Source organism: Coregonus clupeaformis, unplaced genomic scaffold (assembly GCF_020615455.1).
Source record: "Coregonus clupeaformis isolate EN_2021a unplaced genomic scaffold, ASM2061545v1 scaf1572, whole genome shotgun sequence".
In the NCBI taxonomy this organism is placed as follows: domain Eukaryota; kingdom Metazoa; phylum Chordata; class Actinopteri; order Salmoniformes; family Salmonidae; genus Coregonus; species Coregonus clupeaformis.
The window spans coordinates 61,079-127,069 of NW_025535026.1; the positions used below are offsets into that span (position 1 = coordinate 61,079).

The window sequence follows — 65,991 nt, forward strand, 5'->3', positions numbered from 1 at the left end:
GTAAGTCTTCACAAGGTTTTCACACACTGTTTGTCACGCCCTGGCTCTGGGGACACTTGTATGTTGAGCCAGGGTGTGAGTTTCCTTTGGGTATTCTAGTTTTTTGTATATCTATGTTGGCCAGGGTGGCTCCCAATCAGAGACGGCTGTAGACGACGATCGTGACACAAGAAACCACCAAGACTGGACCAAGCAGCGTGTCCAGGAGCCATCGCCAGGGAGATCTCTAGCAGATCTCCTTCGCCTCCTCGACTGGGTCAAGCCGGGTGAGGAAGAGAAGGGCCGGACTTGGAAGCAGAAGGGCGAAAGTCTGGCGAGGGACATGGAGACCTGGTCCACGGGTAGGAGAGACGCCCAGAATTTTTTTAGGGGGGGGCTCACGCCGTGGACGACGGGGCAGCAGGGGGCCGCGATGGAGCGGTTAGTAGAGGAGGCCGCCAGGTTACGGGGGCCACTGGTCACAAAAGGGGAGGAAAGTGTAGAGGCACGGCGAGAGGTACTGGGGTGTGTTACCAGTCCGGTCCGGCCCGTTCCTGATCCCCGCGTAGGGCCAGTGGTATGTGTCCCCAGTACGGTCCGGCCTGTTCCTGTCCCTCGCACCGAGCCTGTGGTGTGCGTCGCCAGCCCGGTTCGGCCTGTTCCTGCTCCCCGCACCAAGCCAATGGTGCGTTTCGTCAGCCCAGCTCGGTCTGCTCCTGCTCCCCGCACCAAGTCAGTGGTGCGCTTCGTCAGCCCGGCTCGGCCCGTTCCTGCTCCCCGCACCAAGTCAGTGGTGCGCTTCGTCAGCCCGGCTCGGCCCGTTCCTGCTCCCCGCACCAAGTCAGTGGTGCGCCCGTCAGCCCGGTCCGGCCCGCTCCTGCTCCCCGCACCAAGTCAGTGGTGCGCTCCGTCAGACCGGCAAGGCCCGTTCCTGCTCCCCGCACCAAGTCAGTGGTGCGCTCGTCAGCCCGGTCCGGCCCGCTCCTGCTCCCGCACCAAGTCAGGGGTGCGTTTCGTCAGCCCGGCTCGGCCCGTTCCTGCTCCCCATACCAAGCCAGTGGTGTGCGTCGTCCAGTCCGGCACAGCCCGTGCCTGTTCCACTGGTGCCTGGTTCAGCACCGGTCAGCTGCTTCACGCCCGGACCAGGGGTACTTTGGGGGTTGGAGAGGGAGTGGGGATCAGGCCCCGAGCCGGATCCGCCGCCAAGGTGGAGTGCCCACCCGGTCCCTCCCCTGTGGTGTTTGGTTGGCGCGGCCGGAGTCCGCGCCTTTGGGGAGTACTGTCACGCCCTGGCTCTGGGGTCACTTGTATGTTGAGCCAGGGTGTTGAGTTTCCTTTGGGTATTCTAGTTTTTTGTATATCTATGTTGGCCAGGGTGGCTCCCAATCAGAGACGGCTGTAGCTCGTTGTCTCTGATTGGGAGTCATACTTAGGTAGCCGTTAGGCATTCATTGGGTGTGGTTTCTTGTTCCGTGTTGGTTCGTGTATGTAACCAGGGACGTCACGTTTTCGTTTTGTTGTTTTGTTCGTGTGTTCATTCAAATTAAATAAAATGTTCGCATTCCACGCTGCGCCTTGGTCCTCCTCTGTTCCCGACGAGCGTGACACTGTTGCTGGTATTTTGGCCCATTCCTCCATGCAGATCTCCTCTAGAGCAGTGATGTTTTGGGGCTGTCGCTGGGCAACACAGACATTCAACTCCCTCCAAAGATTTTCTATGGGGTTGAGATCTGGAGACTGGCAAGGCCACTCCAGGACCTTGAAATGGTTCTTACGAAGCCACTCCTTCATTGCCCGGGCGGTGTGTTTGGGATCATTGTCATGCTGAAAGACCCAGCCACGTTTCATCTTCAATGCCCTTGCTGATGGAAGGAGGTTTTCACTCAAAATCTCACGATACATTGCCCCATTCATTCTTTCCTTTACACGGATCAGTCGTCCTGGTCCCTTTGCAGAAAAACAGCCCCAAAGCATGATGTTTCCACCCCCATGCTTCACAGTAGGTAAGCTGCTTACCTATTGCAGATTCAGTCTTCCCAGCCTGGTGCAGGTCTACAATTTTGTTTCTGGTGTCCTTTGACATCTCTTTGGTCTTGGCCATAGTGGAGTTTGGAGTGTGACTGTTTGAGGTTGTGGACAGGTGTCTTTTATACTGATAACAAGTTCAAACAGGTGCCATTAATACAGGTAACGAGTGGAGGACAGAGGAGCCTCTTAAAGAAGAAGTTACAGGTCTGTGAGAGCCAGAAATCTTGCTTGTTTGTAGGTGACCAAATACTTATTTTCCACCATAATTTGCAAATAAATTCATAAAAAATCCTACAATGTGATTTTCTGGAAAAAAATTCTCTATTTGTCTGTCATAGTTGACGTGTACCTATGATGAAAATTACAGGCCTCTCTCATCTTTTTAAGTGGGACAACTTGCACAATTCCCCTTTATTACTTTCCAACGCCGCCAGCCTTTCCCTACTTGGAGTAAACTAGTGAACAACAATGCTTAGGCCTCTACTTCCAGCTTTGTTGCTCCTAGAAGTTTCCACTTCACAATAACAGCACTTACAGTTGACCGGGGCAGCTCTAGCAGGGCAGAAATTTGACAAACTGACTTGTTGGAAAGGTGGCATCATATGACGGTGTCACGTTGAAAGTCACTGAGCTCTTCAGTAAGGCCATTCTACTGCCAATGTTTGTCTATGTAGATTGCATGGCTGTGTGCTCGATTTTATACACCTGTCAGAAACGGGTGTGGCTGAACTAGCCAAAACCATTAATTTGAAAGGGTGTCCACATACTTTTCTATATATAGTGTATAACAGTGTCTGTGAACAAGTGGAAATCATCAGACACACTGGGCTACAAAACCCACATTCACAGCTCCTCACATCTCCCACCTACCTCTGCTTTAGACCAGGCACAACAGTTTTACTCCTCCCCTGTCTTTTTCCTTGAATAAATCCAATTTGGTGACTGAAATGTTTTATAGAGCTCTGGTTTCTATGCAACCGGTGCTGCTGTATAGCTTCTTCACAGCATTTGATTTAACCTCAGACGATTCTCTCACCCTCCCTCTCCACTCCCTCCCACTCCTCTCTTTCTCCCACTCCTCTCTTCTTCATTCCCTCACTCTTATCACACCTTTTCTTTGCCTAGTCTCTCTTGTTCTGTCTATCCATCCTCCCTTCTCACTTCATTTCCCTCTGCCTCATGTGTTGTGGTTGTGTGAGCCACAATCCGTAGTAGTGGGACTAGTATGTAATCAAAGAGCTGTCTGTCTCTCTGTCTGTCTGTGTGTGTGTTGGGTAATGATTACCCAGGTGGGGTGTTATAGAGGGGGCTGATCTGGGCCTTCATACAGGAACATCAGAGGCCTTCTGCTGATCATTAAAACTCCCCAGTGGGGTGGTGGTTGAGTAAGTGTGTGGGCAGAGAGCAGAGAGCTCTCACAGGAAAAGCTGTCGTACAGAGGACGCCTTGTGCAGTCGGACAGATCGGCGTGATCACAAAGCACAGCCCTGCAGTGCAGATTATACTGTATCTCTCTCACTCTCTCGCTTATCTGCTTCTCTAATCCTGACTGCTTATTCATGTTATTTTTCATTTTCACAGTACTGGTATTTATATTCTCCCCAAAGACCAGTCTTTGACTTCATTTATACCCGGCAGCCCCTCTCGGAGTCCCACACAGCTGTCAATCACAGATCCTTTGAAAAGGAGCTCTCTCTCTCTCTCTCTCTCTCTCTCTCTCTGCTGTAACTTGCACTCCCTACCTCCACTCATGTTCTCTATAGTTTCCAGACACACATTAAGGCGTCACCATCCACCCTCACACACAGCTACCTACGGTACATTAATCACCCGGTGCAGTGGATGAATGAGGTGTGTATTGTGAAGGACAGATGGGATGCTGACTTTTGGAATCAACCCAGCACAATGCAGTCTGGTATTGGGTAAACCTACCAACCAACTGGAGGCTGAGTAAAGTGGACTTACAGTATCAGTGCTGAGTTGGCTGGCCCTCTCCAAAAACTGTGGAAATGCTACAGGTTAGAGTTGTTTGTATTCCAGTGAAGGAGAAGCTACAGGTTGGAGTTGTTAGTATTCCAGTGAAGGAGATGCTACAGGTTAGAGTTGTTAGTATTCCAGTGAAGGAGATGCTACAGGTTGGAGTTGTTAGTATTCCAGTGAAGGAGATGCTACAGGTTAGAGTTGTTAGTATTCCAGTGAAGGAGATGCTACAGGCTAGAGTTGTTAGTATTACAGTGAAGGAGATGCTACAGGTTAGAGTTGTTAGTATTCCAGTGAAGGAGATGCTACAGGTTAGAGTTGTTAGTATTCCAGTGAAGGAGATGCTACAGGTTAGAGTTGTTAGTATTCCAGTGAAGGAGATGCTACAGGTTAGAGTTGTTAGTATTCCAGTGAGGGAGATGCTACAGGCTAGAGTTGTTAGTATTCCAGTGAAGGAGATGCTACATGTTAGAGTTGTTAGTATTCCAGTGAAGGAGATGCTACAGGTTAGAGTTGTTAGTATTCCAGTGAAGGAGATGCTACAGGTTAGAGTTGTTAGTATTCCAGTGAAGGAGATGCTACAGGTTGGAGTTGTTAGTATTCCAGTGAAGGAGATGCTACAGGTTAGAGTTGTTAGTATTCCATTGAAGGAGATGCTACAGGTTGGAGTTGTTAGTATTCCAGTGAAGAAGATGCTACAGGTTAGAGTTGTTAGTATTCCAGTGAAGGAGATGCTACAGGCTAGAGTTGTTAGTATTCCAGTGAAGGAGATGCTACAGGTTAGAGTTGTTAGTATTCCAGTGAAGGAGATGCTACAGGTTAGAGTTGTTAGTATTCCAGTGAAGGAGATGCTACAGGTTAGAGTTGTTAGTATTCCAGTGAAGGAGATGCTACAGGTTAGAGTTGTTAGTATTCCAGTGAGGGAGATGCTACAGGCTAGAGTTGTTAGTATTCCAGTGAAGGAGATGCTACAGGTTAGAGTTGTTAGTATTCCAGTGAAGGAGATGCTACAGGTTAGAGTTGTTAGTATTCCAGTGAAGGAGATGCTACAGGTTAGAGTTGTTAGTATTCCAGTGAAGGAGATGCTACAGGTTGGAGTTGTTAGTATTCCAGTGAGGGAGATGCTACAGGCTAGAGTTGTTAGTATTCCAGTGAAGGAGATGCTACAGGTTAGAGTTGTTAGTATTCCAGTGAAGGAGATGCTACAGGTTGGAGTTGTTAGTATTCCAGTGAAGGAGATGCTACAGGTTGGAGTTGTTAGTATTCCAGTGAAGGAGATGCTACAGGTTAGAGTTGTTAGTATCCCAGTGAAGGAGATACTACAGGTTAGAGTTGTTAGTATTTGTCACACCCTGACGTATGGGACTCTAGTATGTGAGTCAGGGTGTGGAGTTCTATGTTGTATTTTCTATGTTCTCAGTCTAGGTGTTGTACTTCTATGTTTGGCCGAGTGTGATTCCCAATCAGAGGCAGCTGTCGCTCGTTGTCTCTGATTGGGGATCATACTTAGGCAGCCTGTTTGCATCATTAGTTGTGGTATCTTGTTCCGTGTGTAGGCTTGTTTTGTGTTTAGCCTGAGGACTTCACGGTTCGTTGGTTTGTTGTTTTGTTCATGTGTTTATAGTTGAAATAAACCATGTATGCATTTCATGCTGCGCCTTGGTCTGATCCGTCCTTAAACGAACGTGACAGTATTCCAGTGAAGGAGATGCTATAGGTTAGAGTTGTTAGTATTCCAGTGAAGGAGGTGCTACAGGTTATTAGAGTTGTTAGTATTCCAGTGAAGGAGATGCTACAGGTTGGAGTTGTTCGTTTTCCAGTGAAGGAGATGCTATAGGTTAGAGGTGGTTGCCTCGTCCACACACCCGTGAAGGATAGGTAGCAGTTGCCTTTGATCAGCCAGTATGTGTTAGCTCTGCTTCAGAAATAATAGAAGCATTTGGTATTAACACACACACACCATGAGGAGAGATCAGATGCTATTTAAGAGTCAATTAGCCTTTGGCTCGGTGGGTGATTGACCTTTCTAATGTTGGGATGGGGACCGCTCCCCCAGCTCATTGATTTACAGTCACATTGACTCTCCTTCCTCTGATTACCACACACTCTGTCTCTGACTGGATCCCTCTGTCAGAAACTATCCTCCCTCATTCAGACCACACACACACACACACACACACACACACACAAACAGTCTTGTGCAGCTAATCTTGTGGGGACACATAATTCAGTCCCATTCAAAATCCTATTTTCCATAACCCCTAACCCTAAACCTAACCCTAACCCGTACCCTTACCCTTACCCTAACCCTAACCTTAACCCTAACCCAAAACTAACCCTAGCTCCTAACCCAACCCTTAAAGTCAATCTAACCCTAACACTAATTGTAACCTTAACCCTAAACCCCCTAGAAATAGCATTTGACCTCATGGGAACTAACTAAATGTCCCCAGTTGGTCAAATTTTTGTTTGTTTGCTATTCTTGTGGGGACTTCTGGTCCCCAAAAGAATAGTTAAACATGTCCACACACACACACACACACACACACACACACACACACACACACACTGCCATGGACCACTGGGGATGAAAAACAAAAACATGTCTTTGTGCTCACGCACCGTCACCATGGTTTGACTTTGAACACATTACTGATAACTACAAGGCAATGTTCCCTCCAGCCAGGTCTGAAGAAAGCAATATATACACTCATCCAACCTTTGCACTTTGCACTTCATGTGCCATTTAAATAGAAGGGTCCGTCCTCCACCAAATTGTGTGTAGCCTTACGAAAAGTGTACTTGAGAGCAGCCACACTGTTTATATTGTTTCTAATAAACCATTACAGATACCCGCTCTGTGTGTTGATTTGCTCTCACACATGCAATTTGTTCTTCCTCTTCTGCTTTCCTTTGAGGTGGAGATTGTTCTTTGCTCTGGGGGGGAAATCAATGATGGTTCTCTTGCTCCTGGCTCAAAAATCCCTGTGTGGACCTGTGTTGTTCTAGTTGGGTCGATGTGGTAGTTTGAATATAGATCACACACTCTCTCTTTATTTAACCTTTATTCTCTCCTTTCTCTCTTTCTCTCTTTCTCTCTCCTCACTTGATCTCTTTCTCTCTTTCTCTATTTCGCTCTCTCCTCTCTCCCTGTATTGTATCGATGCCCACTACTGTCCAGGGAGTGTAGGCATTTGGCATTAGGCCAAAATGTCTTTCTAAGTCAGATCAGACCTGTTCCTGCAGTAGGTTACCGTGGCTAGGAGTCTCACCTGCCCAGACAGTAAACCAGTGGAGTCTCCTCAGAGGAGGAAGGGGAGGACCATCCTCCTCAGTGAATTTCATAAAAATCTAAATATTGAAACATTAAAAAAGTTATCATTTTTAAATAAAGCTATACTATACTGAACAAAAATATGAATGCAACGTGCAACAATGTCAAGGATTTTACTGAGTTACAGTTCATATAAGGAAATCAGTCAATTGAAATAAATTAATTTGGCCCTAATCTATGGATTTGACAACTGGAAATACATATATGCATCTGTTCGTCACAGATACCTTAAAAAAATTGATCAGAAAGCCAGTCAGTATCTGGTGTGACCACCATTTGCCTTATGCTGCGCGATTCATCTCCTTCGCCTAGAGTTGATCAGGCTGTTGATTGTGCCCTATGAAATGTTGTCCCGCTCCTCTTCAATGGCTGTGTGAAGTTACTGGATATTGGCGGGAACTGGAACACGCTGTCGTTCACGTCGATCCAGAGCATCCCAAACATGCTCAATGGGTGACATGTCTGGTGAGTATGCAGGCCATGGAAGAACTGGGACATTTTCAGCTTCCAGGAATTGTGTACAGATCCTTGCGACATGAGGCCATGCATTATCATGCTGAAACATGAGGTGATGGCGCAGGATGAATGGTACAACAGTGGGCCTCAGGATCTCGTCACGGTATCTCTGTGCATTCAAATTGCCATCGATAAAATGCAATTGTGTTCGTTGTCTGTAGCTTATGCCTGCCCATACCATAACCCCACCGACACCATGGAGAATTCTGTTCACAACGTTGACATCAGCAAACCGCTCACTCACACAACGCCATACACGTGGTCTGCGGTTGTGAGGCCGGTTGGACATACTGCCAAATTCTCTAAAACAACGTTGGAGGCAGCTAATGGTAGAGAAATGAACATTAAATTATCTGGCAACAGCTCTGGTGGACATTCCTGCGGTCAGTATGCCAACTGCCTTCAGGGAAATATTTTATTTCAACTCATGAAACATGGGGCCAACACTTTACATGTTGCGTTTATATTTTTGTTCAGTGTAAATATATTCACATGTCACCAAATAATTTATTAAAACACACTGTTTTGCAATGAAGGTCTACAGTAGCCTCAACAGCACTCTGTAGGGTAGCACCATGATATAGCCGGAGGACAGCTAGTTTCCGTCTTCCTCTAGGTACATTGAGTTCAATGCAAAACCTAGGAGGCTCGTGGTTCATATCCCCTTCCATAGACTTACACAGTAATTATGATGACTTCCGGAGGACATCCTCCAACCAATCAGAGCTATTGCAGCATGAACTGACATGTTGTCCACCCAATCAAAGGATCAGATAATGAATCTAGTAGTGAAAGCATAAGCTACAGCTAGCTATAGCACTGCAGTGCATAACATGTGGTGAGTAGTTGACTCAAAGAGAAAGAAAGACAATGAACAGTTTTGAACAAATTAATTTCTTCAAAAATGGAGAAGCAAGAGAGAGAGAGAGTTAGCTATATTTTGTTGTATTTAATTTCACTTTCACTTACTTAGCTAGCAAATGCAGCTAGCTAGTTTAGTCTACTCAAACAGACATGGATGCTATGTTAGCTAGCTGGCTATGGCTATCCAACACTGGAACTCTTCCAAGTCAAGGTAAGCTTTTGGTTTTATTAATTTATTACCACCGGGGCCCATAGGTGTAACTGCTAAACTGCTTGCTGCTGACTGTACACTGTACTGCATAATTGTAGCGGGTTTACTAACGCGTTAGTTCTAGTAGCTATGTTGACTATGACGTTAATATAGTGACAACGATGTAAGCTGTGTGTAGCGGTAAGCGGTTATGATATGAAGGTTTGGCTTGGAAATGTTTTTTTGCCTGGTCACGGACAGCTGATGTATTGTACACTGAAGTCCACAAGCGAAGGGAAAAGGTAAGGGGGGAGTGCGTAGATGCGAGAAGGAATTATACAACAATCAAAGGGATCATGCTGTTTGTATATGGCTGCTATGAAAGTAAACTGTGTTTGCGTGTGATCAGGGGTGTATTCAATCCGCCAATTCTGTTGAAAAACATTTCTTAAACGGAAACAAAAGTAACAAAACGGGGATAAACATACCTGAATTTGTCCAATAGAAACTCTTGTTTGCAACTGTATCATGTAGTGAGCTGGGTGAATGGAATATGAATAATAGTCATCCAATATGCTGTAATAGAAATAAGGCCATGCTCGGCTGACTTCGGTCGTCAGTTGAACAGTGTTTCCTCCGAAACATTGGTGCGGCTGGCTTCCGGGTTAAGCGGGCGGGTGTTAAGAAGCACGGTTTGGCAGGTCATGTTTCGGAGGACGCATTACTCGACCTTCGCCTCTCCCGAGTCGGTTGGGGAGTTGCAGCGATGAGACAAGATCATAATTGGATCGCAATTGGAGATCACGAAATTGGGGAAAAAAGGGCGTAAAATACAAAAATAATAATAATAATACTAATACTTAAATAAGGTCATGCTCATTAAAAAAAAAATCGTCCTACCTAATCTTAAACGGCACTGACCACCACTGCAGTCAACAGTTGGTTGGAGGATCAATTTTCAGATAAGGCCGAACAGCAGCACTAGTTATAATGAGTGCATCTCAAGACAGGCTGTAATGCAGGCTCCCCCAACCAACCACAGCTGGATAGACTATAACTTTTATTGTTGAAACATTTCAGTTTGACAGTTTTTTTCAAGATACAAGCCACAATCATATTGTATGGTCAGACTCCACCTGGAGTTGATTAGAGGAAGGATGGAGGTTCTTTATGAAAGCATGACTCACCTGGTTCTCCTCCTTTAACTAAACTCAATGAACTGACCGTGTGGAGCTCAATGCCTTTTTATGTGAGGTTTTACCACCCATGTAACAGGTCCAGTGAAAAGCCTGCTAATATGCTTTTAAAGTGCTATTTATATGGCTCTGTCTCTGTGGGTGGTGCTGGTCCTCTCTGTAGGCAATTGCAGCAGATGGTGTGAGAGAGTGGCTGATATAGTGGACTGTCTGAATACCAGGGCCCGGCCTGCGTGTTGATTAAGACCAAGCCAGAGGGTATGGCGTTGTCCTCATTCAGCCCAGTTAAGAGTCAATTTAGAAGAGATGTTGCACCGTGTACAGGGGAATAGACTGTAACAGCTAAGCAGATGTTAGCTCTTGTTTTCCTGCTCTTCTTTGTTATTTCAGCATCTTGTCTGTTGTTTTCTCTTCTCCCCTCTCTCTCTCTCTCCATCTTTATCTTGTTTTGTTCTGTCTTCGCTGGCTGTGGTCGATGTGGTTCCTCTGAATTTGATCATCCTCTTTCCTCTCTCAATGGGTTTTAATTTTTTGTGTCTTCAGATTTCCGCTTTATATGATGTTAATTAAACATAATTAACAGACTCCAGCAGCAGATATACCGTAGTAGCCTAGTCTTTTGATATGGTCAGGACATGAAACACAGCTGAGATTGAGGCACTACCCAGTGCTGCTCTGTTCCCTAGCATTAGGATGCTAGTTAGCCAAGGCCGTTTTCAGAGATAGGAAAGTTGTTGAAATATGAATGAGGGACTGTACTTAGATCTCTTTCGCCCCAAATCAGTTCCTCTTCCCTGTTAATATTTCATACTCTAATAAATCAAGGCCCAGTCAAATACACATGATACACACACATCTAGTGCAAACCCTAATGAAACCACACACACATACAGTGGGGGAAAAAAGTATTTAGTCAGCCACCAATTGTGCAAGTTCTCCCACTTAAAAAGATGAGAGAGGCCTGTAATTTTCATCATAGGTACATGTCAACTATGACAGACAAATTGAGGAAAGAAATCCAGAAAATCACATTGTAGGATTTTTTATGAATTTATTTGCAAATTATGGTGGAAAATAAGTATTTGGTCACCTACAAACAAGCAAGAATTCTGGCTCTCACAGACCTATAACTTCTTCTTTAAGAGGCTCCTCTGTCCTCCACTCGTTACCTGTATTAATGGCACCTGTTTGAACTTGTTATCAGTATAAAATACACCTGTTCACAACCTCAAACAGTCACACTCCAAACTCCACTATGGCCAAGACCAAAGAGATGTCAAAGGACACCAGAAACAAAATTGTAGACCTGCACCAGGCTGGGAAGACTGAATCTGCAATAGGTAAGCAGCTTGGTTTGAAGAAATCAACTGTGAGAGCAATTATTAGGAAATGGAAGACATACAAGACCACTGATAATCTCCCTCGATCTGGGGCTCCACGCAAGATCTCACCCCGTGGGGTCAAAATGATCACAAGAATGGTGAGCAAAAATCCCAGAACCACACGGGGGGACCTAGTGAATGACCTGCAGAGAGCTGGGACCAAAGTAACAAAGCCTACCATCAGTAACACACTACGCCGCCAGGGACTGAAATCCTGCAGTGCCAGACGTGTCCCCCTGCTTAAGCCAGTACATGTCCAGGCCCGTCTGAAGTTTGCTAGAGTGCATTTGGATGATCCAGAAGAGGATTGGGAGAATGTCATATGGTCAGATGAAACCAAAATAGAACTTTTTTGGTAAAAACTCAACTCGTCGTGTTTGGAGGACAAAGAATGCTGAGTTGCATCCAAAGAACACCATACCTACTGTGAAGCATGGGGGGTGGAAACATCATGCTTTGGGGCTGTTTTTCTGCAAAGGGACCAGGACGACTGATCCGTGTAAAGGAAAGAATGAATGGGGCCATGTATCGTGAGATTTTGAGTGAAAACCTCCTTCCATCAGCAAGGGCATTGAAGATGAAACGTGGCTGGGTCTTTCAGCATGACAATGATCCCAAACACACCGCCCGGGCAACGAAGGAGTGGCTTCGTAAGAAGCATTTCAAGGTCCTAGAGTGGCCTAGCCAGTCTCCAGATCTCAACCCCATAGAAAATATTTGGAGGGAGTTGAAAGTCCGTGTTGCCCAGCGACAGCCCCAAAACATCACTGTTCTAGAGGAGATCTGCATGGAGAAATGGGCCAAAATATCAGCAACAGTGTGTGAAAACCTTGTGAAGACTTACAGAAAACGTTTGACCTGTGTCATTGCCAACAAAGGGTATATAACAAAGTATTGAGAAACTTTTGTTATTGACCAAATACTTATTTTCCACCATAATTTGCAAATAAATTCATTAAAAATCCTACAATGTGATTTTCTGTATTTTTTTTTCTCATTTTGTCTGTCATAGTTGATGTGTACCTATGATGAACATTACAGACCTCTCTCATCTTTTTAAATGGGAGAACTTGCACAATTGGTGGCTGACTAAATACTTTTTTTCCACACTGTATACTCACACACAAGCAAACGCATTCGCCCCTGCACACACGCACACATACAGTACATGCACACGCACACACACTCACACTCACACACCCTCATACAGTCCTACACAGAAGGCCACGACATACCCCCATGTCTTTCTGCTAGGAGTATCATTAATCATCCTCTATTTTAATAATACATTATTATTCATAAAACTCTCAGCATTTGTCTCTCTCACATCCACTGGGGCCAGAAACACAATCCCAGCCCAGTTAGGCTATTTCTTTCTTTCCATATTCATCCCTCCTCACTCTGTGGAAATGTATCACATTAAGCGCCCAGGGCAGCCATATTTCTTGATTTGCCTGCTCTTCTCTGTGACATAATGAATGTTACTGTGAGGAATCTCACAGCCACACCTGCTGATGATGATAAAGGCATGGCAGGCGGCATGCAAATACCAACCGTTTCGCCACCGCTGCTGCGCCGCTGACGGATACACCACCTGCCAGCACGCAATCTATACCCCCAATGACTCACGGCTATTAGGCGCTCAGTCCCACCGCCCCGATATTTCTTTATGAAATAACGTTGGGAGGTTTTATTATTATGCTTCACTGCTTAATGACTTGCCTTTGGTTGGAACATAATGTTAATTTTTTGTTTGTTTAGTTTGTTCACTTAGCCTACAACAAAGTATAACTTTGTTTATTACTTCATAAAGATGTTTCCATGTAATTACAGCCGCTCCATTGGATAAATTACCTAAACCGTTTTCTGCTCTGTTTTGGTTGTAGGCTACAGTAGGTTGTTTGTTATTATGGTTCCATTAGAATTCAGAAAGTGATTGTGTGTGAGTGTGACTGGCAGCGATGATTGATTACGGCCTTTGAGATGAGTTAATTATTTTCAGTCATACCAATTTCTTATTATTTCCCCCGGAGAGAGGAATCATCACACTCATTTACTCCTCACTCCCTCTGACTTGTTGAAACATCGCCATGGTTAAGACTCAACAGAACCCTTGGCCGTGGCACTGTTAAGCATATGGTTGTTTCTCCTGTGAAATAGAGGTAGCCATAGATTTCTACCCTCACTTAGTCACATACATTTGGCTAAGTCACGGTGAAGCATTAGTCTGTACAGTACCTTATTGTAAAAAAAAAAAAAAATTGTGTGCTGCCCAGTGAACAGATTGAGTATTAGAGAAATTCCAGAAGGAGAGGATGATGGGGATGGAGGGCGTAGTGGAGGGAGGGATGGAATTGAAGAACAGATGGATGTGTTTGTATCTATTACTCTCCATCTGTGTCCAATCAGATCCCTTTACTGAGAACTTCATGATGACTGCTGATGATATAGAGTAATAACCAATGTCAGCTGGTGCAGAGAGGAGAGCGAGAAGACTGGTGCCCGTGCCACTGAAGTCAGTGTGTGTGTGTGTTGTGTGTGTGTGTGTGTGTGTGTGTGTGTGTGTGTGTGTGTGTGTGTGTGTGTGTGTGTGTGTGTGTGTGTGTGAGAGAGAGTACATGCTGGGATTGCAAATTTTCACAGTTTGTGAACCTGTGCAGATGTACGTCCTTGAGTTAGCCTTCGGAGAAACGGTGCAGTTTGTGTGTGGAGGTCGTAATGGTTGTTTGCCTCTTCTGCTTTGCATATTTCATTGGGTAAAGTGAACAAGGGGATCTGGCACCGCCTTTGAGAACATATTCCCTCATATTCTGTGTCTGATTCCTGTTTTCTTCAGTAGCTGCTGGCCAGGCCTCGCAAGTATGTGGTAGCCGTTTCTGTCTGGTTTGTAAAGGCCACACTGGCTGGTGATGGAAGGCCTGACATTCTGGCAGTTATCTCTCTGTAGGGTGAACCAGCCTGGTGAACAGCCTCCCTGTTGCTGACATTTGCTGGATCTAATAGGAGGATGTTTTTTTTAAAGAAACAAAGCATGTCCATGTCTTTCTGATAGCTGGGGAAGTGGCAGTGGGTAGAGGAGAGATGTCAGTGCAGCAGTACAGTACATGTGGTTGGAAATAGGATGAGGTAATGTAATCCACTAAAGGGAAATTAAGGAAAGGAGGATGCAACAACCACAGTGAATTATTTTCATGTTTGTTTATGTGTCAATTAATCCCATAAGGGATGGGTTGCCAATTGACGATTTGACACAAAAATAAAATTCCATTCATTCATTCATTCATTCATCAGGGTTGAGGTTAATTATATTTCAATTCCAGTCAATTCAAGAAGTACACTGAAATTCCAATTCTCTTTAATGCTTTTCAATGAGGAATATTTAGAATTGGAATTGGAATTTGGTTTACTTTCTGAATTGAAATGGAATTGACCCCAACCCTGACAACAATACACAGGTGCTTAACCCAGCATGCAGAAAGCCAGTGCTAAGGGTGAAAATGGACTACCATTGTGCTGTTTTGTAAGTGTAGCTGGGCCTGAATGGGACTGCAGTGAGGTGGTGTGGAGTCAGGAAACCAGCTGATCCAGATGTTGCTGCTTCACATTTTTAGTGTTCTATCATTTTCCCTGACATCTTTTTGCATATTGTTGTTCAGGTATCTGTAGTTCTGAGTTCAGCCAATGGCCTCAAAACTAATTCCACAGCAGCCTCTGGATCCCCCTTAGTGGAGGGAGGGAGGGTAGAGAGAGAGAGAGCGAGAGAGAGGGGGGGCTTCCAAATGGCACCCTATTCCCTATATCAGGGGTTCTCAAACTTTTTGGGGTAGGGACCCCTTTTGTAATAGCAATTTCATCAGGGACCGGCTCATAATCAGAACACAACTGGAGTGAGATAGAAATAGCATACAAGGAGCTCTACTATGACTTTGGGAGTGCAGTGCATGGCCAGATGAAACTAGTCTTGGGCCCTGGGAGAGAACATTTAGCAGTTTTCAAGCAAATGTCCGGCAATTTTACACATTTTGTCATGTGGCAGAGAGATATTTAATTGTTGCTGCTTTAAAGATACAATTCTGCAATTCTCCACATTTTGCCATGAGACAGAGAGAAAACTTTGCAGTTTTAAAGCTTAAATTACAGGGCATTTAAGTTTTAAAAAATGTTTTGGGGGTATACAAAAAGTATTGAGTTGAAAAGTACTGTGGATACCAATATCCCTGTGAGCCTCCCAGGCCCATGTTGCCAGTGGTTACAGTTTTTTACAATCACTTTGGCACTAATTTCAGAACCTTGACGTCATTTTTCAAAACTCTAGATACCTTTGGAGGTGTTTGAGGGGTCTCTGCCAATACACACACACATATACAATACACACACATACACACACAGGCAGAGCTGATAATCTGTTGATGTGTATTTGTGTGTGTGTGTGTGTGTGTGTGTGTGTTTGACATTGGAGGCTGCTGAGGGGAGAACGGCTCATAATAATGTCTGGAACGGAGCGAATGGAATGGCATCAAACCATGTGTTTGATGTATTTGATGCCATTCCACCGATTCTGCTCCAGCCATTACCACAAGCCCTTCCTCCTTAATTAAGGTGCCACCAACCTCCTGTGGTGTGTGAGTACTATACGGCTGAGGGAGATGTCTTTTAATCTATTTTTGCATTTGTTCCCAGTTATTCCCAACTCAGCCCTTTCTGTTCACCTATTTATTCACTTAATCCAATCTAATTTTCTGAATTCAGTGAAAGTAGACATTACCCATTGTATTCAGCCCCCAGCCTAGTATCCATTGGGAGACATTTGGGTTTTATCATCAGGCCTCCTCCATGATGGATTGCACTAATCTGGCAGAGAAAAGGCACTGTTTTGTCATATTGGAGATGTTGGATCAGCTATCCTCATTTTCTGCAGATGTGTCCCCAATTACGCTGTGGCTGTCTGTGTCGCTTGTCACTCTGTTGCTATACTGCAATATTGTCTCTCCGTGACAGGCTGACACATTGCTATATTCTCTTCTCTCACCGCTAGCTAGTAATGGACTTTTAGCACTATTGGGAATGACAGTAGGTGACATAGCCACCACACACACTCCACACTCCACACTGTTAGCAGTATAGAGGTTAGAGCACCAAACCACAGAGACTGCGGGGCTTGAATTCATATGTGTCCTCTCCTTTGAACTGCCAGATTAATATAAAATGTCTCTCTCCGTCTGCCCTGGATAAGGACGTTTCAGACTTGTTCAGATAAATAATGCAAAATAAGTTATTACATTATTATACTTTTACAGAGCTGTAAGACCAACACCATCCTCCACTAAAGGATCCACTTAATTGAAAGTATTCCTGTTCCAATCAAATGTTTGTACACCGTAGGCTCCCGCTGTTGCTATGTGGGTAGCAGCGAACCAAAGTGTGAACATCCACTGAGCTGAGGAAGGAAGGAACATGTTGATTGACTCGGAGGCTTGGAGTTGCCAGAATGAGGCTGTACAACATAGAGGGAGTTTGGCAGTTGTATCCATGGTTTTATAAAAACTTACATATGGATTTGGAGAAATTCTCTTCCTCAGGGTGTGTGCTCAGGGAGTTGGTATGTGCTGCTAGGTAAATCTCTTCTACTGTCTATATTTATTAAAGCAGAGATACATAGGCCCTGGCCTGATACACCCTGCCATAAAATGACAGAAACATACAGAGACTTTGCTGGATGGCTGAATCACATTAACTTAATGAAATGTGCTGTGTACAATACTGAACAATACCTGCAGGTATAAGTCAAGAGCATAGAAGTGAAGAACACAGCCATGCATTATCATAGGAGACAATCTATTGTAAATATGCAAAACAATTTAATATGCATGCAATCAGTAGATTTCTATGGCTATATGAACAGAAGAGCTGTAAATAGCATCTAGCCACATATACTGTATGTAGTCATAGCTGCAGGAAGTAGGGGTGCTGAGGGTGCACCCCCGGAAAAATCGGAATAAAAAATAATAATTAATAAACAAAAGTAATGCACTGGGCCTTTACTAGTGCTGTATTAGCGGACCGATATAGCCGTCTGTAGCGCGGGCAATACATTTTTTAATTCTCAGCCCCACCCCCAAACATATTTGTCTATGTATGTAGTGGTCATAAATGAGTTGTTATGATCTGGCAATACTAGGAAGAATACCACTTTGAATCTTTGCAATCACCCAGTGAATCTTGTGTCAGTGAAGACGATAGCGTCGTTAGCATGTCAATCCACATCTCCAGATAAACAGGCTCAGCTATGGAGGAGGACCTTACCACCGGTTTATGTTTATTTATACATCTCTATTTGATTAATTACACTAGGGATGTGAAACTTTGATGGGGGTGGGGGCCACCAACAATCTGAACTCATCATGAGGGGCCCACATTGCTAGCAAATTTTAGCAGCCCCCCTCTTGACAGTGGAGAGACATTTTCTTTTAGTTTTAGAGTTGATTTTGTGCAATTCTACACATTTTGCCATGGGGTGTAGAGAAAATGTTCCAGTTTTAAAGCAAGTTTGCTGCAATTCTACTAATTTTGCCATGGGGCGGAGAGGAAAATTAGATGTTTTACAGCTAATTTCCTGCAATTCTACACATTTTGCCATAGGGTGGAGAGAAATGTTTTGCCGTTTTTAATATGATATCTTGTGAGACTGACTAACAAAATCAATTGGGTCCCCCTGGCTCTAATTCGACCTTGATTACTACAAGTTTAGATAGCTGAACGCTAGACTAATTTACCAATCTACATTTTTTTAGCTGACATTAGCGAAATTGCATATAAACAGTATATATTTAATTTTTATGAAATTGATCCGAGGGCCGCCAGTTGCCCATCCCTGAATTACAGCTATAATAGCTAGGCATTAAATGTGTGATCTGTCTCACTCCGGGGAATACTCCCCCTCCCTCCCTCCCTCCCTCCCTCCCAGTGTTTAGATCACTCTTTAATTCTCATTTGCCTCCTAATTCTGATTATTTACTATGTGAGGGCTTTGGCTGCGGCACAAAGCCTCTGAGTGAAGTCATTGGAGTATAGTAGCTTAAATTGACTCTGTTTTCTCTGTTCCCAGTAGATGAGTCCCCCGTGTTTTTTGTCTCGTACTCATTACCAACATGCCTCTGCGCTGCAGATTACACTCTGGCAGATTAATGCTGGCAATAAACAAAGCAAAATTCAAGTGCAAAGGGCATACCAGCAGACAACCTTTTAACAATGTAACTCCCAAAGTTGTTAGCTATCTGCGTGATCAACAGTTATTTAATTTCTTAGGTGTTATTTCACGGCCCGGTGCACTCGCTGCCAAGTAGATATAAAATGTACTGTAGTTATTGCGTCCATTCTGTCAGGTCTGTATTTCTCTGTGTTATGTGGTCCTCTGTAGCTCAGCTGGTAGAGCACCTCGCTTGTAATGCCAAGGTAGTGAGTTCGATCCCCGGGACCACCCATACACAAAAAAATAAAAAATAAAATGTATGCACGCATGACTGTAAGTCGCTTTGGATAAAAGCGTCTGCTAAATGGCATATTATTATTATGATCTTTGGGCTACGCTCTTGTAACCAGGTCAACAATCAAATAATTCCTGGTGCTGAGTGGTCAATAGTTTGTTATTAATCCTAGCATGGATCTCTGACTTACAACAGACAGATCTTCACAGCTGAATACACCAAGTGAGCAGGCTTTATATCAAGCTGTGGCCGTTTCAATATGGCTGTCTCTATCCCTCCGTGATGGTCTCATTTAATTCAAACACACATTCATCGCTTTGTTTGTTAGGAATTTCACACCCAGCTCAAGCTACTTGTGAAAAGGCACGGGGGCTTCCTCCCGGCAATGGATTAAACGGGGCATTTGATGCAGGAAACCTTGCTCTTTAAACTCAGTAGGGAGGGCTCTGTCTGTCGGTCTGTCTGTCTGTCTGTCTGTCTGGAGCCGCTCAGTAGAGAACACTGATAGGGTTGGACCAAAGCATGTGGGGAATGTCAATACCACAGTGTAGCAGCAGAGAGTACAAACCAGGCCTGACTAGGTCCATATATACACTGTCCATGTCAACCGTCATACCTGACATTCATGGTCATTATACATTTGAATGTATATTTGTTTTACTAGACATCATAGTCCAGATCACGTCTATGTTTGCTCTGGCATCCAGAAAGGTTAGGGAGCTTAGATGGAAGGACTGTCTGACCAGGCATGTGGGGGACCTAACTGGGAAAGATGGGCCTTTATGGAGGGGAGGAGGTGGGCGAGCACATGACCACAATCACGGAAAGGCAACTGACACAGCAAATGGTAGTAGCCTTTAAGTTAATAGGCTGCTAGTTAATGGAATTAATTATTTGCTAGTTAATCAAGATAATGGTATGTTAGTTCATTTAGTTAATTGGCTGTGAGACATGTACCTCTTTATCTTCCCTTTGGAACATTAAATATTCAGTGGTAACAGAATGGGCTGACACACATTATTACTGTGTCTCAGGAAGCTCCTCCATGTAGCTTAATCTATGGCTATACTCAGCAGAATATATTCTTTTTCAGCACTTCTCCAAACTCTTTCAAGGTCAATGCTGCTCCCCCATGGAGAGATAGAGGGACTGATTGATAATGATCATTATCACCATGGTGATGTAGCCTACAAAATGCTCTAAACAGCTTTATCGGAGCTCAGACATCACCTCCGACAGCGTACACACAGCGGATGGAATGTGTGAGTGAGACGTGCCTGTTCCTACCTGTCCGTTCCTTCCTTCCTGTCTGTGATAAGGACCTGCCACATGTACTCCACCCCTCACCCATTACTCACCTCCCATCAGCCCTGCAAAGACCGGCGGCCATGACAGGTGAGGCGGGCCTCGGAGGAGCCGCCTAGGACCCAGAGTTATAGAAAATAATGAGTGTGATTGATGAGCCTGGGGCAGCTGGCAGCGAATGTGGTCGTTCCTCTCACATGCCCGCTCCCCTCCACTCAGAGTGACAGCAGGAACAGAAATGTACCTGAGATAGACGGACTGTGACAGAGGGAGGCCTAGACGCCACATTCTACATTCTGCACGTGTGGGAAAGCGAGAAACGGACGGGGTAAAAGAGAGGGGAAAAAAGAGAGAGAGGGAGGGAATGCAATTAAATCAGTATTCAGTGAGAACATGACCTAAAGGCAACTTCCTCTTTTATTTAGTCTCTCAGAATTGCAGGCTGCTCTTTGTGACCCCACTGAGTACAGCCTTCAGGGGAGGGAATAGAACTAACACTTTAGCAGGCAGTGTACCACTGTAGAAATGATCTAAACTAAGAGACACATCTCTATGTGCTGCACTGTACCGAAAACAATGCATACTGTAAAGTATGTAAGTGGGATAATGTTGTCAGGGCTGTGGGGTAGGCTGGGCTGGACTGGCCTGAGTTGGTCCGTTGTGGGTAGAGTTGGGCTGTTCTGGGCTGTGAGGAGCCATTGGTGCTGATGCTGAGGCCTGATCATGCTGCCAAGCTCCAGTTTAAGATGATGGATCACCCCTGGCTGCTTATTTACCTTTATGTTTCAGCAGAGTCAGGGGCGGACTGCTCTCCACCACATCCACATACTCTTCTATTTGGCTAGCATTACCCATGACCTAATATGCATTCTGTCACTTCACTATAAGGGCGGGAACGTGACTATCAAGATGAGATACATCGTTCTAATTCAGAAATTCCGTTTATATTGGAAGGAAAATATGTAAAGTTGACAGTTCTTCTTAACGGGCAGCTTTCACGTAAGATACTAAAAATAATATATAGGCTAATACAGTTGCAGAGAGGACATAGAGGAAATAATGCACGCTCTAGAATGCCCTTCAAGCCAATCAGAAACGAGTATTCAACAATGTCATGGTATAAAGTGAGTTTGTTTCATAGGGGATTCAAATAGGTAAGATCATTGAATTTGTGGCAGCAGTCCATCTACAGGCAGCATGTTAATGGATTACCTTATTCAGCAGAGGTGAGGGCAGTGCTCTGTGCATGGCCTCCCCCGTGTAAAGTCAATTAAGCCTGGGGATGGAGGGCTGCTCTCAGGTCATGGGTCACCGGGGATCTGGCACCAATCATAGCCTGGATTTAATTCCCATCCGGCCGGGATCATTTCCACTCAGGAGAGGGATCTTCTTTATAAGTCTCTCTATCTCTCTCTCTTTCTCTCTCTCTCTCTCTCTCTCTCTCTCTCTCTCTCTCTCTCTCTCTCTCTCTCTCTCTCTCTCTCTCTCTCGCGTCTCTCTCTCTCTCTCTCTCTCACTCTCTCTCACTCTCTCTCTCTCTCTCTCTCTCACTCTCTCTCCATGAACATAAATATCAGGCTGGCAGCAACAACAGCTATCTTTTGTGTCCTATCACCAACCTTCCACGCTAAACATGCTCTCTCGTAAAATAAATACATGTATTTAATTTATACTTATATTATCGACTGGAATGGTAAATTACATTTGGATTGGGTGATATATCCCATTCCACAAAATTCACAACACATCACATAAAAGGTGACATTTGTTTAATGTGCATGAATTATGTTTGGACATGGGGAAGTTTTGTAGTTTCACAGTGCTAACTTGGCTCTGACTCCCGAGTGGCGCAGTGGTCTAAGGCACTGCATCGTAGTTCTAGCTGTGCCACTAGAGATCCTGGTTCAAGTCCAGGCTCTGTTGCAGCCGGCCGCGACCGGGAGACCCATGGGCGGTGCACAATTGGTCCAGCGTCGTCCAAGGTAGGGGAGGGTTTGGCCGGCAGGGATGTGGGTTCATTTCCCACGGGGGGCCAGTATGAAAAAAAATAAAAAAATACAAACATGTATGCATTCACTAACTGTAAGTCGCTCTGGATAAGAGCATCTGCTAAATGACTAAAATAAAATAAAATAAAAAAGTAAAACAAAGAGGAGGGCAATGCCATGCGTGCGTATGGCGCCCAGGGGTGTGTTAGTGTGGCTGAAGCCTTCCACAGTGACAGGTAGCCTAGCCTTGCCTAGTGCTTATAGCCGCACTCTCTCTCTCTCTGAATTATTCATCTTCACAACAGAACCACTTAAAATGCTGCAGCGTCGAGACGGGGGAAAAGTGCACACCTTGCAACTCAAAGGCCTTTTTCACACACTTTACTCCTCTCTGTATCCCTCTCCCTCTCTCTCTCATTTATTCTCTCTCTCTCTCTCTCTCTCTCTCTCTCTCTCTCTCTCTCTCTCGCTCTCTCTCTCTCTCGTGCTGCTTTGGTTTACCATGAAAAGCCAGTTAAATTCACCCATTATGGAAATCGATTTGGTGAACAATAACAGCACATCACAATGGACTGCTTATGGAAATGGAATGTAAACTTTAAGCTTGGTGCCCCTCGCTGAGTAAGAAGAACTGATAAAACCAGTTGGCTGGCTCTTAACGCTTCAAATTTTAATTTACTCTTTCCACTTTTTCCCCTGCCTGCCAGCAACATAAATGGGATGAGTGAGATAGGTGGCTTATTCTATCACAGAGATATACAGGAGGATCCAGTTATGTGTAATACTGTACCGTAAGTAAGAATGAATACAAGCTTTTTCTCCTCTGGTTGTGTGAATAGGATTGCTGAAGTGCTATACTGTGTGAATATATGACAGGGTAGTCAATAGAAATACATGAGCATACATTTTGAATGAGTTGGGGTCAGCATTCACGAGACTGCCTTGGCCTTTGCTTGTTTAGCATTGAACGCTCGTTGTGTCCTGGTTGTTTATTTTCAAATTTTTCACAAACAGAAACCATTCTGCTTTTATCAAAGTGAATCGATTGAAATAGTGTAAAACATGCAGCATTGTAACAGAGGTAAACATCATTGTAGATATGGCAGACAGACAACATGGCGAGGCGTTGGCTGGCCATCAGCAGATATAGATGGAAGTGAAGGGAAGTGAAGGGAAGTGAAGGGAATGGGGAAGGAGAGGGGGGCGTAGAGCGTGACTGGACTTCCTCTTCCTGAGTACCGTCTCCACGGCGACCCCATCAGCTGAACTAAGAATTTTACTGTACCCTGCGATTACATCTACACCCCTGACTAATAAACTAATCAAAAAAATCTAAACTAATTGAGAGGTCATATAGATACGCCCTGCACTTCAGAGGACTGTGGTGGCACAGACAGGGACAGGAGGAGATAAACAGTAGAGCGATGGGGAAGAAACGACAGAATAAAGAAAAGATAGCGTCCGTCTGAGAGAGATAATCCGTCATTGTGTTGGCATGGGGATCGACGGAGAGCCACTTGGCAAGCAGAGATAACGAAATTGGATGAAGTTCAGTCAAAAAACATAAAAATAAATTCTTATTTGTATTTTGTGTGTGTGCAGAGATGGGCAGTATTTATGTTACATGTATTTTAAATGCGTATTTAATTACTTCTGAACTACAATCGGAAAGTATTCAGACACCTTGACTTATTTCCACATTTTGTTACGTTACAGCCTTATTCTAAAATGGATTCAATCGTTTTTTTCCCTCATCAATCTACACACAATACCCCATAATGACAAAGCAAAAACAGGTTTTTAGACATTTTTGTGTAAAAAAAACAACTGAAATATCACATTTTCATAACTATTCAGACCCTTTACTCAATACTTTGTTGAAGCACCTTTGGCAGCGATTTTCAGCCTCGAGTCTTCTTGGGTATGATGCTACAAGCTTGGCACACCTGTATTTGGGGAGTTTCTCCCATTCTTCTCTGCAGATCCTCTCAAGCTCTGTCAGGTTGGATGGGGAGCGTTGCTGCACAGCTATTTTCAGGTCTCTCCAGAGATGTTTGATCGGGTTGAAGTCCGGGCTCTGGATGGGCCACTCAAGGACATTCAGAGACTTGTCCCGAAGCCACTGCTGCGTTGTCTTGGCTGTGTGCTTAGGGTCATTGTCCTGTTGGAAGGTGAACCTTCGCCCCAGTCTGAGGTCCTGAGCTCTCTGGAGCATGTTTTCATTAAGGATCTCCCTGTACTTTACTTTAATCTTTCCCTCGATCCTGACTAGTGTCCCAGTCCCTGCATCTAAAAAACATCCCCACAGCATGATGCTGCCACCATCATGCTTCACCGTAGGGATTGTGCCAGGTTTCCTCCAGATGTGACGCTTGGCATTCAGGCCAAAGAGTTCAATCTTGGTTTCATCAGACCAGAGGATCTTGTTTCTCATGGTCTGAGAGTCCTTTAGGTGCCTTTTGGCAAACTCCAAGTGGGCTGTCATGTGCCTTTTACTGAGGAGTGGCTTCTGTCTGGCCAGTCTACCATACAGGCCTGATTGGTGGAGTGCTGCAGAGATGGTTGTCCTTCTGGAAGGTTCTCCCATCTCAACAGAGGAACTCTGGAGCTCTGTCAGAGTGACCATCGGGTTCTTGGTCACCTCCCTGACCAAGGCCCTTCTCCCCCGGTTGCTCAGTTTGGCCAGGTGGCCAGCTCTAGGAAGAGTCTTGGTGGTTCCAAACTTCTTCCAATTAAGAATGATGGAGGCCACTGTGTTCTTGGGGACCTTCAATGTTGCAGAAATTTTTTGGTACCCTTCCACAGATCTGTGCCTAGACACAATCCTGTCTCGGAGCTCTACGGACAATTCCTTCGACCTCATGGCTTGGTTTTTGCTCTGACATGCACTGTCAACTGCGGGACCTTATATACAGTGCATTCGGAAAGTATTCAGACCCCTTGACTTTTCCACATTTTGTTACATTACAGCCTTATTCTAAAATGGATAACATTTTGAAATGTTTGGAAAATAATAAATAGTATTTTGTATTTAATTTTGATACATTGTCTTTAGAGTATTTTGTAATGGTAACAAGTTAGTATATTTTCCTATCTGTGTGTGTGTGTGTGTGTGTGTGTGTGTGTGTGTGTGTGTGTGTGTGTGTGTGTGTGTGTGTGTGTGTGTGTGTGTGTGTGTGTGTGTGTGTGTGTGTGTGTGTGTGTGTGTGTGTGTGTGTGTGTGTGTGTGTGTGTGTGTGTGTGTGTGTGTGTGTGTGTGTGCGTGCGCGTGTGCGCGTGTGTGTGTGTGTGTGTGTGTAACAAATGAGAATAAGACTTCAGAGTCCGTTCAAATAACAGTTGAAGAAACAAAGCGTAGGCATATTTATCATAAAGCTGTTAGAAATAGTGACAACTAAACACATGAAGTCATTAACCATTCTCGCTATTGTACCCATCACAGCCACAGCACACCACAGGCATTTACATTACATTTACGTCATTTAGCATACGCTCTTATCCAGAGCGACTTACAAATTGGTGCATTCACCCTATAGCCAGTGGGATAACCACTTCACAATTGTTTTTTATTTTTTAATTATTATTTTTTTGGGGTGGGGGGTAGAAGGATTACTTTATCCTATCCCAGGTATTCCTTAAAGAGGTGGGGTTTCAAATGTCTCCGGAAGGTGGTGAGTGACTCCGCTGTCCTGGCGTCGTGAGGGAGCTTGTTCCACCATTGGGGTGCCAGAGCAGCGAACAGTTTTGACTGGGCTGAGCGGGAACTATGCTTCCGCAGAGGAAGGGGAGCCAGCAGGCCAGAGGTGGATGAACGCAATGCCCTCGTTTGGGTGTAGGGACTGATCAGAGCCTGAAGGTACGGAGGCATAATGACTTGTCTCTTTGTAAAGCTTCATTTTGAGATGTCTAACTTTTGTCTTCTGCATTAGCCAGGGACAGGAAGCTCTTCAAACACGGTGGGAAGGTGTCTGTCGTCTGTCTGGCGCTAACTAACAACAACTGACCTTTCATCAAAGCAGAAGGTGGCTCTATGATAGCCGTGTCATCTTTGACTTTACCCTGGGAGAGGCTGGTCGGCATGCAGGCTGGGTCACGGCGTGCCTTACGGCGATGTCGTGCTCCCAGACATTCACACTGTGACTTGCTAATGCTAATGAGTTGTGTTGGGTGGACGAGACGAAGGCAGGTGTCTAATTGGCAGCTCAACTCTGTTCTCCTGCTTAGTGCCCAGACTGCCCTGTGGACGGTGTCAGCTAATGCTATGTTAACATGACAGGGTTTGACTCATGTGACATTTCAAGACCCGGGTTCAATCAACGTCTTAGCGATTCATTAAAAAATATAGTCATGGAGAAAGAGCAACAACAGCATTTCATCACCAAAGACAACTTTGAAGTTTAGTGGCTTGAAGCATGCAATGTCAATAAGACGATCCTAGCCAAACTGATCAAAATAGACAGACGGGGGTGTATGAAGACCCTAACAACAGTCAATGTTTGTAAATCTGTATTGGCTTGTGCATAAGCAACATTGTCATTTACACTGCTTGACTTGGATTGAAATTGCTGCCGGTACTCATTTTGGGTGCCAGTCCTTTTTATATTTAGGTGCAGGAGCTCCACAATACTTTTGAGCTAATATTCTATAAGAGGAACAGGAGCTCAAGCAGTAGAACATTTGAGGTGCCGGTACTCAGCTCGGTGAGCTCCTGCCCAAGTCAAGCACTGATCATTTATTAATAGCAGACAGGGTGGAGCCATTTTGAGAATGCTGATACTTATGGTCAATATTCTAACATCCTGTTTTTCAGAAAAGTAATGGCCTCAGTGCATGAGAACTCTGAGAAGTGTGTCTTTACTTTAGTTTGCTACTTTACAGGTATTGCCTGTAACCGCCCCTTGGCCAGGTACCAAAGTTATTTGATATTTCTGTGGTGGTGTGAGGAGTCATTACTCCCTCCCTCTGACAGAATGACTCGAGGCAAGCAGAGATGGAGAGCATAACTGAGTTGGAGGGAGGGAACAAGATGAAGGAGAGACAGCCGGGTCAGACAACTGTCTGAGGGGTACCAAAATGACAGAATCGCCCTGGCAACTTTTTGTTGGCCCTTCCACTGTAGCATGGCTGATGAGGTGTGATGAGGGCCTAGTTGGATGTTGACCTGGTCCTAGCCCTCCCTGTCATGCATACATCATTACTGTTTCTAGAGAGAGAGACAGAGAGGGTCTGACAAGGAGCTCCAGGGAGAGGATGATGATGATGATGGTGGTCCCTAATAGACAACTTCAGAGGAGGAGAGATCAGAGCACCATTCCTACAGTACCTCTGTAGGGGAGCAGTGCTGGGCAATGCAGATACGCTTTATCTGTGTTACATGCACACACTCACAGAAACTCACAGAAATATCATGAAAGTTTAAATGACCGCTGGGAAATTAAACATAATGTTACCTGCCCAGTTAGGTGGCGAGGGTTCAAAGGGAGCACTTGAGTGTGTGAATGGTTTGGGCTGATGCTTAATAACTCTAATGTAAGCTATAATTAGCAGACAGAGATACTTTAGTCAAATGAACCAAGGTAATGCTGATGACCAAAACAACCTGTTTACTGGGATGCTAGTGCATGTTGAATCCCATTCAATCTGCTTTTTGGTCTGTTAGGTTTGGACCAATATGTTTTGACATTGACAGATGACTGTCTATGTTGGGACATGCTGCTGATGTTGATATTCTCCATTCATGCAGGCTGGGTCCATATTGGTCTCTATACACTCGGGTATTTCTGTCACTATGCTACCAACCGGAGCCATCCCTGATACAGTTAAGCCCAGTCCCAGTCAGAGGCAGACACTGAGACACAGGTACCTGCAAACCAAGAGTGATTGCTCTATGAATATGTATCCCCTGTCTCTGCACTGTGGCTCTGGCAGCTCTTAGCCCCTGATGTATGATCTAGGTAGATTCAGATTAATATCTGTGGAAGGAGGGAGCTGCTCTACTGAGGAGAAGGGGGTGTCTCATACTCCCTTTCTACCCACATCCATCTATGACCATAACACTGTCCACCTGGACAATTACTCATGTCCATAGAAGCACTCATACACTGGTCATGGAAAAGCCCTCCATTAAGAAGACTTATAGTGCCTTCAGAAAGTATTCATACCCCTTGACTTATTCCACATTTTGTTGTGTTACAGCCTGAATTCAAAATGGATTAAATATGTAAAAAAATCTCACCCATCTACACACAATACCCCACAATGACAAAGTGAAAACATGTTTTTAGAAATGTTTGCAAATGTATTGAAAATGAAATACAGAAATGTCTTATTTACATAAGTATTCACACCCAAATAAAATAAAATTGTATTGGTCACATACACATATTTAAAAAAGACAGATGTTAGCAGATGTTATTGCGGGTGTAGCGAAATGCTTGTGTTCCTAGCTCCAACAGTGCTCCCCCGAGTCAATATATGTTAGAATCACCTTTGGCAGTGATTACAGCTTTGAGTCTTTCTGGGTAAGTCTCTAAATGCTTTGCAAACCTGGATTGTACAATATTTGCACATTATTCTTTCAATAATTATGTCAAGTTGGTTGTTGATCGTTCCTAGACAGCCATTTTCAAATCTTGCCATAGATTTCCAAGCCGATTTAAGTCAAAACTGTAACTGGGCCACTCAGGAACATTCAATGTCGGCTTAAAAAGCAACTCCAGTGTATATTTGGCCTTGTGTTTTAAGTTATTGTCCTGCTGAAAGGTACATTAGTCTCCCAGTGTCTGCTGGAAAGTAGACTGAACCAGGTTTTCCTCTAGGATTTTACCTGTGCTTAGCTCTATTCCATTTATTTGTATCTTAAAAAACTCCCTAGTCCTTGCCGATGACAAGCATACCCATAACATAATGCAGCCACCACCATGCTTGAAAATATGAAGAGTGGTACTCAGTGATGTGTTGTGTTGGATTTGCCCCAAACATAACGTTTGTATTCAGTACATAAAGTTAATTTCTTTGCCACGTTTTTTGCAATTTTACTTTAGTGCATTATAGTAAACATGCATGTTTTGGAATATTTTTACGCTGTACAGGCTTCCTTCTTTTCACTCTGTCATTTAGGTTAGTATATTGTGGAGTAACTACAATGTTGTTGATCCATCCTCAGTTTTCTCCTATCACAGCCATTAAACTCTGTAACTGTTTTAAAGTCACCATTGGCCTCATGGTGAAATCCCTGAGCGGTTTCCTTCTTCTCCGGCAACTGAGTTAGGAAGAACGCCTGTATCTTTGTAGTGACTGGGTGTATTGATACACCATTCAAACTTCACCATGCTCAAACAGATATTCAATGTCTGCTTTTTTTTATACCCATCTACCAATAGGTGCCCTTCTTTGCGAGGCATTGGAAAATCTCCCTGGTCTTTGTGGTTGAATCTGTGTTTGAAATTCACTGCTCGACTGAGGGACCTTACAGACAATTTTATATGTAGGGTACAGAGATGAGGTAGTCATTCAAAAATCATGTTAAGCACTATTATTGCACAAAGAGTGAGTCCATGCAACTTATTATGTGACTTGTTAAGCAAATTTGTACTCCTGAACTTATTTAGGCTTGCCATAACAAAGGGGTTGAATACTTATTGACATTTCAGCTTTTCATTTTTTATTAATTAATAAATATTTCTATGGTTGTTATGTTGATTATTATTCACGAGCAGGGACCTCCCAACACCCATCTCATTTACATGTTTGCATCTTCTACACACCCGTCTCTAAATAAGCTGCACTGACTCTGCATTTTACGCCAATCTATTATTCATATAAACCACAAAGTCGTTATCTAGCAGTGATGTGACATATAACTGTGCCTATTTGTTTGATTGAATGGGGTGCAAAAGTTCTGTCATTACCTGGAAAAATCAGCGCTTTCACTATGTATTCCTTCTCATAATGGCATCTCAACGGTTTTCCTTGAACTGTTAACAATGTACTGAAAGTGGGGATGGCGAATGCAGGTTTTTCTCCCATGAACTCCATGCCACTAATGGCAGAGTGAGCACTGCTTTTAAGTGATTACAGGGGAAAGTGCCCATGCTTTTTTCAAGTCTCTGCCACTACTTTTCTTTATGGCCTAATCTGACCCTACTTTACCCAATATAGGAGCTGAAAAGTGCTATCTCCTCCTGACCGGAGCAGAGTGCAGCTGCAGAAAGCCTGTTATTAGCTGTCCTTCAGAGAACCAGGGCTCTAGCTTTTAATGCTTCTGCTCATCCAGCCACTTGGGAGGGAGGAGGAAGGGAGGGGAACAACAGCCACATGCTCCATTACACTGAAATGATAGGATTTATCTCCGACGTGGCCCACTGCCGTGCCGTGAAGTGTATGCTCGTAAACAAATTTTAAAAAGCACAAGTTGCCTCTTCCAATTTTTGGTAATCATAGGAGAATGTGTTAGGAGGTTGTTGTGTGCCATTGGGATTGATCATGGATTTCTATCAAGGGCGACCAAGGTACAAATTGACATTTTGTATTCCTAGTCTCCACATGAATCCTTAATACTTAACTTTTGTTCCAGGCTCTGTTGTTGTCATTTGAATTTGCCTGTAGGGTGTTAGAAACATTATCATATCTAGTTCAGCTTGCTGATTTCTTAATGCATTTAGAAGGCTATAAGGACAGTTCTTCCCTAAACCGCCTCAGGGAAGGTCATGGTACCAGTTTATGATTAGTTAATGTATCAGTCCACCACCGTACTCTCCTGATGTCCACCAGCCTGTGTACATAACATGGTCGGTACTAACTTCTGCTCTCTCTCTCTCTCTCTCTCTCTCTCTCTCTCTCTCTCTCTCTCTCTCTCTCTCTCTCTCTCTCTCTCTCTCTCTCTCTCTCTCTCTCTGCAGGTGTTCACCAGGTATGGGAAGTGTTATATGTTCAACGCAGCGGAAGAGGGGGAGGCGCTGCGGACCACCATGAAGGGAGGGACGGGGAACGGCCTGGAGATTATGCTGGACATCCAGCAGGACGAGTACCTGCCCGTGTGGGGCGACACAGGTAGGCCCAACTACACCATACCTGGCCCTTAACCCCTGACCCTTAACCAGTGCCATATCTCCAGCCAAATCACAATGTATCCATGTGGAGGGTGTTAAATCTGATTATGTGGAGTTGACAACTGGTGTCCCTCAAGGTTATATTCTGTGTCCTGTGCTTTTCACCATTTATATAAATTATGCCCAAAATGTATTGACTTCACAATTTGTTGTTCCTTGTGTAACAAGCCCTGTTAGTTGTTCAGATAGTCTTGTGTAGGAGGGGGCTTGCTGCCTAACCGGCTGGCTGCACAACGAGCCTCATTGAAGGCCTTGCTCACGTCTCAACCTGTGTGGAAGTGCAGACAGGGGAGTTCTTGAAGCACAGCATCAAGCCAAGACATGGGCCCTCTAGCAGATGGACTATTTACTCTCCATATATAGTATCATGTATCATGCAGAGAGCCTGTTATTTCCCCCGATCAATTATCCACATGTTCCTCTCAGATTAGCAGTGGGACACATAGGCTTGTCCTCAGCTGTCCCTTCCCTTACCATCACTGGTGTGTTTAAGTCTGTTGTGATAAGACAGAGGCTAAGTCGCCCCACAGAGGGGCATCTAGCAGCACAGTGAGCGTGTAGAGCTGTTTGTACAGTCTCTTAGGGGAATGGAGGGCCCTGGATGGTGCCCTTGTTTATCTCTCTGTATGTCTGTACGAATTAATTAGCACACAACCAGCTGACTCAGTCCTGCCAGCAGATAGCAGGGGGCTCAGAGCTTCCTCAGAGCTTCCTCCTTGCAGCTTCCTCCTTACAGCTTCCACCTCACAGCTTCCTCTTCACAGAGCAGCAGGGCCTCAGTGCCTTTAGAGACTTAAATCAAGACCATTGGCTCCTAAGCAGAGGCACCGGACACACTGGACACACCGGACACACCAGACACATCGGACATACCGGACACACTGGACACACTGGACACACTGGACACACCGGACACACTGGACATACCGGACACACCGAACACACTGGACACACTGGACATACCGGACACACCGGACACACCGGACACACTGGACACACTGGACACACTGGACATACCGGACACACCGGACACACCGGACACACTGGACACACCGGACACACTGGACATACCGGACACACCGGACACATCGGACACACTGGACACACCGGACACACTGGACACACTGGACATACTGGACATACCGGACACACCGAACACACCGGACACACTGGACACACCGGACACACCGGACAGACCGGACACACCGGACACACCGGACACACCAGACACACTGGACACACCAGACACAGAATAGGGCTCCTACCTCAGCCTTTCTACAATTTCTCTCCCTCTCTCTCTCTCTCCACCCCTCCTCTGACCCTCTCCTCTCTCTCCACCCCTCCTCTCACCCGCTCCTCTCTCTCCACCCCTCCTCTCACCCTCTATTCTCTGTCCGCCCGGCAAAGGCCTGCAGTCAATCAGAGCTGCATCGTCTCCATGGTCAGATTTGTGGCTAACTGCATCCTGGGAGCTTTAGAGGGTAGAGAGGCAGCTTGTTTTGCTGCCATACTATCATGTCTGGACTCACAGGAGTTAGTTTGTAGTACAGAGGAAGTGGACAGTGGACAGTATCAGGATGGGACCATGGAGGAAGAGGGGGTGTTGACATTTGGCATGGGATGTTTATTGATCTGAAGTATTATTTTTGGTTCCTGGGTATTTTACTGTCAGCTGGGGGCAGTCAGAATCCACAGTTTCCTGGGCTTTAGAAGCCTTTTTAATCCTTGAATATACTACAAGTTTTCATTTCCTGCTGTCCAACAAAAGAGTGATCAAATTAAGATCCTACATCTGTAGTGTAAAGTCATTGTCTTTTTCATTTATATTAATTCGTCTAGATTGATTTTTATTTTATTTATGACAACAATCACTTTACTAGTCATTAATGCACACAACCCAACCCGTTTGCAATTACACCTAACTACAGATGTGCTATCTTAATTTGATCACTCTGTTGTTGCAGAGAATTTTCCTGCCCAGCGTAGGTGTGTGCGTGCGGTGTTTTAGAAATAGATATGCAGTTGCCTAGATACACTGCAACTCACATTGGCATCAGGAGTGCAGAGGACAAACTGATTGCTCGGTGGAAGAAATAATGAGAGCTTTAGATTGTCTCTCTATCATTTCCACTCATACAGTAGCTGTCTTCGAGGGGCTGATCTCTCAAGTGCATCTTAAATATTTGCAGGGTTGTCAAGTGGAATTCAATGACGACTTGTCAAGTGATTAGGACCTCATCGAAGTCATTTTCTCCAACTATTTACTTTTACAAAAATTATAATAATTTTCAGGTGAATTTAAAGAGAGATTTGCTGCAGGTGGAGTGCTAACCTCCAGCTCCACTTCTCCACTGTGTGTCTGATGAAACTCGTTGGCTTCACCCCAAATGGCACCCTATTCCCTGTATGGTGCACTACTTCTGACCAGAGCCCTATGCTCAACAGTAGTGTACTATAAAGGGAATCGGGTGCCATTGCACTTGACCTCTGGCTTCTCCAATACCACACACTTTGTTATTGTTCATTGTCCTCAGACAGCAACACATAACATATCTCTGTATGCATAGTGCTGCTATTGATTTCGACCTAAGGTGTCGCCCCAGGGTGCATAATACAGTATCAACACTTATTACAACCACCTTTCACAGTATCGACAGGCTTCCTCTGTTGTTTCCAATCAATGTATTCCTTTTTTTTCCTGTACTTTCTTAAGTCCTTATCGAACACAATGCGATCTTGGCTGTGTTTGTGTGGGATGTTGTATGGATTGTCCCTGTCTGCAAAGGGAGGTCAACTGAAGTTGACATTAGAAAGCGGAAGAGCCAGGCGAGTTTTCTCACTCTTCTCTTGATCTGAAGACTTGTTATCTCATTCTGCTGTTGGGATAACTACTGAATTTTTGCAGGAGTGGGGAGTAAAACACTTAGCATTTCACATCAGACTGTGAGGTTATTACACTGAACAAAAATATAAACGCAACATGTAAAGTGTTGGCCCATGTTTCATGAGCTGAAATAAAAGATCCCATAAATTGTCCATACACACAAAAAGCTTATTTCTCTCAACTGTTGTGCACAAATTTATTTATATCCCTGTTAGTGAGCCTTTCTCTTTTGCCAAGATAATCCATCCACCTGACATACAGTTGAAGTCGGAAGTTTACATACACCTTAGCCAAATACATTTAAACTCAGTTTTTCACAATTCCTGACATTTAATCCTAGTAAAAATTCCCTGTTTTAGGTCAGTTAGGATCACCACTTTATTTTAAGAATGTGAAATGTCAGAATAATAGTAGAGATAATGATTTATTTCAGCTTTTATTTCTTTCATCACATTCCCAGTGGGTCAGAAGTTTACATACACTCAATTAGTATTTGGTAGCATTGCCTTTAAATTGTTTAACTTGGGTCAAATGTTTTGGGTAGCCTTCCACAAGCTTCCCACAATAAGTTGGGTGCATTTTGGCCCATTCCTCCTGACAGAGCTGGTGTAACTGAGTCAGGTTTGTAGGCCTCCTTGCTTGCACACACTTTTTCAGTTCTGCCCACAAATGTTCTATAGGATTGAGGTCAGGGCTTTGTGATGGCCGCTCCAATACCTTGAATTTGTTGTCCATAAGCCATTTTGCCACAACTTTGGAAGTATGCTTGGGGTCATTGTCCATTTGGAAGACCCATTTGCGACCAAGCTTTAACTTCCTGACTGATGTCTTGAGATGTTGCTTCACTATATCCACATCATTTTCCTTCCTCATGATGCCTTCTATTTTGTGAAGTGCACCAGTCCCTCCTGCAGCAAAGCACCCCCACAGCATGATGCTGCCACCCCTGTTCTTCACAGTTGTGATGGTGTTCTTCGGCTTGCAAGCCTTCCCCTTTTTCCTCCAAACATAACAATGGTCATTATGGCCAAACAGTTCTATTTTTGTTTCATCAGACCAGAGGACAATTCTCCAAAAAGTACGATCTTTGTCCCCATGTGCAGTTGCAAACCGTAGCCTGGCTTTTTTATGGCGGTTTTGGAGCAGTGGCTTCTTCCTTGCTGAGCGGCCTTTCAGGTTATGTCGATATAGGACTCGTTTTACTGTGGATATAGATACTTTTGGACCTGTTTCCTCCAGCATCTTCACAAGGTCCTTTGCTGTTGTTCTGGGATTTATTTGCACTTTTCGCACCAAAGTATGTTCATCTCTAGGAGACAGAACGTGTCTCCTTCCTGAGCGTTATGATCGATGCGTGGTCCCATGGTGTTTATACTTGCGTACTATTGTTTGTACAGTTGAACGTGGTACCTTCAGGCGTTTGGAAATTGCTCCGAAGGATGAACCAGACTTGTGGAGGTCTACAATTTTTCTTCTGAGGTCTTGGCTGATTTCTTTTGATTTTCCCATGATGTCAAGCAAAGAGGCACTGAGATTGAAGGTAGGCCTTGAAATACATCCACAGGTACACCTCCAATTGACTCAAATGATGTCAATTAGCCTATCAGAAGCTTCTAACGCCATGACATAATTTTCTGGAATTTTCCAAGCTGTTTAAAGGCACAGTCAACTTAGTGTATGTAAACTTCTGACCCACTGGAATTGTGATACAGTGAATTATAACTGAAATAATCTGTCTGTAAACAATTGTTGGAAAATTACTTGTGTCATGCACAAAGTAGATGTCCTAACCGATTTGCCAAAACTATAGTTTGTTAACAAGAAATTTGTGGTGGTTGAAAAACGAGTTTTAATGACTCCAACCTAAATGTATGTAAACTTCCGACTTCAACTGTATCAAGAAGCTGATTAAACGGCATGATCATTACACAGGTGCACCATGTGCTGTGGAGTGAAAAATAAACACTAAAATGTGCAGTTTTGTCACACAACACAATGCCACAGATGTTTCAAGTTTTGCGGGAGTGTGCAATTGGCATGCTGACTGCAGGAATGTCCACCAGAGCTGTTGCCAGAGAATGTGATGTTAATTTCTCTACCATAAGCCGCCTTCAACGTCGTTTTAGAGAATTTGGCAGTACGTCCAACCGGCCTCACAACTGCAGACCACGTGTAACCATGCCTGTATTCACAGTCATGTGAAATCCATAGATGAGGGCCTAATTAATTAATTTCCTTATTTGAACTGTAACTCAGTAAAATCTTTGAAATTGTTGCATTTACGTTTATATTTTTGTTCAGTGTAGATTCCACTAGACTAACAGTGTCACACCCTGGCTCTGGGACTCTATATGTTGAGCCAGGGTGTGTTCATTCTATGTGGTTTATTTCTATGTTGGGGGTTCTGGTTTGTTGTTTTCTATGTTTGCCTTAGTGACTCCCAATCAGAGGCAACGAGTGTCAGCTGTTGGCTGGTTGTCTCTGATTGGGAGCCATATTTAACTGTCTGTTTTTCACTTTGTGTTTGTGGGTTTTTGTTCCGTGTTCGGTCATTGTCACCGTGGACGTTACGAGTCGTTTATTGTTTTGTTTCGTGCTTTAATATAATAAAGTAACATGTTCGTTCATCAATCAATTTTATTTTATATAGCCCTTCGTACATCAGCTAATATCTCGAAGTGCTGTACAGAAACCCAGCCTAAAACCCCAAACAGCTAGTAATGCAGGTGTAGAAGCACGGTGGCTAGGAAAAACTCCCTAGAAAGGCCAAAACCTAGGAAGAAACCTAGAGAGGAACCAGGCTATGAGGGGTGGCCAGTCCTCTTCTGGCTGTGCCGGGTGGAGATTATAACAGAACCATGCCAAGATGTTCAAAAATGTTCATAAGTGACAAGCATGGTCAAATAATAATCAGGAATAAATCTCAGTTGGCTTTTCATAGCCGATCATTAAGAGTTGAAAACAGCAGGTCTGGGACAGGTAGGGGTTCCATAACCGCAGGCAGAACAGTTGAAACTGGAATAGCAGCAAGGCCAGGCGGACTGGGGACAGCAAGGAGTCACCACGGCCGGTAGTCCCGACGTATGGTCCTAGGGCTCAGGTCTCTCAGTTGGCTTTTCATAGCCGATCATTAAGAGTTGAAAACAGCAGGTCTGGGACAGGTAGGGGTTTCGTAACCGCAGGCAGAACAGTTGAAACTGGAATAGCAGCAAGGCCAGGCGGACTGGGGACAGCAAGGTGTCAGCATGCCCGGTAGTCCTGACGTATGGTCCTAGGGCTCAGGTTCTCAGAGAGAAAGAGAGAACGAGAGAATTAGAGAGAGCATACTTAAATTCACACAGGACACTGGATAAGACAGGAGAAGTACTCCAGGTATAACCAACTAACCCCAGCCCCCGACACATAAACTACTGCAGCATAAATACTGGAGGCTGAGACAGGAGCGGTCCGGAGACACTGTGGCCCCATCCGAAGAAACCCCGGACAGGGCCAAACAGGAAGGATATAACCCCACCCACTCTGCCAAAGCACAGCCCCCGCACCACCAGAGGGATATCCTCAACCACCAACTTACAATCCTGAGACAAGGCCGAGTATAGCCCACAGAGGTCTCCACCACAGCACAAACCAAGGGGGGCGCCAACCCAGACAGGAAGATCACGTCAGTAACTCAACCCACTCAAGTGACGCACCCCTCCTAGGGACGGCATGAAAGAGCACCAGCAAGCCAGTGACTCAGCCCCTGTAACAGGGTTAGAGGCAGAGAACCCCAGTGGAGAGAGGGGAACCGGCCTGGCAGAGACAGCAAGGGCTGTTCGTTGCTCCAGAGCCTTTCCGTTCACCTTCACACTCCTGGGCCAGACTACACTCAATCATATGACCTACTGAAGAGATAAGTCTTCAGTAAAGACTTAAAGGTTGAGACCGAGTCTGCGTCTCTCACATGGGTAGGCAGACTGTTCCATAAAAATGGAGATCTATAGGAGAAAGCCCTGCCTCCCGCTGTTTGCTTAGAAATTCTAGGGACAATTAGGAGGCCTGCGTCTTGTGACCGTAGCGTACGTATTGGTATGTACGGCAGGACCAACTCGGAAAGATAGGTAGGAGCAAGCCCATGTAACGCTTTATAGGTTAACAGTAAAACCTTGAAATCAGCCCTTGCCTTAACAGGAAGCCAGTGTAGGGAAGCTAGCACTGGAGTAATATGATCAAATTTCTTGGTTCTAGTCAGGATTCTAGCAGCCGTATTTAGCACTAACTGAAGTTTATTTAGTGCTTTATCCGGTAGCCGGAAAGTAGAGCATTGCAGTAGTCTAACCTAGAAGTAACAAATGCATGGATTAATTTTTCTGCATCATTTTTGGACAGAAAATTTCTGATTTTTGCAATGTTACGTAGATGGAAAAAAGCTGTCCTTGAAACAGTCTTGATATGTTCGTCAAAAGAGAGATCAGGGTCAAGAGTAACGCTCGAGGTCCTTCACAGTTTTATTTGAGACGACTTTACAACCATCAAGATGAATTGTCAGATTTAACAGAAGATCTCTTTGTTTCTTGGGACCTAGAACAAGCATCTCTGTTTTGTCCGAGTTTAAAAGTAGAAAGTTTTCAGCCATCCACTTCCTTATGTCTGAAACACAGGCTTCTAGCGAGGGCAATTTTGGGGCTTCACCATGTTTCATTGAAATGTACAGCTGTGTGTCATCCGCATAGCAGTGAAAGTTAACATTATGTTTTCGAATAACATCCCCAAGAGGTAAAATATATAGTGAAAACAATAGTGGTCCTAAAACGGAACCTTGAGGAACACCGAAATGTACAGTTGATTTGTCGGAGGACAGACCATTCACAGAGACAAACTGATATCTTTCCGACAGGTAAGATCTAAACCAGGCCAGAACTTGTCCGTGTAGACCAATTTGGGTTTCCAGTCTCTCCAAAAGAATGTGGTGATCGATGGTGTCAAAGGCAGCACTAAGGTCTAGTAGCACGAGGACAGATGCAGAGCCTCGGTCTGACGCCATTAAAAGGTCATTTACCACCTTCACAAGTGCAGTCTCAGTGCTATGATGGGGTCTAAAACCAGACTGAAGCATTTCGTATACATTGTTTGTCTTCAGAAAGGCAGTGAGTTGCTGCGCAACAGCTTTTTCTAAAATTTTTCAGAGGAATGGAAGATTCGATATAGGCCGATAGTTTTTTATATTTTCCGGGTCAAGGTTTGGCTTTTTCAAGAGAGGCTTTATCACTGCCACTTTTAGTGAGTTTGGTACACATCCGGTGGATAGAGAGCTGTTTATTATGTTCAACATAGGAGGGCCAAGCACAGGAAGCAGCTCCTTCAGCAGTTTAGTAGGAATAGGATCCAGTATGCAGCTTGAAGGTTTAGAGGCCATGATTATTTTCATCATTGTGTCAAGAGATATAGTACTAAAACACTTAAGTGTCTCTCCCGATCCCAGGCCCTCGCAGGTCTGTGCAGATCCAGGACAGCTAAGCCCTGGAGGAATACGCAGATTCAAAGAGGAGTCCGTAATTTGCTTTCTAATGGTCATGATCTTTTCCTCAAAGAAGTTCATGAATTTATTACTGCTGAAGTGAAAGCCATCCTCTCTTGGGGAATGCTGCTTTTAGTTAGCTTTGCAACAGTATCAAAAAGAAATTTTGGATTGTTCTTATTTTCCTCGATTAAGTTGGAAAAGTAGGATGATCGAGCAGCAGTGAGGGCTCTTTGGTACTGCACGGTACTGTCTTTCCAAGCTAGTCGGAAGACTTCCAGTTTGGTGTGGCGCCATTTCCGTTCCAATTTCCTGGAAGCTTGCTTCAAAGCTCGGGTATTTTCTGTATACCAGGGAGCTAGTTTCTTATGACAAATGTTTTTCGTTTTTAGGGGGTGCAACTGCATCTAGGGTATTGCGCAAGGTTAAATTGAGTTCCTCAGTTAAGTGGTTAACTGATTTTTGTCCTCTGACGTCCTTGGGTAGGCAGAAGGAGTCTGGAAGGGCATCAAGGAATTTTTGTGTTGTCTGAGAATTTATAGCACGACTTTTGATGCTCCTTGGTTGGGGTCTGAGCAGATTATTTGTTGCGATTGCAAACGTAATAAAATGGTGGTCCGATAGTCCAGGATTTTGTGGAAAAACATTAAGATCTACAACATTTATTCCATGGGACAAAACTAGGTCCAGAGTATGACTGTGGCAGTGAGTAGGTCCAGAGACATGTTGGACAAAACCCACTGAGTCGATGATGGCTCCGAAAGACTTTTGGAGTGGGTCTGTGGACTTCTCCATGTGAATATTAAAATCACCAAAAATTAGAATATGATCTGCTATGACTACAAGGTCTGATAGGAATTCAGGAAACTCAGAGAGGAACGCTGTATATGGCCCAGGAGGCCTGTAAACAGTAGCTATAAAAAGTGATTGAGTAGGCTGCATAGATTTCATGACTAGAAGCTCAAAAGACGCAAACGCCATTTTTTTTTTGTAAATTGAAATTTGCTATCGTAAATGTTAGCAACACCTCCGCCTTTGCGGGATGCACGGGGAATATGGTCACTAGTGTAACCAGGAGGTGAGGCCTCATTTAACACAGCAAATTCATCAGGCTTAAGCCATGTTTCAGTCAGGCCAATCATATCAAGATTATGATCAGTGATTAGTTCATTGACTATGACTGCCTTTGAAGTGAGGGATCTAACATTAAGTAACCCTATTTTGAGATGTGAGGTATCACGATCTCTTTCAATAATGGCAGGAATGGAGGAGGTCTTTATCCTAATAAGATTGCTAAGGCGAACACCGCCATGTTTAGTTTTGCCCAACCTAGGTCGAGGCACAGACACAGTCTCAATGGGTATGGCTGAGCTGACTACACTGACTGTGCTATTGGCAGACTCCACTAAGCTGGCAGGTTGGCTAACAGCCTGCTGCCTGGCCTGCACCCTATTTCACTGTGGGGCTAGAGGAGTTAGAGCCCTATCTATGTTGGTAGATAAGATGAGAGCACCCCTCCAGCTAGGATGGAGTCCGTCACTCCTCAGCAGGTCAGGCTTGGTCCTGTTTGTGGGTGAGTCCCAGAAAGAGGGCCAATTATCTACAAATTCTATCTTTTGGGAGGGGCAGAAAACAGTTTTCAACCAGCGATTGAGTGCTGAGACTCTGCTGTAGAGCTCGTCACTCCCCCTAACTGGGAGGGGCCAGAGACAATTACTCGATGCCGACACATCTTTCTAGCTGATTTACACGCTGAAGCTATGTTGCACTTGGTGACCTCTGACTGTTTCATCCTAACATCGTTGGTGCCGACGTGGATAACAATATCTCTATACTCTCTACACTCGCCAGTTTTAGCTTTAGCCAGCACCATCTTTAGATTAGCCTTAACGTCGGTAGCCCTGCCCCCTGGTAAACAGTGTATGATCGCTGGGTGATTCGTTTTAAGTCTAATACTGCGGGTAATGGAGTCGCCAATGACTAGGGTTTTCAATTTGTCAGAGCTAATGGTGGGAGCCTTCGGCGTCTCAGACCCCGTAACGGGAGGAGTAGAGACAAGAGAAGACTCAGACTCAGACTCCGACTCGCTACATAATGGGGAAAACCGGTTGAAAGTTTCTGTCGGCTGAATGAGCGACACCGGTTGAGCATTCCAACAGTATTTCCCTCCAGAAGCCATGAGAAAGTTGTCCGGCTGCGGGGACTGTGCGGGGGATTTATACTAACGTTACTATCTGTACTTACTGGTGGCACAGACGCTGTTTCTTCCTTTCCTACACTGAAATTACCCTTGCCTAACGATTGCGTCTGAAGCTGGGCTTGTAGCACAGCTATTCTCGCCGTAAGGCGATCGTTCTCCTGTATATTATGAGTACAGCGACTGCAATTAGAAGACATCATGTTAATGTTACTACTTAGCTTCGGCTGTTGAAGATGTTGACGAACCATGTCCAGATAAAGCGTCCGGAGTGAAAAAGTTGAATGAGGGAAAAAAGTTGCGATGGAAAAAAGGAAAATAAAGTAAAGTTGGCAGCAAAAACGCACAGGAAAATGCCGCCAAGACGTCAGTGTGTCGTGTACTGGAAAAAGGTCTATAAACACAGGTCTAAAACCATCACGCTGCGCATTGGTCTACTTCTCTCCCTGACGATCGTGACAGAAAAACCCACCAAAACTGGACCAAGCAGCGTGTCCAGGAGCCATCGCCAGGGGAATCGCTTGCAGATCTCCGTGGCAACCTCGACTGGGTCCAGCCTTGTAAAGAGCAGAGTGGATGGACTTGGGAACAGTGGAGGAAGAGTCTAGACTGGGTCAAGCCTAATGAAGAGCAGAATGGCTGGAATTGGGGGCAGAAGAGCGAGAGTTGGGCGAGAACGATAGAGGCCTGGCCCACGGGGAGGAGAGACCCCCAGACATTTTTAGGGGGGGGGCTCACGATGTCGGGGCAGCAGGAGGCCGCGGTCCAGCGGGTTGGCAGAGGAGGCCGCCAGGTTACGGGGGCCACTGGTCGAAGAGGGGATGGAAGGTAGAGAGGCACGGCGAGAGGTACAGGGGTGTGTTACCAGTCCGGTCCGGCCCGTTCCAGATCCCGGTGTAGGGCCAGTGGTGTGTGTCCCCAGTACGGTCCGGTCTGTTCCTGCTCCCCGCACCAAGTCAGTGGTGCGCTTCGTCAGCCCGGCTCGGCCCGTTCCTGCTCCCCGCACCAAGCCTATGGTGTGCGTCATCAGCCTGGTAAGGCCCGTTCCTCCTCCACGCACCAAGCCAGTGGTGTGCTTCGTCAGTCCGGTGAGGCCCGTTCCGGCTCCACGCACCAAGCCGGGGGTGCGCATCGTCGGCCCGGTCCGGCCCGTTGCTGCTCCGCGCACCAAGCCAGGGGTGCGAGTCGTCAGTCCGGTGAGGCCCGTTCCGGCTCCACGCACCAAGCCAGGGGTGCGTATCGTCTGCCCGGTCCGGCCCGTCGCTGCTCCACGCACAAGCCAGGGGTGCGCATCGTCAGCCCGGTCCGGCCCGTTGCTGCTCCACGCACAAGCCAGGGGTGCGAGTCATCAGTCCGGTGAGGCCCGTTCGGCTCCACGCACCAAGCCAGGGGTGCGTATCGTCAGCCCGGTCCGGCCCGTTGCTGCTCCACGCACCAAGCCAGGGGTGCGCATCGACAGCCAGGTCCGGTCCTTTCCTGCCTCACGCACCAAGCCTGGGGTGCGCGTCGTCAGTCCGGCACAACCCGTGCCTGGGTCATCTGTGCCAAATCAGGTACCGCTTTATTGCTCCCCAACGGAGCTGAAGCTAGCCGCTCCTGCTACGTCCAGGTCAGCTCCAGCCAGCGGGGCCAGACCGGACCAGGGGCGCTATGGGGGGTTTATTGGAGGGTGGTGGGCAAGCCCGGAGCCAGAACCGCCGCCGAGGAGGAGTGCCCACCCAGCCCTCCCCTCCCCTATTTTTCTCTGGTTGAGGCGCGGTCGCAGTCCGCGCCTTTAGGGGAGGGTACTGTCACACCCTGGCTCTGGGACTCTATATGTTGAGCCAGGGTGTGTTCATTCTATGTGGTTTATTTCTATGTTGGGGGTTCTGGTTTGTTGTTTTCTATGTTTGCCTTAGTGACTCCCAATCAGAGGCAACGAGTGTCAGCTGTTGGCTGGTTGTCTCTGATTGGGAGCCATATTTAACTGTCTGTTTTTCACTTTGTGTTTGTGGGTTTTTGTTCCGTGTTCGGTCATTGTCACCGTGGACGTTACGAGTCGTTTATTGTTTTGTTTCGTGCTTTAATATAATAAAGTAACATGTTCGTTCATCACGCTGCGCATTGGTCTACTTCTCTCCCTGACGATCGTGACAAACAGTCATTTAAATGATTTTGTCTATCTTAAATGTTCTTGATCAAACATAGCAGGAGTCATGTAGACCTATCTAAGCATCAAAGCATTAAGATGGGTTATTTATATGTATTAAACAAAGGGAAACACTAGCCTTTGTAATTCATAATGTGCTATGAAAGTAGCCAAGTAGATCTTAGGTGAAGGTTTTGCTTATATAACAGGATTAAGTAGAAATTGTTCTGAGCGATATTATAGAATATCCCCATGCAGCTCATTTTCTCACCTTTAAAACGATGAAAGTGAATGTTCACTTCCTCCCTCTCACCTACTTCTATTGGCTCTGCTATTTCCATCACCCCACACCTTGTAGAGTCCATGCCCTGACGAATTGAGGCTGTTCTGAGGACAAAAGGGGGTGCAACTCAATATTAGAAAGGTGTTCCTAATGTTTTGTACACTCAGTATATGTGATCGTATACAGCCTCATAGTGATTGAGCTAACATTGATACACACACTCTCATGACTCCATCCTGAAGCGTTGGATACTGTAGCAGAGTATAGATTAGCCCCGGCATTCATTTGTAACCATGAAAGATGAGTTCTTGACATTGATTTCTCTCTCATCTTTTCACAGATGAGCCAGGACAAATTTATCCACCTCTTTCTCTCTATATAATGCTCCATCCCTTTCTCGCTCCATGTTCTTTCTCCCTGTTCTCTCATCCTGCTATATCTTTCTAATTCTCCTTCTGTCCTCCCTCTGTTCTCTCTCTCTCTCTCTCTCTCTCTCTCTCTCTCTCTCTCTCTCTCTCTCTCTCTCTCTCTCTCTCTTTCTTTCTTTCTCTCTTTCTCTTTCTCTTTCTCTTTCTCTTTCTCTTTCTCTTTCTCTCTCTCGCTCTCTCTCTCTATCCTCGCTCCCTCTAACAACCTGTCATCATCATCTCAGATATCCACCATGTTAGAAAAAAGAGAAGAGTGGAACTTCAAAAAGAACATAACACATGTTTGAGTTCTTAGGGCAGCATAAAGAGCCCTTCTCTCTCTGCTCTGTCTTATTAATTCAGTACTCTCAGGCTTCTGAACAGACTCATGGTGCTGTGAGGACTCACGAAAACAACATGAGGTTGTTTATTCAACAACAGGTCAAACAGCGGGTATGATCCACAGTGGAGTACTCCTGAGTGGTGCAGTGTACTCCTGAGTGGCGCAGTGGTCTAAGGCACTGCATCGCAGTGCTAACTGTGCCACTAGAGATCCTGGTTCGAATCCAGGCTCTGTCGCAGCCGGCCGCGACCGGGAGACTCATGGGCGGCGCACAATTGGCCCAGCGTCGTCCAGGGTAGGGGAGGGAATGGCCGGCAGGGATGTAGCTCAGTTGATAGAGCATGGCGTTTGCAATGCCAGGGTTGTGGGTTCGATTCCCACGGGGGGCCAGTATAAAAAAAAAAAAAAAAAAGATGTATTCACTAACTGTAAGTCGCTCTGGATAAGAGCGTCTGCTAAATGACTAAAATGTAAAATGTAATGTAAATGAGTGGAAAATACTCCTCTAATCCCTTTTTAGTGTTTCTTGGAGACAATAAACATTGACCCCTGTTTACATGAATGTCCAAATGATCAATGTTACTCATCACATGCAACATGGAACAGCAGGTGTATTTCTAGAGGGAGGACAGTGTAGTGTCAAACTTGCTGCCTGATCAAACAGAAGTGGCTGGATCAGATACGCTACAGCATGGCAGATTGGCTGGGTAGAGGTGGTGGGGTTCGGGAGCTGTGGTGTATGGCAATTGGCAAACCCTCTGGCTGTGTGGGAGGTGTGTGAGGGGTGGAGGGAGGGAATGTAAGTGAGGGAACAGCAGAAACAAGGTTGACCCTGGGCTATGTCGGAGACGTGAACCCTCGGCAGCAGGGGCCCACACAAGATTAGATATGACTGTGCTTATTTGATTTCATACACACATTCATGGACACACACAAATACACACAATCTCTCTTTCTCTCTCTCTCTCTCTCTCTCTCTCTCTCTCTCTCTCTCTCTCTCTCGCTCTCTCTCTCTCTCTCACTCACTCACTCACTCACTCACTCACACACTCACACTCACAGCCCATTTTCTTTCTCTGCCATGACTGATTCTCTTATTCCCCTCTGCTCCGTGATTTCTCATTTCAGCCGGAGATGGAATCACAGTTGACACGCCCTGAGAGGAAGGCAAATGAAATACCACAGTCATTTATTTGGGAAGTCCCACCCAAATACATTATCTGTGGAAACGTTGGTGATAAAAATTATGATGGCGGTACAGATTAGGATTAATTCAATCTAACCTTCAGGGGTTATCACACTTTCTATCTATCCATCTCATTCAGATCAAATCTGGTGATGGTGATTTGTTGTGATAGTGATGGAACTCACATAGCAGTGTATGTTGATGCTCACATAACCCCTGCCCTCTGGTCTCTCCCATCTAAATGAGTATTTCAAAAATAATATACATTTTCCTCATAATGTACATGACACCAACATGATTACCCATCCATCCAACACGCCCCCATCTACATCGACGGGCCGCAGTGGAGAGGGTCAAAAGCTTCAAGTTCCTCAGCGTGCACATCACTTAGGACCTGAAATGGTCTCTCCACAGCGACAGTGTGGTGAAGAAGGCGCAACAGCACCTCTTCAACCTCAAGAGGCTAAATAAATTAAGCTTGGCCCCTTAGACCCTCACAGACTTCTACAGATGCACCATCGAGAGTATTCTGTCGGGCTGTATCACCTCCTGGTATGGCAACTGCACCGCCACAACCGCAGGGCTCTCCAGAGGTGGTGCGGTCACACTGTCTGACCTCCAGGACATCTACAGCACCCGGTGTCACAGGAAGGCCAAGAAGATCATCAAGGACCTCAGCCCCCCGAACCATGGCCTGTTCACTCCGCTACCATCTAGAAGGCGGAGACAGTACAGGTGCATCAAAGCTGGGACGAGAGACTGAAAAACAGCTTCTAACTCCAGGCCATCAGACTGTTAAACAGTCATCACTAGCCGGCCTCCACCTAGTACCCTGCCCTGAATCTTAGACACAGTCACTAGCCGGCTACCTCCCGGTACTCTACCCTACACCTTAGAGACTGCTTCCCTATGTACATAGTCATTGAACAATGGTCTCTTTAATAATGTTTACATATTTTTATTTATTATTTATTTTATTTCACCTTTATTTAACCAGGTAAGCCAGTTGAGAACAAGTTCTCATTTACAACTGCGACCTGGCCAAGATAAAGCAAAGCAGTGCGATAAAAACAACAACACAGAGTTACATATGGGGTAAAAAAACATAAAGTCCAAAAATACAACAGAAAATAAATATACAGTGTGTGCAAATGTAGCAAGTTATGGAGGTAAGGCAATAAATAGGCTATAGTGCAAAATAATTACAATTAGTATTAACTAGGGGTGTAACGATTCGTTTTAACAACGATTCGATTTGTATCACGATTCGTGGTTGTCGATACGATTCAAGGACGATATTGGTTCATTTAGAACGATACGATCCGAAACGATTCAGTGACTTGAAATCGATTCAGTAACCTTTTAGCCAAAAATTCAACCAGTGTGACTGAAATAAATACCTGGATACTGGACATCGCATGTGAAGTTTCCTAGATTCCTGTTTCTTGTAAGGACCGCAATGGTGGCTTGATAATTTCTCGCTCGACGGCTTCTCCTCTGTCGTCCGCCATGCTATGTTTTGTTGTCTTTGCGCCTTTGCGCTACTGCTGGCGCGGGGCGATGACGTCACGGATAGGCAGACTGAATCGAGTAATGTTTAAAGCCTTTATCATTAAAAGTGCTAAGAAAAAACATCCATATAAAGTCTGACGTGCTTAAATCCAATGGGTTATTTCCTAGTATCGATACAATCGATTTATTACATTTTAAAACAATGTTAGATTGATATATGTTGTCCAAAAGGCCAACTCGCCGAGCACAGATCGATGTAGTTGGATCATAGGAATATAAATCGATACATCGATGTAGTAGATGGATCGTTACACCCCTAGTATTAAGACTGGAATGCTAGATGTGCAAGAGATTATGTGCAAATAGAGATACTGGGGTGCAAAAGAGCAAAATAAATAACAATATAGGGATGAGGTAGTTGGGTGGGCTAATTTCAGATGGGCTGTGTACAGGTGCAGTGATCGGTAAGGTGCTCTGACAACTGATGCTTAAAGTTAGTGAGGGAGATAAGAGTCTCCAGCTTCAGAGATTTTTGCAATTCGTTCCAGTCATTGGCAGCAGAGAACTGGAAGGAATGGCGGCCAAAGGAGGTGTTGGCTTTGGGAATGACCAGTGAGATATACCTGCTGGAGCGCAGACTACGGGTGGGTGCTGCTATGGTGACCAATGAGCTAAGATAAGGCGGGGATTTGCCTAGCAGTGATTTATAGATGGCCTGGAGCCAGTGGGTTTGATGACGAACATGTAGTGAGGACCAGCCAACAAGAGCGTACAGGTCACAGTGGTGGGTAGTGTATGGGGCTTTGGAGACAAAACAGATGGCACTGTGATAGACTACATCCAATTTGCTGAGTAGAGTGTTGGAGGCTATTTTGTAAATGACATCGCCAAAGTCAAGGATCGGTAGGATAGTCAGTTTTACGAGGGCATGTTTAGCAGCATGAGTAAAGGAGGCTTTGTTGCGAAATAGGAAGCCGATTCTAGATTTAACTATGGATTGGAGATTCTTAATGTGAGTCTGGAAGGAGAGTTTACAGTCTAACCAGACACCTAGGTATTTGTAGTTGTCCACATACTCTAGGTCAGACCCGTCGAGAGTGGTGATTCTAGTCGGGTGGGCGGGTGCCAGCAGCGTTCGATTGAAGAGCAAGCATTTCGTTTTACTAGTGTTTAAGAGCAGTTGGAGGCTACTGAAGGAGTGTTGTATGGCATTGAAGCTCGTTTGGAGGTTAGTTAACACAGTGTCCAATGAAGGGCCAGATGTATACAAAATGGTGTCGTCTGCGTAGAGGTGGATCTGAGAGTCACCAGCAGCAAGAGCGACATCATTGATATACACAGAGAAAAGAGACGGCCCAAGAATTGAACCCTGTGGCACCCCCATAGAGACTGCCATAGGTCCAGACAACAGGCCCTCCGATTTGACACATTGAACTCTATCTGAGAAGTAGTTGGTGAACCAGGCGAGGCAGTCATTTGAGAAACCAAGGCTATTTAGTCTGCCAATAAGAATGTGGTGGTTGACAGAGTCGAAAGCCTTGGCCAGGTCGATGAAGACGGCTGCACACTACTGTCTATTATCGATCGCGGTTATAATATCGTTTAGGACCTTGAGCGTGGCTGAAGTGCACCCATGACCAGCTCGGAAACCGGATTGCATAGCGGAGAAGGTACGGTGGGATTCGAAATGGTCGGTGATCTGTTATACCCAATTCATATGTATATACTGTATTCTAGTAAAGGCTCATCCTATATAACTACTGCTGTACACACCTTTTCTATTCATATACTGTCCATACTGTCTATACACACCATTTATAAATATATATACACTACCGTTCAAATGTTTGGGGTCACTTAGAAATGTCCTTGTTTTCGAAAGATTTTTTATTTTTTTTAGCCATTAAAATAACTTCAAATTGATCCGAAATACAGTGTAGACATTGTTAATGTTGTAAATGGCTATTGTATCTGGAAACGGCTGATTTTTTATGGAATATCTACAGTGAGGGAAAAAAGTATTTGATCCCCTGCTGATTTTGTATGTTTGCCCACTGACAAAGAAATGATCAGTCTATCATTTTAATGGTAGGTTTATTTGAACAGTAAGAGACAGAATAACAACAAAAAAATCCAGAAGAACGCATGTAAAAAATGTTATAAATTGATTTGCATTTTAATGAGGGAAATAAGTATTTGACCCCCTCTTAATCAGAAAGATTTCTGGCTCCCAGGTGTCTTTTATACAGGTAATGAGCTGAGATTAGGAGCACACTCTTAAAGGGAGTGCTCCTAATCTCAGCTTGTTACCTGTATAAAAGACACCTGCCCACAGAAGCAATCAATCAATCAGATTCCAAACTCGCCACCATGGCCAAGACCAAAGAGCTCTCCAAGGATGTCAGGGACAAGATTGTAGACCTACACAAGGCTGGAATGGGCTACAAGACCATCGCCAAGCAGCTTGGTGAGAAGGTGACAACAGTTGGTGCGATTATTCGCAAATGGAAGAAACACAAAATAACTGTCAATCTCCCTCGATCTCCTTCGGCCTGGGGCTCCATGCAAGATCTCACCTCGTGGAGTTGCAATGATCATGAGAACGGTGAGGAATCAGCCCAGAACTACATGGGAGGATCTTGTCAATGATCTCAAGGCAGCTGGGACCATAGTCACCAAGAAAACAATTGGTAACACACTACGCCGTGAAGGACTGAAATCCTGCAGCGCCCGCAAGGTCCCCCTGCTCAAGAAAGCACATATACATGCCCGTCTGAAGTTTGCCAATGAACATCTGAATGATTCAGAGGAGAACTGGGTGAAAGTGTTGTGGTCAGATGAGACCAAAATGGAGCTCTTTGGCAACAACTCAACTCGCCATGTTTGGAGGAGGAGGATTGCTGCCTATGACCCCAAGAACATCATCCCCACCGTCAAACATGGAGGTGGAAACATTATGCTTTGGGGGTGTTTTTATGCTAAGGGGACAGGACAACTTCACCGCATCAAAGGGACGATGGACGGGGCCATGTACCATCAAATCTTGGGTGAGAACCTCCTTCCCTCAGCCAGGGCATTGAAAATGGGTCGTGGATGGGTATTCCAGCATGACAATGACCCAAAACACACGGCCAAGGCAACAAAGGAGTTGCTCAAGAAGAAGCACATTAAGGTCCTGGAGTGGGTTAGCCAGTCTCCAGACCTTAATCCCATAGAAAATCTGTGGAGGGAGCTGAAGGTTCGAGTTGCCAAACATCAGGCTCGAAACCTTAATGACTTGGAGAAGATCAGCAAAGAGGCGTGGGACAAAATCCCTCCTGAGATGTGTGCAAACCGGGTGGCCAACTACAAGAAACGTCTGACCTCTGTGATTGCCAACAAGGGTTTTGCCACCAAGTACTAAGTCATGTTTTGCAGAGGGGTCAAATACTTATTTCCCTCATTAAAATGCAAATCAATTTATAACATTTTTGACATGCGTTTTTCTGGATTTTTTTGTTGTTATTCTGTCTCTCACTGTTCAAATAAACCTTCCATTAAAATTATAGTCTGATCATTTCTTTGTCAGTGGGCAAACGTACAAAATCAGCAGGGGATCAAATACTTTTTTCCCTCACTGTACATAGGCATACAGAGGCCCATTATCAGCAACCATCAGTCCTGTGTTCCAATGGCACGTTGTGTTTGCTAATCCAAGTTTATCATTTTAAAAGGCTAATTGATCATTAGAAAACCATTTTGTAATTATTATGTTAGCACAGCTGAAAACTGTTGTGCTGATTAAAGAAGCAATAAAACTGGCCTTCTTGAGACTAGTTGAGTATCTGGAGCATCATCAATTGTGGGTTCGATTACAGGCTCAAAATGGCCAGAAACAAATAACTTTCTTCTGACACTCGTCAGTCTATTCTTGTTCTGAGAAATGAAGGCTATTCCATACGAGAAATTGCCAAGAAACTGAAGATCTCGTACAATGCTGTGTACTACTCCCTTCACAGAACAGCGCAAACTGGCTCTAACCAGAATAGAAAGAGGAGTGGGAGGCCCCGGTGCACAACTGAGCAAGAGGAAAAATATATTAGAGTGTCTATTTTGAGAAACAGGCGCCTCACAGGTCCTCAACTGGCAGCTTCATTAAATAGTACCCACAAAACAGGCGACTCCGGGATGCTGATCTTCTAGGCAGAGTTGCAAATAAAAAGCCATATCTCAGACTGGCCAATAAAAATAAAAGATTAAGAGATATGGCTTTTTCTTTGCAACTCTGCCTATAATTGCAAAAGGGTTTTCTAATGATCAATTAGCCTTATAAAATGATAAACTTGGATTAGCAAACACAACGTGCCATTGGAACACAGGACTGATGGTTGCTGATAATGGGCCTCTGTACACCTATGTAGATATTCCATTAAAAATCAGCCGTTTCCAGCTACAATAGCCATTTACAACATTAACAATGTCTACACTGTATTTCTGATCAATTTGATGTTATTTTAATGGTCAAAATAATTGCTTTTCTTTAGAATACAAGGACATTTCTAAGTGACCCCAAACTTTTGAATGGTAGTGTATATAACCCCTGCTTATATACAGTTGAAGTCGGAAGTTTACATACACTTAGGTTGGAGTCATTAAAACTCGTTTTTCAACCACTCCACAAATTTCTTGTTAACAAACTATAGTTTTGGCAAGTCGGTTAGGACATCTACTTTGTGCATGACACCAGTCATTTTTCCAACAATTGTTTACAGACAGATTATTTCACTTATAATTCACTGTATCACAATTCCAGTGGGTCAGAAGTTTACATACACTAAGTTGACTGTGCCTTTAAAAAGCTTGGAAAATTCCAGAAAATGATGTCATGGCTTTAGAAGCTTCTGATAGGCTAATTGACATCATTTGAGTCAATTGGAGGTGTACCTGTGGATGTATTTCAAGGCCTACCTTCAAACTCAGTGCCTCTTTGCTTGACATTATGGGAAAATCAAAAGAAATCAGCCAAGACCTCAGAAAAAAAATTGTAGACCTCCACAAGTCTGGTTCATCCTTGGGAGCAATTTCCAAACGCCTGAAGGAACCATGTTCATCTGTACAAACAATAGTACGCAAGTATAAACACCATGGGACCACGCAGCCATCATACCGCTTAGGAAGGAGACGCATTCTGTCTCCTAGAGATGAACGTACTTTGGTGCAAAAAGTGCAAATCAATCCCAGAACAACAGCAAAGGACCTTGTGAAGATGCTGGAGGAAACATCCCTTTTAAATAGGCTGACAAACCCTGGGTGCTGTGCTCCCTCCACTCTGTCTTTCACTGCTTTCACTGTTCCAGTCCAGCAGCCTGATTGAAGCTGCTGCCTCTCAGGCTTGGAGGAGGATGGGCAGCTTGATTGAACGCACAGGAACATGGCTGCCGGACAAGAAGACTGCAGAGAGAAAGTTATTGATTTGAATAAAGCCTCTTTTCATCCAACCTCTCTGTGTGTGTGCGTGTGTTAACACGTCTGCCTGTGGGCAGTGTGTGAGAGTGTCTGGATGATGTTTGTCTGGAAGAGGGTCTTTATGCTTTGGAGTGTGTGTGTGTGTGTGTGTGTGTGTGTGTGTGTGTGTGTGTGTGTGTGTGTGTGTGTGTGTGTGTGTGTGTGTGTGTGTGTGTGTGTGTGTGTGTGTGTGTGTGTGTGTGTGTGTGTGTGTGTGTGTGTGTGTGTGTGTGTGTGTGTGTGTGTGTGTGTGTGTGTGTGTGTGTGTGTGTGTGTGTGTGTGTGTGTGTGTGTGTGTGCGCATGCATGCTTGTGACTGGCTGGGTAACAGCTCTTTCATGTGTGTAGTTAAGAGACAGCCAGTGGAAATTCTACTCCTGCTCCTCTGTTTGATGTTGAGCCGAGGCAAATGGGCCGTCTTTCTACTGAACGTATCCATATAGAGGAAGAAGGCAAGGCAGGGAAGCATATGGCTCTCATTCACAAGCTCACATTCATCTACTAAAGGTGATTCATAAAGGAATTTCACTGTCTTTTACTTTGTTCATGCAATTGTGTGTATATTAGATACTTTCATGTCTGTCGTGTGTGAGCTGTGTGTGTGTGATAGTAACTGTTAATCTCCCTGTGTGTGTGTTTTCCCCACAGAGGAGACAGCGTTCGAGGCAGGAGTGCGGGTGCAGATCCACAGCCAGGCAGAGCCCCCGTTCATCCACGAGCTGGGCTTTGGTGTTGCCCCGGGCTTTCAGACCTTTGTTGCCACTCAGGAGCAGAGGGTAGGTGCCCTTTGACCTCAGTTATTACTGTACGCACTGGATAGGTCTACTGCTGTCTTCCTGAGACATTTCACTTTTAGATTTCAATTTCCTCCTGATTGGAGCTTATCTCTCCAAGATGAAAACCGTACACCTCTGATAAATAACTTTCTATTCAGGTGTGGGTGGGTGGGTAGGTGGAAGTGTGTGTGGGTGGGTGGGAGTGTGTGTGGGTGGGAGTGCGTGCGTAAACAGTTGAGACAGGAAGATTACAATATGCCAGAGCATACATCATGATAGATATAGGCGGTGAACAAGATATGCTATACCAATCACCCTGACTGAAACAAAAGCAGAGTCCAAACAGATGGAGGCTGGGGTGGTGGTGGTGGGAAAGCAGAAAACAGACATGCATGGCGAGTAACACATGTTACAGAAATAGCATGTAACCAAGAACACCAGCACATAGCTTGTGCATGGCAGCCTTCAGAGAATGTGTGTGCAACCCTGGTCGACTAATAATCTGCCATATTAAGGTAGTGTGATGTTTCTAATTGTGCAGTATCTGTGTCTCTCTCCCCTCAGTCCCTCCTCTGTAGTCTCTTAGTGGATGTGTTCTGACAGATGATAACCTCCCACTCTGTCAGCTTTGTGACCTTGCTGTCAGCTATGTGACCTTGCTGTCAGCTTTGTGACCTTTCTGTCAGCTATGTGACCTTGCTGTCAGCTATGTGACCTTGCTGTCAGCTTTGTGACCTTGCTGTCAGCTATGTGACCTTGCTGTCAGCTATGTGACCTTGCTGTCAGCTATGTGACCTTGCTGTCAGCTATGTGACCTTGATGCCAAGGTCCTGTAAGTCGCTCTGGATAAGAGCGTCTGCTAAATGACTCAAATGTAAATATAAAACACAAGTCTGAGGCTTTTTGGAAAAAATCACTGGAGTATATCACAGTAGAAATGCACCAGCATAAAGCTCCCCTGCACCATCTCAAGGCGACACCAAGGCTACTCAGCTCAAACAAATGCACCTCTAACTGTAGTTCAAGCTCCAGATTTACAATCCCATGTTTGATCAAATGGTTACTGGAAATTACCTCAGTTATTTCCACTTATGTCGGAAACTGGTCATTGGGTTTGAGTGTGGCTCTGTCAGTGTCAGTAGAGGGTTGATGCTGGTATGTCGCCATAGCGACCACAGTGGTCAGTGGGCTGACGGCCATTCTCCTCACTGCCCAGGGTGTTATCTGAGAAAGGTATGATGGATACAGTAGATGGATGGAGAGGTCTGACTAGGGCTGTGGCGGTCATGAAATTTCGTCAGCTGGTGATTGTCAAGCAAATAACTGTCGGTTTCACGGTAATTGACCGTGAATTAACATAAACACATTTAGCATCTCCTGGCTTCCACACATGGCCTACAAGCCACTGATGCAGACCTTTGGAACATTTACATTTTAAAAAGTCTAATAAATCCATGCAATATAGCCTACATCTTCACAATAAATCCATTATTTATTTTAGACAGGTCTAATGATATGAAGAAAATGTAGTCTATTTCAGAAGAACAGAATAGCATACTCTGAGTTGTCCTTATGTTAGGTCGTGATCTGGCTATTCCAAATGGCTGTGGGCTACACTACTTCATTTAGTAGCAGACAAGATTTGGTTAGAATTCTGTGGCATTATTCTATATTATTTTATAGTGTGAAGAATACAATTGAACAAAGCTGAATAAAATAGAAAGGATATTTTCTCCAAACGATTTGAGGGAGTGCGCACGTGCTATTCTTTGAGCGGTTAACAAAGAAATAGGTACTCCTATGTGCTTAATTTAGAGTTATTAATGTAACTTTAGTTGTTCTACATACATTGGGCTATATGTTTAGATATTTAATACATTGTAAGGCTGCATGATGCGACTCTAATGATGATTTGAAAAAAGTCGCTTGAAAGGCATGAGCTCTACTTTGTTTTTTTGCGCAGGCTGTACACACTTCATCAGTCTTTCATTCACAATTTGACAAGCACTTGATAATGCCTCGAATTTCACGGCAGCATCCCCTTTGTGTGGCCATAATGCACTTCCTTATCCAATTCTGAGGTGCATATTGAAGATATTGGAAGAACTGCCCACATTTACTTTTCGTCAGCTAACAAGATGAGTAGCCCTAACGAACAGCAAAAGCACTAGCCTATGTCAATCTACTATCCCCTATAGTACAAAAGTTGACCTATTCTGTGCGAGAAATAAATATTCCAAACATAGTCTGGGACAGTTGTGGGATGCGATAGATCCTAAATTAATACAACCACTAGCATCAAAAAATATATTTTACGCAATGTGGCTGACGCAACAGATCAGAACGTTTAGCTTAAAATGTTGATAAACTATTAGGCTATTTCTTCTCATTATAAGCACAGCAATGCGCACACGGCAGTAGTCTATTAGCACGAGTGTTCCATTAGCTGGAAAACACCATTATCAAAAGTGACCGCAAATACGATTATGCATGTCATGCTTTTATTATAATGGTGCATTTCTACGGTGAAAATTATCATCCCCAATCTTGAAACTCACGCGCTGCTTATGTAAGACAGTTAGGCTCTACACCCCTTGTAAAGTGGATTATTGTGCTTAATTTTAAGAAGTTATTTCGCCACTTTAGTTGTGATACAAACCTTATCAAAACATATAGGCCTATGGGCTAGGCTACATGAGGTGTGTGACTATGATTCGAAATAGCAGCTGAAAAAAAGGCTGTCTATTGCGCTGGGTGATAATATATCATTCACAATTGATAGGCTAATATTGTCACCCATCAGACTATTCTTGATTTAATCTTGTCTTTATATATACTAAATAATATATGTGTGAAATTTGTTTTGATTTAGAATGGACCATTATCATGCACCTCTCTCAAAACAGGGGCAGGGGAAAAAAAGACATGCCATCTATGAACTTATATAGCGAATGAAGGACCGCTTTTCCCTTACTTCATTTTCATGCCAGCGACGTAGGCTATACTCCAGTTGTAAAGATAAGCATTGTGCTTAATATTAGGAAAGTTGAGAAATAAATATAGTAGGCCTAGCCTATAGAAAGCTGATGGGATTCTCCTCTTTTTAATAGAGGCCATCACTCTGTTCTTGCGCAATTGCATAGCCTATACAGTGAGGGAGAAAAGTATTTGATCCCCTGCTGATTTTGTACGTTTGCCCACTGAATAAGAAATGATCTCAGCTCGTTACCTGTATAAAAGACACCTGGGAGCCAGAAATCTTTCTGATTGAGAGGGGTTCAAATACTTATTTCCCTCATTAAAATGCAAATCAATTTCTAACATTTTTGACATGCGTTTTTCTGGATTTTTTGGTTGTTATTCTGTCTCTCACTGTTCAAATAAAGCTACCATTAAAATGATACACTGATCATGTCTTTGTCAGTGGGCAAACGTACAAAATCAGCAGGGGATCAAATACTTTTTTCCCTCACTGTAGAAATGTTGCGCAACATGAGCTCATGAAGGGTTTGATTAGATTTTCGATAACATTTGCATTGATGTCAGAGTGATTAGAAGGACAATAGAGTGCTGAGTACCAGGCAGTTAGCAAGTTTGGTTGGCTACTAATGACCATCAGCAGCATCAGAGCTTGGAGAAGCCTGATTACTGTGACTAAATGGTCACGTGGAATTTGACTGCCTTCATGACTCGTGACCGCCGGTAATATGTCACCGCAACAGCCCTAGGTCTGACCTCTTATATCTGCCCACTCCCTGACTGGGAGTATCTCTCTTTAGCTCTCTGTCTTTCTCTCTGTATCTCTGTCTCTGTCTCTCCCTCGCTCTCTTTTGCCCTCTCCCCCCTTCTCTCTCCTTCTCTGACCCTGGAGATGTTTTTGTCTAAGTTGCCACAGGAAGTTGGCTGGATTGTCCTTGTCTTAGCTGACAGATTCCTGTCAAGATTAATCTATTTTTCCTCATTCTTGAAATTGCTTATGTCTCCAGCATGTACATGAGATCACTGCTCTGCAATTAACCATGGACTGATAAAGCAGAAAACCTATATAGTACCTTAAGAAAGTATTCCCACCCCTTGACTTTTTCCAAATTTTGTTGTGTTACAGCCTGAATTTAAAATGGATTCATATTGAGATTTTGTGTCACTTGCCTACCCCATAATCTCAAAGTGGAGTTGTGTTTTCTGAAATGTTTACTAATTAATTGAAAATGAAAAGCTGAGAAAAGTCTGCCAGCGTACAGAGAAGCTCTACTGTACAGCGGAAGGCAGTCAGGAAGGAAGGAAGGCAGGCAAGCAGAGGGCTCTGGAGGCCTCCAATCATAGTGTGGTCAGGCAGGCCCCCAGGGCCGTAGAGCTCCCCGCAGTCTCATCTCATCTCCTCAGATCCAGCTCAGCTCTGTCTGTGTGACTGGCTCTGTGTGACTGACTGGCACAGCATCATCATCCTTCATCCTCCCCATTGCACCAGCACAGTGGGATACACAGTACATTTAGACACCAGCTAATTAACTTCGCTTTGCACTTTGAATTCAAAGATTCCCCAGACTTCCTACTGTGGCTTGGCCCTTGTGTTCCTGCAGCGTGGCACAACTTTAGTTCCTGACTGAGGCACCCCGAGGACATCTAGTGAGATGCGCTGAGATGATCATGCTTATAATCAGGCTGAATATAGCCAATATGTCTTAATGATTAGCAGTACTGTGGGGACTTTGTAAAAGTACAATGGCTGGCTGTGGTCATTAGTGTGTGATTGTAATCAGATCCAACCAGACAGCTCCATTGTGAGGTGGAGCTGAAGTCATGCACTCAAATGAACTTGTATTATTACTTCCAGATAAAAGCCACTTCATCAAATAAAATAAGTGCACAGAAGCCAAAGAACACTGCCACTATAGGCACTTAATAATGCATGAACGCAGGCACACACACACACACTAGATTGTCTGTGTTCTTTGATAACCCTCTGTATTTTCTCATTATTTTAAGTATAGGGGAGTTTCAAATATTAAAGTGTTCTTTGCTGTGCTTTCCACAGAAGTCACAAGGGTATTCCCGTGCATGTAAATTACAGTTCTCGGAATCAGAAAATAAAAGGTTTCCATTAAAGACCCTGAGCCTCTCTCCCTCCTGTGTCTTCTGGATGGGTCTCAGTAATGTATTTTTGGTCTTGGCAACCTAGTGTCCATGGGAGCGGGATGAACTTATATACTATACTGTACTGGTTAGTTAATAAAACTCCAAATACAGCTCCGATTTTCTACAAAATCCCCAAAGTTCGTAAATCCATGTAGAACTCCTGAAGACAAATTCCAGATCTAGAGTCACCAACTTTAATTATGCCCCTTGTTGATTCATCTCTTGCATTTTAGTTTTGATCAGTTTCTAATATGGTGTCTAATTGCTGATGTGCATCCCCATGGCAGAGTGTGTGGTCATTGATGAATAATGTGTAGGGAGGGGCAGAGAGGTGCCTGGCCGTCATTAGAGTGTATTTAATCAGGTCAGCTGATCTCTGCATAGTGTGCGCTGACATCTGTCTACTCTGATGATTTGAGATTTGATTACAGCAGGATAATAGTGTTATACATCAGCCAGAGCCCACTCTAATTAGGACACGAGGAAAGATTAACAGAGGTGTGAAGGTGATGGGAAAGGTGATGGACTGACTGCTGCTGAGGAGCACCTGCCTCTCATCTTAATGAAATCGACAGTGCTGGGAAAGTCTATCTTCTTAGAAGTGATGAACAGCTGGCCTTTAAGGAATACTTTTTAATTGTGAATGGAGACCTATAGGAGTGTTGTTGTGGAAATTTCAGTACTGAGAAAGACTGTCATTTCTTCAAACAATAATCTTTATTCAATATCGATTAATTATTGCAATAATGAGACTGGTCGACCCAACACTCTTGACTGTTGGGCCGAGAGCCTAACCTTTACAGAAAATGCTGGTTCTTATATAGCTGACACTAAAATGCTTAGTTATGGCTGGTTCCACCCCTCCCATGCAGATTGGGTGGCATCATAAGCCACTTTGGGTTCATCCTATGGTTATTTGCACCTGGTGTTGTTTTAACCCCACCCTGGCTTAGTTTCCCAGTTCACAGAATGATTAAGGACAATTAGGATTTTTGTTGTACTCCTCCAGGCTATCCCTATCTCGGTTACACACACCACATCTTGTCTATGGAATGCAGGCTGTAACTCAATTGTCAGCTCAAGCTAGCTCTAGTGACCATACGCCCAGATTAGCTGCAGGGAGTTAGAGTGGAGACCATATAAACACAGCATTAGTAGAACAGAAATGTCTTACTATTTGTTAAGTATATAATTTAACTATTAATATCAAACAAATCAGGTAAATACCTAATTTTTCTCTCACATTCCCCCATTTTGAGATTTCTCTCAACTCAGAAAATTACAAGTTTTAATGTTGTGGAAAATAATCACTATACTTTATTTAAAATCAAAGTTCTTCCAGAGTTTTTGTAGAATCAAGATTGACTTTATTACAATTCAACAAAGCCGAGCTGGTCTGCAGAGTAGCTTCCCTCTTCCTCTCCGCTCTCTGTCTATATAGTCCCATTCACACACATCCCAGCTCAAAGCCCCTCCCTCTTAGGTTCTCCTACCATTATCTTCAGTTTCCTGCTCTCTACCACTCCACCCACTTCCTTAGTCTATGATAGGGCTAAATTTGACTGTCATTCAGTTTAGAAACAATATTATTACAATCAATCACACCCCTGTCATGCAAAAACAATCATGTTCAGTTTTAAACTCTGTTCAACCCCGGCTCACCCTGGCTTGACCTGAAGATTGATTGTTGGACATGACTCAATCTCTCAAACGTACACAAACCCACTCCTCTTCTTCCCTCCTGTCATGCTGTAATTACTCATGACTAGTCTAAACTCTGTTAAACTCTGGCGCCAGACTTTGTTTGAGAAAAGATGCATTAGGCAACAGTCTGGTTTCAGTCTCTAAGGTAGGACTGCCATGGATTAGGTAAGAGCGAGCAATTTGACCCTAGGTCAGATCCCCATTTCACACATACACAAGCCCAGTGAAAGGAACCATTCAAGTTCTTGCCTAGCAACAGAGAATCCTCAATATATATTTGCCACGTCTGTGATTTAACTTTGGTTATTCAATAGTTTACTAAAAAATCTTAATCATTAACAGTACGAAACAAATCATCATGTTGATACTGAGCGTACTCCTATTGGTCAGCATGGTAGAAATAACTATTTCCATCCCTATAGCACCATCTGTAGAAACTTGTTGGACAAATCCAGGTAGTGACTCCAGGTTTAAGTAACATTTCTTCAGTTTAGTGCCTAATGAACATGACCCAGGACAAGCATCATGATTCCACTATTTATAAGGCAACGCCCATGGACTCTATGTTCCGTAAGCATAAACCTGCTAAAATTCCTGAGTATTAACATTATCATAAAAAATTTAATTTGGTAATGGATATACAGTGGGGAAAAAAAGTATTTAGTCAGCCACCAATTGTGCAAGTTCTCCCACTTAAAAAGATGAGAGAGGCCTGTAATTTTCATCATAGGTACACGTCAACTATGACAGACAAAATTAGAAAAAGAAATCCTGAAAATCACATTGTAGGATTTTTAATGAATTTATTTGCAAATTATGGTGGAAAATAAGTATTTGGTCAATAACAAAAGTTTCTCAATACTTTGTTATATACCCTTTGTTGGCAATGACACAGGTCAAACGTTTTCTGTAAGTCTCTATTTTGGCCCATTCCTCCATGCAGATCTCCTCTAGAGCGGTGATGTTTTGGGGCTGTCGCTGGGCAACACGGACTTTCAACTCCCTCCAAATATTTTCTATGGGGTTGAGATCTGGAGACTGGCTAGGCCACTCCAGGACCTTAAAATGCTTCTTACGAAGCCACTCCTTCGTTGCCCGGGCGGTGTGTTTGGGATCATTGTCATGCTGAAAGACCCAGCCACGTTTCATCTTCAATGCCCTTGCTGATGGAAGGAGGTTTTCACTCAAAATCTCACGATACATGGCCCCATTCATTCTTTCCTTTACACGGATCAGTCGTCCTGGTCCCTTTGCAGAAAAACAGCCCCAAAGCATGATGTTTCCACCCCCATGCTTCACAGTAGCTATGGTGTGCTTTGGATGCAACTCAGCATTCTTTGTCCTCCAAACACGACGAGTTGAGTTTTTACCAAAAAGTTCTATTTTGGTTTCATCTGACCATATGACATTCTCCCAATCCTCTTCTGGATCATCCAAATGCACTCTAGCAAACTTCAGATGGGCCTGGACATGTACTGGCTTAAGCAGGGGGACACGTCTCGCACTGCAGGATTTGAGTTCCTGGCGGCGTAGTGTGTTACTGATGGTAGGCTTTGTTACTTTGGTCCCAGATCTCTGCAGGTCATTCACTAGGTCCCCCCGTGTGGTTCTGGGATTTTTGCTCACCGTTCTTGTGATCATTTTGACCCCACGGGGTGAGATCTTGCGTGGAGCCCCAGATCGAGGGAGATTATCAGTGGTCTTGTATGTCTTCCATTTGCTAATAATTGCTCCCACAGTTGATTTCTTCAAACCAAGCTGCTTACCTATTGCAGATTCAGTCTTCCCAGCCTGGTGCAGGTCTACAATTTTGTTTCTGGTGTCCTTTGACAGCTCTTTGGTATTGGCCATAGTGGAGTTTGAAGTGTGACTGTTTGAGGTTGTGGACAGGTGTCTTTTATACTGATAACAAGTTCAAACAGGTGCCATTAATACAGGTAACGAGTGGAGGACAGAGGAGCCTCTTAAAGAAGAAGTTACAGGTCTGTGAGAGCCAGAAATCTTCCTTGTTTGTAGGTGACCAAATACTTATTTTCCACCATAATTTGCAAATAAATTCATTACAAATCCTACAATATGATTTTCTGGAAAAAGAAATCTCAATTTGTCTGTCATAGTTGACATGTACCTATGATGAAAATTACAGGCCTCTCTCATCTTTTTAAGTGGGAGAACTTGCACAATTGGTGGCTGACTAAATACTTTTTTCCCCACTGTAGGTCAAATAGATTAGGATCAGTTTCATTCTCAGGATCAGCATTCACCCTCTCCATTCACCAGGGCATGCTGAGAATAGTGTCAACATCTTTAGTACACAACTTCTTTACACATGTCACAATCAGCATAATAACAATCAAAACAACCAATCCATAATACATTCATTGCTTCACTCATATAGTTATTAACATACTAACAACTTACTCAAATCAATCAGTCAGTTTCCAAATCATAATTAACCCAATTAATTATCCAACCCAAATTAAGAATTACATTCTTCAGTGATTCACATTGGTTCTATCACTCAAAGTTAAAACCCTCAATTTAGCACACATCGACACTGGCAGAATGTACATTTATATTAACATACAATATATTCAACTTATAATTCTAGCATTACCTTTCTCATCACGATTATAATTACAGATCAGTATCTCAATGCATTCTGAGCCTAAATTACTATAAATTTAGCAAAAAATCAATTACGGGCACAATTGACCAACCCCTTTCCCGGCACTTAAACCTCTGGCATCTCTTCATTGTCTTCTTCAGATAGCTTCACAGTTCAAAGTGGATGGCCCATGACAATGTCCCTCACCTGAGCCGCCCCCACCTTTACCACCCATTATGTCTTGTCCATTTGCCAACTAGTATACGAGTAACATGAGAGACGTTTTGGAACGGATCTCTCTCCATGCTTACTCCACGTGGACTCATGTTGCACTCCTGAGAGAAAAAGCATGAGAGAAAAGGCAGTTGATAGCTTCGACTGGATGCTGTGTACAGGTTGCTGGCTCGGACTCAGGTCTCTCGGTAGAAGTGGTACATGACAGGGCCGTATTGAACGCCATTTCTTCAGCTGGTTAGAGGGGGTTTTGAGGTCCACACCATTTGGTCAAATTGTCCCATCCATGCATCTAGATACCATCTGTAGTCACAGATCAGGACAGATCAGAACAACAGTTTAGTTCAGGTAATTTCTGATTCAGGAACTCCAGACAAGCAGTAACTGTATGACAAATTATCACTTTTACCAATATTCTCAATACAAATTTCTAAGACAAAATGTCAACGAGAAAATAACAACACATTCTGTTGAAACCATTTTCCAAATTAGCTTATACTCCCTTATAATACTGTCGACTTCACCGCAGAGTCACAGGGTCAGGGAATTAGAGGGCTAATTCTTAGGGAGAAATCTCAATCCTCCAGCAAACTCAATCTGGTGAGATTTATATTAAACAAAACAACACAACAATACACTACTTCATATATCACTCGATACACTCCTACATATCACTTGAGGTTTGTAAACTTCAATCCTAAACCTTCAAAAGACTGGTAATTCCCCCATTTTGACACATGACTCACAACGTGATTAATTTGTAAAAACAAAACACTGCAAATCAAATTAGAATTACTGCCCTTAATGACTCCATAAATATATATTTTTACACATAAGGCAATTCAAGGAATAGAAAAATAGACTAGAGACAGTATCCTTCTCGTGGTCCGAATCACACATATAACTATTAATTATAAACTTCTCCGTATGAGTATTACATACGACCTTCAAATCATTATTACATATGACCTTTAAATCATCACCCACCATCTCTCGGCTTTCCAGTGAGGGTGATCAAACCACACTAGAAAGTCAGGTCGGAGGTCAGTCAAACCCTTCAAATAAGTATTTATTTCTATATTATACTAATTATTTAAAACAGTCAAACATTTAATATATTTCGTATCCAAGAGTTACAGTAAGTTTCTTCAGTGCATGTCTTATCAAAATAATTCACGTGTTCAATTAAAACTCAGAAAATAAAACTTCTGTGTGTGCCCCTTCAAGGTGCAGTCTGTCTAACCCGTGAAAACCCCACTAAAACCAAATGAAAGACCATTCACAATAAATCAGACATGGTATTAAAATATAATATATAAAATATTCATAATGTAGGGTAAAAACAAACAAAAATGGCCAGGCTATATTTAATTTGTTCACTCCCTTTACGTCCGAATCCGGATACCTTTATACTTAATTTCACTAACCACTCTATCAAGACAATAGTCTCGGGAAACATTTCAAAGAGAGAGAAAATGACTATCCCCATTCTCCTGGAAGAGAAAGTGTACATTTTGTTAGTTTCCATTTTGCTAACTCTTAACCAGTCCAAACAATCAAATTCGAAATTCTTACTTTACAATGAAGTAAGAATAACATTCCTTTGTTACCTTCACTAGTCTACATCTCTGTTTCCTTTAACTCAGAAAGCCCTCAACAAAATTACTTGTGACCCCTCCTCCCTTTTGTCAATACTATAATCTAGTTTAGAATAAAACAGAATAAAGTGTCTCATGAGATTAAAACCCCTATGGTTTTCCTGAGTCGTATTGTTCCTACTCAATCACGTGTAATGTGTTTTGTGACTTCCGAAATCGAAACCCCCAAATATGTTGTTTCGCTGGTTGTACTTTCCCACATGATGCCTTGTGACCCCTCTCTACCAAATAGTTTACTAATGTGGTGATGTCTGGCATATCAGTTTCTTCGTCTTTTGATGCCAATAACAAATTCACCAGATATTGTATCAACACAAAACCCTCAAATGTATACCCTTCAGCGATTGTTTAAATGCGGCGGGATACAAAGTTTGACTATTTGTAACCATCATTCGTGCTCTCGCCCATATATACTGCCAATTTGAATGTTACCTTATATCCACTGTCCATGATTCTCACAAGGATTATTCAACCCCAGAATCGGCTTTCGAGTCTTCCCATTTTGATAACAGGTTTCAAACCTAAACGTGAATGTTATCAATGTACTCACATACCCAGGCTGTGTTCGAATACCCATACTAATATACTGTATACTACA

General features: G+C 44.0%; 1 protein-coding gene across 1 annotated transcript; it reads left to right on the top strand.

Annotated features, from left to right (window-relative positions):
* Positions 1-31,150: 31,150 nt before the first annotated feature.
* On the top strand, positions 31,151-54,053 carry LOC123487254 (acid-sensing ion channel 2-like; the record flags this gene model as incomplete). Its single annotated transcript, XM_045218424.1, has 2 exons — positions 31,151-31,297; positions 53,926-54,053. Coding segments are annotated over exons 1-2 (252 nt in total), but the record flags the coding sequence as incomplete, so codon positions are not given.
* Positions 54,054-65,991: the final 11,938 nt, after the last annotated feature.